This window comes from Phyllobates terribilis, unplaced genomic scaffold (assembly GCF_046119375.1).
Source record: "Phyllobates terribilis strain yellow unplaced genomic scaffold, ASM4611937v1 Scaffold_3__8_contigs__length_932513732, whole genome shotgun sequence".
NCBI lineage: Eukaryota > Metazoa > Chordata > Amphibia > Anura > Dendrobatidae > Phyllobates > Phyllobates terribilis.
The window spans coordinates 75,370,420-75,442,508 of NW_027362763.1; the positions used below are offsets into that span (position 1 = coordinate 75,370,420).

Below are 72,089 nucleotides of genomic sequence, written 5' to 3' on the forward strand. Positions count from 1 at the left end.
AAATGACAAGTACAGTAACCAACACTATCACTGTACTTCATATATATGTGACTGACATGTTTCTATCTATCTAATCTATGTGTGATGCTCTATCTTTCTGTTCTAAATTGTCGGGTACCGCTGCTGAATTGCCGGCCGGCTTTTTTAAAGAGACAGTGCATGAAAACACTATTATTTTTTTAAATAAATCCTTTACACTAAATGACAAGTACAGTAAGCAACACTATCACTGTACTTATTATATATGTGACTGACATGTTTCTATCTATCTAATCTATGTGTGAAGCTCTATTCTTTCTGTTCTAAATTGTCGGGTACAGATGCTGAATTGCCGGCCGGCTTTTTTAAAGAGACGGTGCACGAAAACACTAATATTTTTTTTAATAAATCCTTTACACTAAATGACAAGTGCAGTAACCAACACTATCACTGTGCTTCTTATATGTGTGACTGACATGTTTCTATCTATCTAATCTATGTGTGATGCTCTATTCCTTCTTGTCTAAATTGTCGGGTACCGGTGTATGCCGCTGCTGAATTTGCCGGCCGGCTTTTTTAAAGAGAGTGTCTTCTGAGCAGTTTGTCAGCTTTTGGACACCTTTGCAGGTGTTTTCTATGTGTTTCTATGTGTTTTTGTTTGCCTGCCATTGGTTTTAACGGTGTTCGACGGTGTTCTAAGGTGTTCGACGAACAGCTCGACGAACAGTTCCTCGAACATCCCGGTGTTCAACAAACCGAACCGAACCCGAACACTACGGGGGTGGCTCAACACTAGTCATCAGTTGAGGCCAAAAGTTATGAAAGTTTGCTACTTCTGTTTTTATAGTGACAATTTGCATCAATGTTAGATTGTTTTGAAGAGGGTTGGGTGAATGGCAAAAAAATTGTAAATTCATTCCTTGCCATGAAAATTAACTTCAGCACAAAAACTCCATTTTCAATGAATTTCAGCCCTGACCGGTTGGCATCATTTCAGTGATCTTCTAGCATCCTGAGACCATTCATGTGTGGGGGGCTTCTCATTAGGGATGAGCGAACCTGTGAAAGTTTGGGTCCGGGTACCTGACCGAACTTTAGTCCAAAGTTCGGATCAGGTACCAGAACTGTACCCGAACTTGAACCTGAACCCGAACCCCATTGAAATCAATGGGGACACGAACTTTGGAGCAGGAAAATCAATCTCTCTCTCCTCTCCAGACTCCCAAACTGAAAAACAAACTTCGGGGAAAAGGCCGTGTTCGGAGTTCAACGGTATGGACCCTGAACTTTACAGTTCTGGTTTGCTCAACTCTATTTCTCATCCATGGAGGGGATTACTCATAGTTTGCCGAAGAACACGGCCATAAATAAAGAATGGGATCTAAACCTCCTCCAAAAGCAACTTCTCCCAACGATCCAGGACAACGTGGTGGTGAGGCTTTATTCAGCATGATGGAGACCATGTCACAAGGCAAAAGTGAGAACTAAGTGGCTCCGCAAACAAAACATTGACACGTTTGGGTCCATGGATGGGAAACTCCCCAGATCTCAGCCCCATTGAGAATTTGTAGTCAAACCCAAAAAGTCACAAACTAAAATCCAGAAATTGTGATAAACTCCGAGCTCTGATGAGATAAGAAAGGGCGGCCATCAGTCAGGATCTGGCCCGGAAGATGATATCCAGCTGCCGGGGTGAAGGGCCGAAGTATGGAGAAATAAGGGGCAGCACTGGGACTATTGAGGCTTTACAGAAACTTCATGAATTTGTCAATAAAAGTTTAAAAATGAATGAAATGTTTATTATGGTCCGTCAGTAACCAGAGAAACATCCGACTAAAAGATTGAAAAACACCGAAGAGGTAAACTGAGAAAGAGAAAATTTGTGTCAATCTCAAAACTTTTGGCCATGGCTGTAGTGCAGGGTCCTGGTACTGGTGGCTGGATGGTGTGCTTTAGATGCTGTTCTAACGGGGCCACCATTGAAGAGACACAGCAGTGAATAGACTCATTTTCAGGCAATGCTCCATGGGAAAAAATATGCAAACTAGTTCTGCTGCAGAAAAAAAGCTGCTTCATTCTAGCCAAAGCAGAGACTTCTTCAAATGGATGGTAGACCCATGTACAGATCGCTGTGACCACCGCTCAGCAGCACAGGGCAGAGCCACCACAAAATAATTAAAAATATTAGAAAAATTGCCAATAATAATAATTTCTACTTATTCTCCATCTCTGATACAGGTGCTTCTCACAAAATTAGAATATCATCAAAAAGTTAATTTATTTCAGTTCTTCAATCGAAAAATTGAAACTCCTATATTATATAGAGGCATTACACACAGAGTGATCTACTTCAAGTGTTTATTTCTGTTAATGTTGATGATGATGGCTTACAGCCAATGAAAACACAAAAGTTATTATCTCAGTAAATTAGAATAATTATCAAAAAACACCTGCAAAGACTTCCTACGCATTTACAAAGGTCCCTTAGTCTGTTTCAGTAGGCTCCACAATCATGGGGAAGACTGCTGACTTGACAGATGTCCAGAAGGCAGTCATTGACCCACTCCACAAGGAGGGTAAGCCACAGAAGGTCATTGCTGAAGAAGCTGGCTGTTTACAGAGTGCTGTATCCAAGCATATTAATGGAAAGTTGAGTGGAAGGAAAAAGTGTGGGAGAAAAAGGTGCACAAGCAACCGGGATAACCGCAGCCTGGAAAGGATTGTTAAGAAAAGGCCATTCAAAATTTGTGGGAGATTCACAAGGAGTGGACTGCTGCTGGAGTCATTGCTTCAAGAGCCACCACACACAGACGTATCCAGGACATGGGCTACAAGTGTCGCATTCCTTGTGTCAAGCCACTCATGACCAATAGACAACGCCAGAAGTGTCTTACCTGGGCCAAGGAGAAAAAAACCCTGACTGTTGCCCAGTGCTCCAAGGTGTTGTTTTCAGATGAAAGTACATTTTGCATTTCATTTGGAAATCAAGGTCCCAGAGTCTGGAGGAAGAGTGGAGAGGACACAATCCAAGCTGCTTGAGGTCTAGTGTGAAGTTTCCACAATCTGTGATGGTTTGGGGAGCCATGTCATCTGCTGGTGGAGGTCCACTGTGTTTTATCAAGACCAAAGTCAGCGCAGCCGTCTACCAGGACATTTTACAGCACTTCATGCTTCCCTCTGGTGACAAACTTTTTGGAGATGGAAATGTCATTCTCCAGCAGGACTTGGCCCCTGTCCACACTGCCAAAAGTACCAATACCTGGTTTACACACAACAGTATCACTGTGCTTGATTGGCAGCAAACTCGCCTGACCTTAACCCCATAGAGGATCTATTATAGAGAATCTATGGGGTATTGTCAAGAGGAAGATGAGACCCCAGACCCCACAATACAGACGAGCTGAAGGCGGCTATCAAAGCCACCTGGGCTTCCATAACCCCTCAGCAGGGCCACAGGCTGATCCCTCCATGCCACATTGCCGCATTGATGCAGTAATTGATGCACAAGGAGCCGACCAAGTATTGAGGCATTTACTGAACAGACATTTCAATAAGACAACATTCCAGATTTTAAAAACATTTTTCAAGCTGTTGTTATAAAGTATTCTAATTTACTGAGATAATGACTTTTGTGTTTTCATTGGCTGTAAGCCATCATCATCAACATTAACAGAAATAAACTCTTGGAATAGATCACTCTGTGTGTAATGACTCTATAGAATATAGGAGTTTCACTTTTTGTATCAAAGAACTGAAATAAATTAACTTTTTGATGATATTCTAATTTTGTGAGAAGCACTTGTATGTGATTATGATTTATTGCTTGCTCCTGTATGGGACTGGACGGCCAGCAGATGGCAGGATGTCAGCTCAGAAGTGATCAGTCCTGTGCAGAGAGCGATATACTGTATATATCGATGATGTGCTGCAGAAAACTGAAACTCTTGGATGCAGAATTTTCACAAGGGCTCTCCTGAACGATGGCGAGACATCGGTACTTCAGAAATATACCTCTCTCAATGTGGCACCTGCTCTGGCAATAGATAAGGCTGGTACCATACCACCAGTTGCAACCGGTCAGTAGTTTTAAGCCCAAACAAGACACATTGGGCTTATTGTGAGCTGTTCAGCCTCCATAGCCGGGTCGGAAAATGATGATCCAGAACAGAAAGTAGGATCCAAGATTAATTAAACGCAGCCTTGTGGCTTATGCAGACATGCTGGCAAATCAGTCCGAGAACGGATCCAATGCACAGACTAAATCAGAATAAACCTTTTCCTTTTAAGGTCAATTAGGATTACCATTATTTTTAATATTTGCCAAATGCCAGAATAATGAGAGAGAATGTTTTAAGGCATTTTTATTACTTACTGCAAAGTCAAAGGTTTCCATACATTTCATTAGTATTTGGCACCATTGCCCTTAAACTGAATGACTTGGGTCAGACGTTTGAGATATCCTTCCACGAGCTTCTCACAATAGTTGGTGGGAATTTGGGCCCATTCCTCCTGACAAAACTGGTGTAACTGATCCAGGTTTGTAGGTCGTCTTGCTCGCAGCCTTTTCAGCTTTGCCCATAAATTTTCAATAGGATTGAGACCAGGGCTTTGTGATGGCTGCTCCAAAACATTGACTTTGTTATCCTTAAGCCACTTTGTTACCATTTTAGCAGTATGCTTCGGGTCATTGTCCATTGGGAAGACCCATTTCCACCCAAGCTTTAACTTCCTGGCTGATGTCTTGAGATGTTGTTTCAGTATTGCCACATATTCTTCTCTTCTCATGATGCCATCTATTTTGTCAAGTGCACCAGTCCATCCTGCAGCAAAACCCTACAACATGATACTGCCACCCCCATGTTTAACAGTTGGGATGGTGTTCTTAGGCTTCCAAGCTTCTCCCTTTTACCTCCAAATGCAACGATGGTCATTATGCCCAAAAAGTTAAATTTTAGTTTCATCAGACCACAGGACATGTCTCCAAAAATTAAGGTCTTTGTTCCTGTGTGCATTTGCAAACATTAATCTGGCTTTTTTATGATTATTTTGGAGTAATGGCTTCTTCCTGGCAGAGTGGCCTTCCAGGCCATGTTGATACAGTGCTTGTTTCACTGTGGTTATTGACACAATCTTACCAGCTTTCATCATCACCTTCAAAAGGTCTTTTGCTTTTGTCCTTGGGTTGATATGCACATGTCGGACCAAAGCACGTTCATCTTTAGGACACAGAACCCGTCTCCTTCCTGAGTGGTATGATGGCTGGACATTCTTATCTTGTTTGTACTTGCAGATAATTGTTTGTACAGATGAACAAGTCACCTTCAGGTATCTTGAAATTGTACCCAAGGATGAGCCAAACTTGTGTAAGTCCACAATTCTCTTCCTGATATCCTGGCTTATTTCTTTAGACGTTCCCATGATGCTACACAAAGAAGCAGTGTGTTTCAGGTGAGCATTAAAATACATCCACAGGTGTGTCTCTAATTAACTCCGCTGTTGTCAAACAACCTATCAGAAGCTTCCAAACACATGACATCATCATATGGGCAGTCCAGAATTGTTTAAAGGCATAATAATCTAGTATGTAAACTTTTGACTTTACAGTAAATAATCAAAATGCCTTATAACATTCTCTCTCATTATTCTGGCATTTGGCAAATATTAAAAATTATGATAATCCTAATTGACCTAAAATGGGAAATTTCTGAGAGCCCACCAGCCACAATAAGAACAAGAACTTTCTTCAAAGGGGTTGTCCAGTCCAAATCGATAAGACTGCAATTACTCTGTGTGACTGCAGACTTATGAATCCCCCCAGCGCACGTATTGTGCACTCTGGCGATTCTCCAATTTCTGATCTGGGACCAGAGGGTGCGTATACGTTATACATACTCCTGGCCAGAGATCCATACACTCCAGTGAGTGTGGCCTTGCTCTATACACTTGACTAGTGATGCGGTTGTCCAGTGGGAGTGGTCGACTAGAGGGTATAACTCATACATACCCGCCGGTCCCAGCTCAGAAATTGGTGAATCCCTGCAGTGCCTACGCTGGGGGAACTCATAAGTCTGCAGTCACACAGAGTAACTGGGGACCGGACAACCCCTTTAATGGAACCCTAAACCTAAAATGTATCGAACATGTCTCTGCTGGGCTAAAAGCCGACAAATATAAATTATAAAATTGTGGTACTTAGCGCACAGGTTAAAATTGGAGGTCGTGACTGTGTCTGTGTTGGGCTGAGCTCACCTCTTCCCGCCAGCCCAGGACTGGTGTTAATTAGTTCTGGATCCTATCTGCCCTTTACATTCGTAGCTTTTAGCCCAGGAGAGGGAAGCTTGATAAATATCAGACACAAGTTCGCCTTGTTGTGGTTTGTGAGCCCACACAAATAAGCCAACTTGTGCTCGTCACACTTCAATTTAGAAATACAATCTATGCTGCACGCGTAGATAGATAGATAATGATAGATAATAGATGAAGAAGGCAATGAACAGCACCAGAAAAAGTATTTGGTGCAAAGCTCCTCAGGCATGTACCAGTCCATAATATATCCAGAAATTATAGAAGCAGCACTCCAATTCAGTGAAAAAAATTGATTTTAATGGCCCATATGGCGACGTTTTCGATCCACGGTGTGGACCTTTCTCAAGCCTGAATTGGATTGCTGCTTCTATAATTTCTTGATAATAGATAATAGATAGATAATAGATATATAGAAGATAGATACAGTACAGACCAAAGTTTGTACCCACCTTCTCATTTAAAGATTTTTTTGTATTTTCATGACTATGAAAATTGTACATTCGCACTGAAGGCATCAAAACTATGAATTAACACATGTGGAAATATATACTTAACAAAAAAGTGTGAAACAACTGAAAATATGTCTTATATTCTAGGTTCTTCAAAGTAGCCACCTTTTGCTTTGATGACTGCTTTGCAAACTCTTGGCATTCTCTTGATGAGCTTCAAGAAGTAGTCACCAGAAATGGTTTTCACTTGACAGGTGTGCCCTGTCAGGTTTAATAAGTGGGATTTCTTGCCTTATAAATGGGGTTGGGACCATCAGTTGTGTTGTGCAGAAGTCAGGTGGATACACAGCTGATAGTCCTACTGAATAGACTGTTAGAATTTGTATTATGGCAAGAAAAAAGCAGCTAAGTAAAGAAAAACGAGTGGCCATCATTACTTTAAGAAATGAAGGTCAGTCTGTCCGAAAAATTGGGAAAACTTTGAAAGTGTCCCCAAGAGCAGTTGCAAAAACCATCAAGCGCTACAAAGAAACTGTCTCACATGAGGACCGCCCCAGGAAAGGAAGACCAAGAGTCACCTCTGCTTCTGAGGATAAGTTTATCCGAGTCACCAGCCTCAGAAATCACAGGTTAACAGCAGCTCAGATTAGAGACCAGGTCAATGCCACACAGAGCTCTAGCAGCAGACACATCTCTACAACAACTGTTAAGAGGAGACTTTGTGCAGCAGGCCTTTCATGGTAAAATAGCTGCTAGGAAACCACTGCTAAGGACAGGCAGCAAGCAGAAGAGACTTGTTTGGGCTAAAGAACACAAGGAATGGACATTAGACCAGTGGAAATCTGTGCTTTGGTCTGATGAGTCCAAATTTGAGATCTTTGGTTCCAACCACCGTGTCTTTGTGCGACGCAGAAAAGGTGAACGGATGGACTCTACATGCCTGGTTCCCACCGTGAAGCATGGAGGAGGAGGTGTGATGGTGTGGGGGTGCTTTGCTGGTGACACTGTTGGGCATTTATTCAAAATTGAAGGCATACTGAACCAGCATGGCTACCACAGCATCTTGCAGCGGCATGCTATTCCATCCGGTTTGTGTTTAGTTGGACCATCATTTATTTTTCAACAGGACAATGACCCCAAACACACCTCCAGGCTGTGTAAGGGCTATTTGACCAAGAATAAGAGTGATGGGGTGCTACGCCAAATGACCTGGCCTCCACAGTCACCAGACCTGAACCCAATCGAGATGGTTTGGGGTAAGCTGGACCGCAGAGTGAAGGCAAAAGGGCCAACAAGTGCTAAGCATCTCTGGGAACTCCTTCAAGATTGTTGGAAGACCATTTCTGGTGACTACCTCTTGAAGCTCATCAAGAGAATGCCAAGAGTGTGCAAAGCAGTCATCAAAGCAAAAGGTGGCTACTTTGAAGAACCTAGAATATAAGACATATTTTCAGTTGTTTCACACTTTTTTGTTAAGTATATAATTCCACATGTGTTAATTCATAGTTTTGATGCCTTCAGTGTGAATGTACAATTTTCATAGTCATGAAAATACAGAAAAATCTTTAAATGAGAAGGTGTGTCCAAACTTTTGGTTTGTACTGTAGATAGATAGATAATAGATAGATAATGGATAGATGATAGCTAGATAGATAGATAGATAGTCGTTAATAGATAGATGATAGATAGATAATAGATAGATAGATAATAGATAGACAGACAGATAGATCTGAAATCTATAGATGATAAAATTATAAACATGTATATCATGTCTTAGATACTTAAATAAATATTAATACATAGAACAATGAATAGATATGAGAGAAAGAGAGTGAGAGAGTAGATAAAAGAAATAAAGCAAGTAATGTTGAAAAATATATAAAATAAAACTAGAGAATACAGAATTAAAAGACAAGAGTCATAAATTGAGATAATAGATAGATAGATAGATAGATAGGTACATAGATAATGGATAGATAGATAATTAGATAGATAGATAATAGATAGATAGATAGATAGATAATAGATAATAGATAGATAATAGATAGATAGATAATAGATAGATAATAGATAGATATATAATTAGATAGATAGAGAGATAGATAGATAATGTATAGATAGATAGATAATAGATAGATAGATGATAGATTATAGATAGATAGATAGATAGATAGATAGATAGATAGATAGATAGATAGATAATAGATAGATAGATAATAGATATGAGACTGTCTTAAAATAGAAAATATTTAAAGTTTTAAAGTAATCATACAAAACATAAATATAAATAGATAAATAGTAATGTAGATAAGCAAAGATGCAGAAAAAGAACTGGTAAATATTTAGATAGCATGATTAATTTATATGATATATTATGCTAAACTCTTAAACTTTTGACATCTTTTTCTGCAGTTTTCTATATGACATATATGCACCCTCTACCACTAGGGGGCACTGTGGCTAAGACAATCTGAGAACACAGACACTGCATTATTTCAGGGCTTGCAACTGTTCTCACAACATCATTAGGACAAATAATAATGATAATAGTTGTTGTTATTATTATTATTATTATTATTATCATCATCATTATTATTATACATGAAGCCACAAGTCTCTAAAACGTGGATCAAAGTGAGATTGGACATTGTCAGATGTGAGACTCATTACCACAGTTCATATAGGGGCTAATTGCCTTCACATGAAATAGCATATACAAGTAAAAATGTTAAACTGATGACATTTTGGAGTAGTGAATAAATGAATAAAATGTTTTTTTTTCCTATTAGAATTTACCATAGGCAGAAAAATAATAATCATTAAAGAGGACTTTGTCTTGTACAACCACTATCCATATAGAGCACCTTTATGGCTCCCTTGTACATTTCAGGGGAAACCTCTTTTCTGCCAACTTGTTCTACCTGGAAAACCCTTTAGAAAGCAGATTTAATTTGCAACTTGTAATCTGTTTTCCCCTGTCTGCACTGCCTAGCAGTGCTCTAGAGAAGAAGCTGAGAAGAGCAGGTGCTGCACCAGCTGTATATTTGTGATAGGCACTAAGGTACAAAGTGGATTAATCATAATTATGGCAAATCCGACCAATGAACAATATTAATCGGTCTCCAGTGATCATACATGCAATCTACATAGAGCAACAAGCACTCACTATAGGGTGCATTATCCCAATGACCCTCTCTGTGAAGGGCCCCTAAAAAGCTAACAAACATTTCCATTTTTAATGAAGAGCACAGAATGAAAACTAAAAAAAAAAGATTGTCCATTCCTGGACTGCAACTCATTGTTCTCAGTGTTTTCAATAGAGGGCGCTCTAGGCCAATTTACCTGTTGGTTTGTGTTAAATGCACAGAAGAGTAACAGAGATGGAAGGATGATGAGTCCTGCTGCTGTGATACATGGGGACATTATCCACTCATTACATCTAATATACATTATATCTGTTATCTATCTAATATCTAATCTATCTATTATCTATCTATTATCTTTCTATATATTATCTATCCATCTATATCTATCTATTTATCCCATATCTATTATCTATCTATCTGTCTATTATTTATCTATACAGTATATTATCTATCTATCTATTATCTAATCTCTCTATTATCTATCTATTATCTATCTATTATCTAATCTCTCTATTATCTATCTATCCATCTATATATCTTTCCAGCCATCATTGCTCTTCTCCAGGACACAATCCATACTGTGGTTGACTTACTCATGTCAGTAGGGTGATGATTCAGTCCTATCACATGTATCTGCATGTATGAACCACATTTTGGTTTGCACCCTGGTGGAGAGCTGAGATTTCTTCATTGTTTATCCCTTTGGACAAGTATGGCAGTGCTTCTGCTGGATGGCACCTGGACTTTATCTATTGTTCACCAGTCTGCTGCTTTTCTTTGTGAAATATCTATTCATCCATTTATCAATTTATAGCTCTCTACACAACTCCTTCTGATTATGCATACATCTGCTGCTATATCTAGACTTGGGCATGTTTGACTTTCTCCTATTTCACTCTTAATGCATCCAGTTATCTATACCCATCCTTCTTGCTTTTATTTCCTTTTCTTTCTTTCATTTCTTTTTTTCTCTCTTTTATTCTTTCTCGTTTTTTTTCAAAAACTTCTTTGTTTTGTAATCTATTTTAGCTATCTAGATTTGTTTCCTTTTTTACGTTTTTTTCTTTCCCCATTTCTCTTTCTTTCTATTTATCTTGCTTTTTTTCTAGACTATTTATCCATCTTTTTATCTCCAATTATCTAGTTATCTATATATGTATTTTTATCTATCTCTGTCTCTTACATATTTACTTATATCATATCTATTACCTAGCTACATATTTATTATTTATCTATCATCTATCTATTATCTATCTATCTACAGCATCTATTATCTATTATCTATCATCTATCTATTATCTATCTATCTATTATCTATCATCTATCTATTATCTATCTATCTATTATCTATCTATCATCTATCTATTATCTATCTATCTATTATCCATCTATCTATCATCTATCTATTATCTATCTATCTATTATCTATCTATTATCTATCTATCTATTATCTATCTATCTATCTATCTATTATCTATCTATCTATCTATTTATTATCTATCTATCATCTATCTATTATCTATCTATTATCTATCATTATCTATCTATCTATTATCTATCTATCTATCTATCATCTATCTATTATCTCTCTATCTATCTATTATCTATCTATCTATTATCTATCTATCTATCTTCTATCATCTATCTATCTATTATCTATCTATCATCTATCTATTATCTATCTATTATCTATCTATCTATCTATTATCTATCTATCATCTATCTATTATCTATCTATTATCTATCTATCTATTATCTATCATCTATCTATTATCTATCTATCTAATATCTATCATCTATCTATCTATTATTTATCTATCTTTTTACCTATCTCTCTTTCCTTATATATTTTTTCATTTTGTTTCTCTTTTCTTTCAGCTTTCCTCATGCAATGCTACATTTTCATTGGCTGTCTGTGTTACTGTTTTCATTTTTGTTTCTTTAATAATAATAATAATAATAATAATAACCCCCTGTGCTCGTTATACTGTGGTGTTATACAGTGATAATGAGCGGGGAGGATCTGGGACAGGTAGACTCATCCCCATAATAATGGTGGAGGGGCTGACTGACCAGAGGGGCAGGAGAGCTGGGACCATCCCCGACCCCAATCCTGCACCTGACAGCAGCGCCCCCACCTCACCTGAGTCACATCGCACAGCAGGGACCCTGCACATAGTCACTTACTATGGCCGGTGACAGAAGCAGTATATAGTGTAACAGCAGTGGATATTGTATAGGACAGAAATAAAAGGAGCAGCAAGACTAGTTACTGCTGAGGAAAGACAATAAAATAAAAAAGCAACGTATACTGTGATATTGCAATTATTTTTATTTTACTCAAGATAGATAGATAATAGATAGATAATAGATACATAGAAAGATAGAAAGATAATAGATAGATAGAAATATAGAATATAGATACATTGATTAATATTGCATGATAAATAGAGATAAATAGGAAGATAGATAGATAGAGAAGATAGATAGATAGATAGATTGATAGATAGATAGATAGATAATAGATAGATAATAGAAAGATAGATAATAGATAATAGATAGATAGATAGATAGATAGATAGATAATAGATAGATAATAGAAAGATCGTATAGGGGATATGAATGCATAATATTATATGGGGGTAATTTCTCTTCGCTCACCTACCATGAAGATCTAACTAAGCAAATTCCAATTCTGCCAAAATAGTGATAGATAGATAGATAGATAGATAGGTAGATAGATAGATAATAGATAGATAGACAGATAGATGATAGATAGATAGATAGGTAGATAGATAGATAATAGATAGATAGACAGATAGATGATAGATAGATAGATAGATAGATAGATAGATAAGATGTGAGATAGATAGATAGATAGATAGATAGATATTAGATAGATAGATAGATAATGGATAGATAATAGATAGAGAGATAGATAATAGATTGATAGATAGATAATAGATAGATAATGGATAGATAATAGATAGATAGATAGATAATAGATTGATAGATAGATAGATAGATATGATGTGAGATAGACATTGATAATAAGGAAAAGAAAGAAAAAGAAGAAGGAAAGAAAGAATAAATATACGAGTTAGAATGTAGATAAATATATATGACTGGTGTAGATAGGGCAGAACAGGATGGACTCTGCGTGTTAGTTTTGGATGTTGTATAATCCATCTATAGGATATATATATATACATCATCCCACTAAATAACATGTATCCTCTTTCCATCCACACACGGACACATCTCCCTTCCTGCAGAGCCCGTGCACTGTCCTCCTATCCCAGAACACTGTGAGCCCCTGACGACCCCCTATTCCTGGCTCCAGACCCCTCTGTCTGGCACCCCTCACATCCCCATGTACAGTGTGGTAGATGCACATGATGGATGATGGGTAGGGGCAGAGGAGCTGTGTCCTGCTAGCTCAGCCTTTTGTTCCCAGCCCCAGATACAGAGAGGTTGCTGCTCTTCTGTGGAGTGGGTCCCCCCCACTTTCAGTTGTATGTGGATCATTACAGACAGGGAGTGAGTGAGACTGCAGACATCTGCTCTTCACATGAATGCGCTCCCCACACACTGAACACTCAGCCACAATGCTCTGGAAACTGGTGGAAAATGTCAAGTATGAAGATATCTACGAGGTAAAGGCAACATTGTGTCACTGCTCCATCCCCATCCTGCTCTGCAGAACCGACCTGATCCATGAGGCTCTGCATGTCCTGTCCATATACCCCACACATGACAGATCCACTCACTGACTGCACCCTACATCCACTCAACCTGCATATCACACACTATCCGCACATCATAGTTTCTGTACTTTATGACACACTTTACTACTATATCCCCTCTATTATAAACTTTCCCTGCATGGTACAGACTTCCTAAGACTCCCTATGCTTTGAGTATATTTTATACGACTTTTCATGTAGAAAAAAAAGTTTCCAAAAATTATTTAAAATGATAGCTTCCATATGACATTGAGTTTTTCCACTTAACTTTCACATAATCATTATGATATATATTGCATGTCATGTCAGTACAGTCATTTTCCATACATTATATTTTCTGTATATTATCAAGTTTATAAGTGTTACAAAGTCTCCATCTCATCTATTTATATCTATATTTCACTTTAACTTTGCATTATATTTTCTGTTTATTTTCTAGTTTACAGCAGAGTGTTACAAAGTCTCCATCTCATCTATTTACATCTACCTTTTTTATACTTTATAGATGCATTATATTTGCTCTTCGTTATCCAATTTATATAGTATCGAATCAATTTCCATGCAATGAATACATCCATATATTGACTAAAATATATATTATACCAGATCTGTGCAATGTCTGCTGTACAATTTCTATACATTGGGTTTAGATCGCACACTTTCTGTATTGCATCTAGTTTTTCATAGTTTTTTAATGCAGTATTTATACATCTCCACGCATAGTCTATATAGTATACACTGTGGACATATTATCCATTGGTATAATAATATACACAATCTGTCCATTGTATTTTATATATATTATACACGGTCTATACACTATACACTTTCTAAACCCTATGTAAACCTTACTCATTGTACTCACATTTATACATTATATTACACATAGTCCATACCTTGTGTAAATACTGCTCTAATTACTATATATATGTGTACATATATTTATATATATAATGAAAAGCAGTCTATTCATCATTTTTAAACTATCATCTAATCTATATATCATACGCCATGTATATATGATATGTAATACACTTTGTATACAGTGCATTATACACTTTCCCTACAAGGTCTGTACATTATAACTTACATAGAATTTATATTTTACACTTTCTATACATTGTTGCATTTACTTTACCCTTTATGCTCTATTTAGTGTATATTTTATTTTATATTTTACTCTTCTTTATATTTTTAACTTCCTTTCTATTTGTATATTGTGTTGCCCATTATACTCTATGATTGAATAATATTATTCTACATCTGAGTGTTACATTTTTTTTTTCAAGCTGAAATCCATTTCATAAAATTTCAACATTTTCTTACTTACGTAAAATTGATAGAAAAGATAGATAGATAGATAATAGATAGATAATAGATAGATAGATAGATAATAGATAGATAGATGATAGATAATAGATAGATAGATAATAGATAGATAGATAGATAGATAGATAGATAGATAATAGATAGATAATAGATAGATAGATAGATGATAGATAGATAATAGATAGATAATAGATAGATAGATAGATAGATGATAGATAGGAAGATAGACTTTATACATATTTGTATATATCTAGATATGTATTATACATAAATAATTTCAGAGTTCACTGGCAGGGGCGACTTTCTGGAGGAATGCTCACTTGGGAAGGGTCTTTACCCTATAGAGATGGCGCTTGGGGTGTTTATACTGGATAACAATGGATGAGTGTGACTGTGGGGTGGGGGTGGATGGATTATTTGGGTATGTGAGACCCTGGCAGGGTGAGTGTTAGGAGAGGTCACTGCTGCAGTAGCCTTCAGTCCTGATTCTAGTTAATGTTTACAATAGATGGAGAAGTTCAGGAGTTTCAGCAGGAGATGGAGGGGAGAAGTTCACTTTCTTCTCTGCAGTGAGAGCAGGTTGATGGTTATGATCGATCTCATGTACTGCGGTCAGATAGGGATGGTGGTTGTGATTTGGGGGCTGGAGGGGGTGACTTACCCCCACTCCCTGCAGGCAGCCGGTCCCTGATAAAGGGGTGTCTCTGCTCTCTATAGCGCCAGTCACGCTAATTATCAGCGGAACACTGCCATAATCCGGCATATGCTGAATTAGTTACGCGCAATGCAAAGCGGTGCTGCTCTCTCTGTGCCCTCTGTCTCTGTGTCTCTGTGCCCCCTGTCTCTGTGTCTCTGTGCCCCTGTCTCTAAATCTCTGTACCCCCTTTCTTTGTCTCTCTATACACCCTTTTTCCGCGTCTCTGTACCCCCTGTCTCTGTATCCCCTATCTCTGTGCCCCCCGTCTCTGTTTCTCTGTACTTCCTCTCTCTGTTTCTCTGTACCTCCTGTCTCTGTGTCTCTGTATCGCCTGTCTCTGTTTCTCTGTATCCCCTGTCTCTGTTTCTCTGTACCTCCTGTCTCTTTATCCCCTGTCTCTGTCTCTGTGCCCCCTGTCTCTGTGCCTCTTTGTACCCCCTTTATTTCGACGTGCCCTCTCTTTGTACCACAGTTTAGTTCCATCCCCCTCTGTGCCCTCTCCACCTGGCTGAACCCCGTTTTTCTTCTTGCCTTTCTCTTCCCCTTTGTGCCCGATCTCACTTTATCCCCATCCTCCCTTTTAGCATGTTCCCCTCTTTCTGTCCCTTCTACCTTTCCTTCTTACTTCAGGCCCCTCTGTTTCTTTCCACTCCTCTTTCTGCCTTTCTTTTCCATCTCCTATTGTCTTTGCCCCATTTTTTTTAATCTGTACCCCTTCTTTCTGTCCTCTGTTTCATCTGTGTACCCTTACTATTCACTTTATTTCAGGGTCTCTCTCCTTCAGTCTGTACCCCTTATTTCTCTTCTATCTCCTGTTGTCTTTTCCCTATTTTTGGTCTGTGACCCCTCTTTCGGTCCCCCTTCTCTATCCCTCTATTTTAGGGTCCTCTTTCCTCATATGTGTGCCCCTTCTGCCACCTTTCTCCATTTTTCTCTCTGTGCCCTCGCTTTTCCATTACTGCAAGTCTTTGCATTTATTTAAACATCTTCTTGCGATAGTTAATTATATCATCTCTATAAAACACAATCAGTTATTAAAATTAGTGATACCCCACACTGTCTAGTGCCCTATACATACCGAGCAGTGCTTTGCGACAATTGGTAAATATTGCAGTTATTGCCTATGTTATTGCTTTCTTCTGACCTCCTTTATAATATATACAAAAAAATAATAATATTCGGGCGGAAAATCTACTTAGAATTTGTATTTATATTGAAAAAAAAAAAAATACCCAACTAAAAAGCGCATCTTAAACAGCCTGGGATATTCACAAACTTAAAGGAACTGATCCGGGCTCTAGAAATGGGTTAAAATGCAGAAATATGTTCCAAAACAAGCAGATAATAATGACAGGCAGACTGGTTTTGCTAGTTCACGAGACATCAAAAGACAGTAAAAAATTGCCCGTGGCCATCCGTGAAACTAGAAATTCACTTTCTGTAAGAAAAGGAGAGAAAGAAAAAAAAAAAAGAAAATTCAAAAACATTTCTTCTTTTTTTTTATTCCCCGTGCGCACGATGCGCAAAAATTCTGCCCAGCTCCCCCCTTCTCTGCGGTGTAAAAGCCCTTTGTTTATTTGCTTAAAGGAGAAGTGTTAATCACTGAGGGCTATTAGCAAGGTATAATTAAGTGAAAGAGAAGGAAATCTTTTTTTTTTTTTTTTCTTTAGCCTCTAGCCCTACAACCTAGCACCTAACTCATTCCATATTCCAGTAGGGGCTGTGCGTAAAAATCTCCATCTCCTTTAATTGACAGTTGTTCATCCTTCCACTGGTAAACTTTTAGCCAAGACTTCCTATCGCCAGCCCCCTTGTCTGATTACATCTAGTAATTCTCCACTGAATGAACGTCATTTACAATAGTAGGGGAGCTAGAGAGCTGGATGGATGGAGGAGCTTCATGCTGCCTTGGTGTAATATTAATAGTCATGAATATCAATTATTATGAGGCGGTGTAGAGCATTGGTGGGAAGGGGCGTCCTAGCAGTCTCAGTCTAGCCTTGGGTGGAAGAGGAGCTTAAAGGAGGACACACAGAGAGGACAATCCATACTCCCCTATTTTTGGCCATTATTTGATGGATAGACTTGGATATAAGTCAAGCAGTGTTCTTGTAGGGTTTCCATCCTATATTAAAGCATTTTATTTGATTTAACTCTTGAAGGCTCCGCATTGTGTCCAGATGTTAGTACACACCTATTCAGCTATGGTGAGTTCATTGCTTCCATTATTTCTTCTTTTTTTTATCTTCTTCTTCTTCTTTCCCCTTTAACGCCGTTGGCTTTAGTCATTTAGGGCAATCATTGTAGCTACAGCTGGGCTTTCTCTGAATTCTTATTATTAGGAGTGGACCATAGTCAGCTGGAGACAAAAAAAAAAAACTTCTCCAGATATTGCTGTTGGCGATTTGGACTGATTTTTTTTTTTTTTCTTGAAATAACTTCTTTTCCATGGATTTTTCCAACAACCCCCCTCCTTTCCTAGTTGGGATAGGCTAAACTTCTGCATTGTTCTGGTTTTGTAAGCTATTTCCTATTTTTTTTTTTTAGGATTTTTTTTTACCTGACTTATCTACTTTGTTTTCTTTTTTTTTATTTTTTAATCTGGGTATTTTTTTTTTATCTTTGAAGATTTTATTCATCATTTTATAATTTGATTTATTTTATATTTTAATCTGTATTCTTTTTTTTTATTTCAAGTGTAATATTCACTGTGCATTTTGTATTGTATTATTTCAGGTCTTTGTTTAAACGATTATATTATTTTTAATTATTTTTTTTTTGCTTTTTTCCATTTCTTGTCGTTTTTTACTTATGAGGCTGGATTTTTTTTTTTTACTGTTATAGAAAATATTATAAGTGCTAACTATTTAATTGTTTTTCTAATGACATACTAAACTAAGAGTTAAATCTAATATTATGGTGATATTTTTCTCATTGCTTTTCGTGCTTACTTGGCCAGATAAGGATTTGTTGCTGTTTGATATATTTCCCAACAGGTTTTTTCCCCTATTTCTATCTGATGGCCTTTCACTTGTGTTTTTCTTCATCACTTAATTCTAAAATTCTAGAAGCTGAAATCTCTAGTAGTTTTATTACACCTTTTATGTTTCTTTAGTTATCAATATTTAAAGTATAAACAAGTGCATTTATATTGTCGCATATGAGATATTATGTCTCTAATTTTCTCAGATGTTCTTCTGGGATTGCACAGGCCACATGCAGTCTGGATGTAAATGGGAAAGTGCAGATTTTATGTATTTTATGCATCTTATGCATTTCATTTATTTATTTATTTTATGCATCTTTTACTATTATTTATTTTAGTTTTTTTTTTAGATTAACCGTTTATAGACCATGTAGCATTTTTCTTTACAATTATTTTACTGTTCCTTTCTTCGAACGATTTCTTATTCTCAGTATTTCTTTGCTATGCATTACCCTGATAAGTAAGAATATTCTTTCACTTCCCTCCCAGGACCGCCATGACGGTGTGCCCAGCCACAGCTCCCGACTGTCCCAGCTGGGCTCAGTCTCCCAGGGACCTTACTCCAGTGCCCCTCCGCTGTCACATACGCCTTCTTCGGACTTCCAGCCTCCTTACTTTCCACCACCCTACCAGCCGCTGCCCTACCATCAGAGCCAGGACCCTTATTCCCACGTCAATGACCCTTACTCCTTAAATCCTCTGCATCAGCCACAGCAGCACCCGTGGGGGCAGCGCCAGAGGCAGGATGTCAGCTCGGACACTGGATCTCTCTTACCGCAGCCCAGAGCCTCCCTGCCCCAACTGTCAGGGCTGGACCCCAGGAGGGACTACCACTCAGTCCGGCGGCCAGATGTCCTGCTCCACTCAGCCCACCATGGCCTGGACTCCGGCATGGGGGACAGCCTGTCCTTGCATGGCATCGGGCACCCTGGCATGGACGATTTACAGGTATGCATGGTGTCATATCTCTATTAGATAGATTAGGGGCAGGGTGGGGGAAAAAAAAAAGAGAAAGAAAGAAAGGAAATGGATAGATTTTTCCATTTTAGTTTTGCAATTTCAATTTTGAAGAGTGTAGAGAGAAAGAAAGAACGAAAGAAGGAAAGAAGGAAAGAAAGAAAGAAAGAAAGAAAGAAAGAAAGAAAGAAAAAAAAGAAAGAAAGAAATGGATAGATTTTTCCATCTTAGTTTTGCAATTTCAATGTTGAAGAGTGTAGAGAAAAAGAAAGAATGAAAGAAAGAAAGAAGGAAAGAAAGAAAGAAAAAGAAAAAAATGGATAGATTTTTCCATCTTAGTGTTGCAATTTCAATCTTGAAGAGTGTACAGAGATAGAAAGAAAGAAAGAATGAAAGAAAGAAAGTAAGAAAGAGGAAATGGATAGATTTTTCCATCTTAGTTTTGCAATTTCAATGTTGAGGAGTGTAGAGAGAAAGAAAGAACGAAAGAAATGGATAGATTTTCCTTTGGTGTTGCAGTCTTAATGTTGAATAGTGTAGACAGATAGATAAAAGAAGGGGGAAAAGGTAAGAAATAGAAATAAATAAATGGATGAATAGATATAAGATGATAAGATGGTTGATAGATATATAATTAAATATATAATAGGTAGATAGATAATAGATAGATAATAGATAGATAATAAATAGGTAGATAAATAGGTAATGATAGATAGATAGATAGATAGATAGATAGATAAATAGATAGATAATATGTCATATTGGGGATAGGACAATAGTGATAGTATTGGCATGGTAAATATCCAATTATGTTCATTTAAGCTTTGCCATTATATATACTGGAATCCAGTATATAGAAACCATCTAATAGTATAATAAATAAATATTTCATATGACACTATTGGATGATTTCTTTATAATGGATCCCCCAATCCTTCCTTAATGGATGCAGAATTACATTCTTCATCCACAATCTGTTCACTTTAGCACTCTTGTAAAACTTGCACATTCTAGGTTTCACTCTTGTGCAGTTTCCTTCTATCAGCAAATCTGCTTCTTTTTTACCCATTTTTCCTGAACTTTATCACACTCTGTTCTTCTCTATTTGCTTCTAGTTTATAATATAACCTTATAAGTATTAAAGCCTAAACTACAGAGGGGCAGAGATGTGAAATGCCAGCCCTCTCTTATTACAGAACACGGAAGTAGAGAGGAAAGCTCCTCGTGATACATTGTTACTTCCCCAAGATAAAACCTGACTGGTGGCTACAATGTATCACTCCCAGTACCTAGTATACACAGGCTAGTGGCTACAATGTATCACCCGCAGTACACAGTATACACAGGCTAGAGGCTACAATGTATCACTCACACTACACAGTATACACAGGGTAGTGGCTACAATGTATCACTCACACTACACATTATACACAGGGTAGTGGCTACAATGTATAACTCACACTACACATTATACACAGGCTAGTGGCTACAATGTATCACTCACACTACACAGTATACACAGGCTAGTGGCTACAATGTATCACTCCCAGTACCTAGTTTACACAGGCTAGTGGCTACAATGTATCACTCACACTACACAGTATACACAGGCTAGTGGCTACAATATATCCCTCACACTGCACTGTATACACAGGGTAGTGGCTACAATGTATCACTCACACTACACATTATACACAGGGTAGTGGCTACAATGTATCACTCACACTACACATTATACACAGGCTAGTGGCTACAATGTATCACTCACACTACACAGTATACACAGGCTAGTGGCTACAATGTATAACTCCCGGTACACAGTATACACAGGCTAGTGGCTACAATGTATCACTCCCAGTACACATTATACACAGGCTAGTGGCTACAATGTATCACCCCCAGTACACAGTATACACAGGCTAGTGGCTACAATGTATCACTCACACTACACAGTATTCACAAGATAGTGGCTACAATGTATCACTCACACTACACAGTATACACAGGCTAGTGGCTACAATGTATCACTCACACTACACAGTATACACAGGCTAGTGGCTACAATATATCCCTCACACTGCACAGTATACACAGGGTAGTGGCTACAATGTATCACTCACACTACACATTATACACCGGGTGGTGGCTACAATGTATCACTCACACTACACATTATACACAGGCTAGTGGCTACAATGTATCACTCACACTACACAGTATACACAGGCTAGTGGCTACAATATATCCCTCACACTACACAGTATACACAGGCTAGCGGCTACAATGTATCACTCCCAGTACACATTATACACAGGAGTGGCTACAATGTATCACTCCCAGTACACATTATACACAGGCTAGTGGCTACAATGCATCATTCGCACTGCATAGTACAAATAGGCTAGTGGCTACAATGTATCATTCACACTACATAATACACATAGGCTAGTGGCTACAGTGTATCACTCACACTACACAGTATACACAGGCTAGTGGATACAATGTATTACTCACACTACACAAAAATACACAGGCTAGTAGCTACAATGTATCATTCCCAGTACACAGTATACACAGGCTAGTGGCTACAACGTATCACTCACACTATACAGTATACACAGGCTAGTGGCTACAACGTATCACTCACACTATACAGTATAAACAGGCTAGTGGCTACAACGTATCACTCACACTATACAGTATACACAGTCTAGTGGCTACAACGTATCACTCACACTACACAGTATACACAGGGTAGTGGCTACAACGTATCACTCACACTATACAGTATACACAGTCTAGTGGCTACAACGTATCACTCACACTACACAGTATACACAGGGTAGTGGCTACAACGTATCACTCACACTACGCAGTATACACAGGGTAGTGGCTACAATGTATCACTCCCAGTACACAGTATACACAGGCTAGTGGCTTCAATGTATCACTCACACTATACAGTACACACAGGCTAGTGGCTACAACGTATCACTCACACTACACAGTATACACAGGGTAGTGGCTACAATGTATCACTCTCAGTACACAGTATACACAGGCTAGTGGCTTCAATGTATCACTCACACTATACAGTACACACAGGCTAGTGGCTACAATGTATCACTCACGCTACACAGTATGCACAGGTTAGTGGCTACAATGTATCACTCACACTACACAGTACACACAGTTTAGTGGCTACAATGTATCACTCACACTATACAGTATACACAGGCTAGTGGCTACAATGTATCACTCCCAGTACACAGTATACACAGGCTAGTGGGCACACATTATGTGAAGACCTCCTATGGATGACACTGATAGCACATATAGTTTGGCATTTTTTGCTTTTCCTTTCCTGAGCAAAGTTTTGGTTTTGGAGCCTTCTATCTAAATATCTTAACCATATCAAAGACGTATGTAGGGGTCAAGCACGATCACCGACCTCCCCCAAACCTTACACCCCAATCTCCCTAATAATAAGATATCATCTATAGATCAGTTAAAGGTAACATATATATGATGCATAGTTTACATATAAATCACCAATATGCCTTTACAGACCAGCACAGGGTTGATCTCTACCTCTGGCTTCTTGGGCTCCCATCAGTTTTGTTCTCTTGGCTTGCATCGTACTGATTAACCCTTTCCTGACATGATTGCTGTTTGTACATGGGAGGTTTATACCTTTACATAAAGCCCCTACTTACAATGTAATGTCACAAGACTAAAGGCCAAACAATGAATGACTAAAGCTCCACTGAATATAAAGTCATTGTGTTTCCTCTAGTTAACATTTATATTCAGCCATCACGAAGAGTTAATGACAACCAATATGGCTGCTCCAAATAAGGGACTGGCACCTAAATGTGCTAATTTACAAATGAATCCAATTCTGCTATTTTCATTCTATATGTTGCAATATAAGCAGCTCCATGAGAGTCAGAGAAGAGAGAAGATCTCTGCTCCCTCCTATAGAAAGTAGTGTACTACAGTAGTAATTAAAACTCTCAGTAGTTTGTGGCATCTTCTTTCCTAATTAAATCTTTACGATGCTCTGAGTGACTATTAAGTGCCAACATGCTGGGCACATCTCCTTCATGAGGAGCCAGCAGGAGGCTGTGATTAGATACCAACAGCAGACATGACTCTTCTCATTAACTACAACAACTTCTCCATGTTACTGTTGTGGGGGGTGGAGGAGGATGGGGGTTGTCTACCTGGCATCTCCCCCTCCCTCCTCCACAGGTCATTACATTGATCTCATATTATGACAAGAGCTGGGGGTAAATATGAACAATTTCCTGTTAACCCTTCCGAGGCCAGCCCTGGAGCCTTGACCCTATGACCACTCACCTTATTTCGGTTGACCCTGCTTCCAAGTCACCTCTGATGCTGCCTGGTTCCCACATATTAGTGTTTCTTTAACTAATTGTAGATAATTAGAGCTGCAGGTAATTCCCCCGGTAATGATATTAAAGGGTTAACAACATTGTCTCAGTGCTGCCAGGATGGTATAAGTGTGATCAGGGCCATAGAAATCTATACATCATGCGGTATAGGCAGTGGTCTGCAACATGTGACTACAATTCCCAGCATGGATTTATATTGAACTTGAGACTAATGCTCTATCTATTATATATATATTATCTATCTATCTATCTATCTATCTATCTATCTATCTATCTATCTATCTATCATCTATCTATTATCTATATATTATCTATCTATTATCTATCTATTATCTGTCTATCTATCTATCTATCTATCTATCTATCTATTATCTATCTATCTATTATCTGTCTATCTATCTATCTATCTATTATCTATATATTATCTATCTATCTATCTATTATCTATCTATTATCTATCTATCTATCATCTATCTATTATCTATATATTATCTATCTATTATCTATCTATTATCTGTCTATCTATCTATCTATCTATCTATTATCTATCTATCTATCTATCTATTATCTATCTATCTAATATCTATTATTTATCTATTATATATCTATCTCTCATCTATCTATTATCTATCTAATATCTATCTATTATCTATTATCTATCTATTATCTATCTATTATCTATCTATCTATCTAATATCTATCTATTATCTATCTATTTATCTATATTTCTATCTACCATCTTTCTTTGCATACATGTATTTTCTGATATATCTATTCAATATGTCTATGTATCTATTATCTATCTATCTATCCTCTATCTATCTATTATCTATCTATCTATCTATCTATCCTCTATCTATCTATTATCTATTTATCTATCTGCTATCTATATATCTATCTATCTATCCTCTAGCTAATTTTTCACCCTACCTATTTCTCTTTTTATTTTATTAATATTATTATTATTATTATAGATCTATATATGTTCCATATGAATACATAAAAAACCCATAATTGTATAAAGACATATAGATAGATAGATAATAGAGAGATCAGAAAATACATATATGCAAAGAAAGCTGGTAGAAATATAGATAAATATTTAGAATTATAGATAGATATTTAAAATAATAGTTAAGAGACATAGATATCGAATACTTCTATGCAAAGAAAAATTATAGATAAATAGATAGATAGATGATAGATAGATAGATGGATAGATAATGGATAGATAGATAGATAGATAATAGATAGATAGATAGAAGGATAGCTAATAGATAATATATAGATAGATGATAGATAGATGATAAATGGATAGAAGGATAGCTAATAGATAATATATAGATAGATGATAGATAGATGGATAATAGATAATAGATAGATATATAGATAATAGATAGATAGATAGATAATAGATAGATAGAAGGATAGCTAATAGATAATATATAGATATATAGACGATAGATAGATAGATAGATAGATAGATAGATAGATAAATAGATAGATATATATAAATTTGGGGTACATTTGTGAATGATGTAGTCACCCCCTTAAAGTAATAATATTTACTTTATTAATGTGTCCTGTTTCATTCATTTCTGAGGTTTGTTCCATGTGTTTTGCATCTAACACGACTAATGTTTTCCAACTGTTTATCATCATAATCATCATTCTTCTTTTTCTTTTTCTGCTTCGTCTTCTTCATCTTCTTCTCATTGTTATTAATTAATAGTATGATCTGAAGATGTTATTTAATTTCAATATTATAGAGCTTAACTACTACTACTACTACTACTACTACTACTACTACTACTATTATTATTATTATTAACAATAATACAAATAATAATAATAATGATGATGAAGATAATAATAATAGTAATAGTAGTAGAAATAATAATAATAATAATAATAATACTTTCCCGATCTCATTTGATTCCCCATTTTTCCAGCACCCTTCTCTCCCTCATTTCCCCTCCTCACACATTTCATTATATATAAATCATTAAACAACCATCATTTATTATACAGCCCAACCTAAAATCGAAAAGAATCAAATCGAATCGATAAAAACCACACGACCTCATTGCTTCGGCTTCCAATACTGGGAGATTTATTCATATTTAAATGGGAATTTATTTAAACCGAGCCCGGCCTGTAAATTATGCAGAGAGGAACACATGAAGCCCATTGATTTAGCATTAGATTGCAGGGAAGGCAGAATCCTCTGTGTAATTCAATGTTTAACAAGATAAGAAAATGACTCCAGCACTTCCAGGCTCTTCATCTTTTATTATTATCATCTGGAGATATTTCATTTCCACTCAGTGTCCATATGTGCGGCGGAATAATATACAGTGTCCTGGCGGGTTAATATAAATGGAAATGTGTGCAGCACCTCATGATTTATATATATTTATATATATTATGTTTTAATATCCCTCCTTGTGCCGCTGTTAATCTCTCTCGGTTTATATTCACAGTCAGTGGAAGATGCTAATAATGCTATGAATCTGCTGGACCAGTCAGTCATCAAGAAAGGTATGTATTATTGTAATGGCCACCCATTATACTATTAATAATGAAGCATAGTCTGTGCATATATATTAATGTTAATTCTCCCAATTCTGAGTTCAAAATCGATTCTGAGAAGGGTCCCTTTAAGAAACCAAAATGGCGGCTCTCTTTTAAAGAGGCACAGTCGGCTTAATAATGATAGGTTCATCGAAGTTAAATACAGGATGCTTTTTCTTGCATGAAAATACAATTTTTTTTTTCATTTTATTCACATATTTACATTTTTATTTTTGCCCCTTTAAAAAAAAAATAAAAAAATATGTCTGACAGTTAAATTGAATTTCCCTGAAGGTTTTGATAACATGGCGACCATTTGGGTTTAATGGCTTAAAACACATGGAAATTCTGATTGATATAGCCCACTGTTACTGAGTGTGTGCTCTTAACAAATGTTTGCAGTCTCTTGTACAGCTGTAAGCAAAATAATTAACTCATTAAACTAATTAAATGTAATTACAATAACTCATTTTGGGCTTATTGCCTTCTATTCATTTTTTTTTTCCTTGTGTGACAAATACTGACGATGCATGACATTGACAATGAGGATTTGCTGACTGACAATTGTCTCCCATTCAGTAAAGTACGAGGCCTGTAAGCTCTTCAGTCTGCGCACAATCACTCATAATTAGCGGAGCCCGGGTGCTTAATTGTCAAGGCTCCGGGAAGCATTGCTTTAAGGAGATGCCATGAAATGGATCACATAGATTAACAAATGTAATATATAATCTACATCGTATCATCGGAGGGTGGGGGGAGAATATACAGTATATCCTTATGTATCTGTGCACACAGGCAATAATGGAACCCAGCCGGTAATAGCAATCGGCTGCAAGCAATTAGATAACTATAGGATAGGGCAGATTGGAATATGTATATATAGATATACACATCTGTATATACATATATATCTATGTATACATATATATTATCATTATATGTATGTGATACTATGTTTATATTTATATATATATGTAAAGATATTATAAACATATATATGTATATATACAAAGTATTCTATATAGATAGATCTATATATCATATATATGTAAAGATATATAAACGTATACTCATGTATATATATGCATATATACAAATTATTTAATATATATATATATATGTATATCTAGTTATATATATATATATATATATATATATATATATATATATATTATTTTAGTATTAGTTAGCTGGTAAAGGCTAAAAAACAAATCACATTTTGGTTTATGGCAAATCTAGTATGTCTTAACACAGTTATTTTAATAATCGATGGCATGACAGGAAAGGCATGCATAAACATATGCACACATATACACATGTATGTGAATGTGAATTTCCATGTGAGTGAATAAATTAATGAGTGTATGTACATATATATATATATATATATATATATATATATATATAGATATATATAAATGTGCATATATACATAAAAAGAAATATGTATATATATCTATATATATATATATATATATATATATATATTGTGTGCGTTGTAAGGTGTATATATAAACATTTAAAAAATATATATGTATATGTGTATACATACACACATACATGTTTATATATTCATTACTATGCACACTATATATATATAATATACTATATGGGATGTGTATGTGTATATATATATATATATATATATATATATATATATTTATATATATATACACAAGTATTTGTATATACAGTATTTATGTATATGGACATGCCCTCATCGAATTAGTCGCAGGCGTGTACAGACACCAAACTCAGCTATTTACGTTGTGTACAAACCTTACACTCATGTTTATGCACATAGATATTTGCATACATCATGTATAGAGCAGACGTATATCTACGTTCACAATACACACATACATACATATATGTACGTACACCATACACTCACGTACACACACATTTCTTTTAAACGCACAGGAGTCACCCGCCCATTTCCTGCTTCAGACCAGGATCGTCGGCTTCAGTTTTCTCACTGTCATTGCCCTGCCCGATCCCCCCACCCCCGTGCTCTGCAGTGTGTGGACCCCAGTGAGGTCCGCACAGACCCCAGCTCTCAGCCCCCTCATCATCACACCTGAGGATTCTACAGATTGGGCATTTATCATTTTACCCTTTACCCCAAGCTGATAGCAGGGGGTGCAGACCGGGTCCCAGGTGCTTTTTATAGGCCACATTTAAGGTGTTTTTTTTTTATGGCATTCTCCTTTTTTTGTAGGATTTATAATCAAGTGTTATTAATGCAGAAATAAATAAATTAAGGTCAGGTTCACACAGGCCATCTACAACATGTAGGAAAAATTCCAAGAAGGAGAAACGATGTAAAACAAAACTTTTTCTTTTGCAATTACTTAAACTTTGGCAAAAAATGTATAAAAACTCAAAACTATTACATTAGTGTTTTTATTTCCGTTTATTACACCACTGATGCATCAACTTTGCGAATCTTCTTTTTTTTTAAGCTTACAAAAAAAATTAGACAAACCCTAGTGTGAACTTAGCCCTATCGCTACACTGAGTGACTATAGTGAAGCCTACATTTCTGAAATCAAAAAAGAGGTAAAAAGAAAAAAAAAAACAAAAACACATAAATAAAATATGCATAAAACAATAAAGAAAAAAAACAAACACTGCCAAATATCATGTGTTACTGTGAGATGTAAAATAAAGACGCAGCGTTCACAATTCTCAGATTGGGATCAGAAAAATTCTGATGGATATGTAGACAGGATCCATACAGGTTTGCATTAAAGCCAATGGTCATAATGACAGGAATATATATATATTTTTTTAATTATTTTATTACCAAAAAAAAGTAATGAAATCCATTTACTGCATGATACAGTCTGTGCAGAAACAGGACTGACCACAAGAACCTACAAAGAGATTTCCAAAAAGACTGCAGAAATGAACCCCTTGCTAGATAATTCCACTTTTAGTAAAAAAAAAAAAAGGGACAATAATGATCCCCTAGAAAACAGCAGGTTCAGCGGTGCCAGTTTTAGCTCCATTTTTACTCTTAATTTTCCAATCATTGAGGTCAGGGTAATAAGTCTGTGTGCACACGGTGCCTTCTTTTTTTGCTGCATATTCGGAAAAGAAACTGAGCGGAAGCTCCAAGTTTTTCAGAAGTTTTGACATTTGGAGGAAGATTTGAAGAGGTTCCCCTCAATGTCCACTACAAAACTTCCTAAAAAAAAAAGACCCTATATGAGCACATTAATGTAGGTGAAAATCAAAAAAAAAAAAAATCAGTTTGTAACTAATAAAAAATAAAACACATTTATTTTTGGATCCAACATTATATAAAATAATATATCAGAAATCGAACAAAGAATAGAAAAGACACAAATGATTATTATTATTATTATTATTATTATTACTATTATTTATAGATTTCTTTATTTTTATTTGTTTTTGGGAGCATTTTATTGGTCCTGGAAATAGGAGCAGATACAATCAACGATTGAAAACAAACATCAACAGACAGAAATCGATGCATCAATTGTTTAAACAGTTTTGATTAAATAATAATAATGATATTATTATTATTATTAATAATAATATTATTATTAATATTATTATTATGAATAATAAAAAATGCAGCAACACAAACCCCAGTGTGAATCTGCCTTTCACCTACATGTCCAAGGCTTGTGCCTCAGGGTGTTATGTGTCCTGCCCATCACACATCACAGCATATAGGACAGCTCCATCTCAAGCTTTCCACACTTTACTGCTGCCATTAAATATGTCGCAATATCCCTACTGCCCCCCCTCCTCCTACCAAAACTTTCAGAGCTCTCCTTTATAGGATGCGGTAATGACCTGGATGCAGCTCTATATTGTGACACTTGTTATTGCAGCAACCAGTCACATGTATGGCTCTCACAACCCCACCGGCATGAAAGGGTTAACGAGGAATAATGCGACTTATCTACTGCGAAGAGATGCATCTGTGCAATGTTGCGACATTTTCGCATTCATAAAGTAAGGGCTCTGTATGTACAGCACAGGGCTCCCTCCATGTCTACATTATTACTATGATGATGACGACGGTGGATCATCACCCTCATCATCCTCATTATTCAATGACATAAGAATAGTTATCAAAAAGTGAGCTGCCTGTGTCTTGGATTATATGTGTGGACCCTCTCTAGAATATGATGAGCTTAGTGGGACAATGAAGAGAATTTGAAACAAAAAAGTGAGCTGACTCTGGTGCTGGGGGTCTAAAGTGGGGGTCTCACTATGCCATGCTAAGGTTCTACCAAGGGGAAATGTCTCCAAATGATCTCCAAGTTGAAGGGTTTGAGTGTATTTTTGTTGGCACATACAACAGTCAGGGACATGCTGAGACTTCTAGTCCCACTATATGCAGGGACATGCTGACACTTCTAGTTCCACTGTATGCAGGGACATGCTGAGACTTCTAGTCCCACTATATGCAGGGACATGCTGAGACTTCTAGTCCCACTGTATGCAGGGACATGCTGAGACTTCTAGTCCCACTATATGCAGGGACATGCTGAGACTTCTAGTCCCACTGTATGCAGGGACATGCTGAGACTTCTAGTCCCACTATATGCAGGGACATGCTGAGACTTCTAGTTCCACTGTATGCAGGGACATGCTGAGACTTCTAATCCCACTATATGCAGGGACATGCTGAGACTTATAGTCCCACTGTATGCAGGGACATGCTGAGACTTATAGTCCCACTGTATGCAGGGACATGCTGAGACTTCTAGTCCCACTGTATGCAGGGACATGCTGAGACTTCTAGTCCCACTGTATGCAGGGACATGCTGAGACTTCTAGTCCCACTGTATGCAGGGACATGCTGAGACTTGTAGTCCCACTGTATGCAGAGACATGCTGAGACTTGTAGTCCCACTGTATGCAGAGACATGCTGAGACTTCTAGTCCCACTGTATGCAGGGACATGCTGAGACTTCTAGTCCCACTGTATGCAGGGACATGCTGAGACTTCTAGTCCCACTGTCTGCACAGTCCCAGATCAAGTCTTTCTGCAGCAGCAGCAGATCCAGCCTGATATCAATTGGTTGTATAGTGAGTGGTGGAGGTACAATACAACATGTGTCAGTAAATGTCGCACCTGACCTGTATCTTGGCATATTTTGACTTTAGACACAAGATACAACCCTTACTCATGTTGATAGAAATATATCTTGATAGGGGCATACTGCTAAATGTCCCACCATGGCAGTAAATGTCGCACAGCTGCAGAGATCTCCTGCGACAGAATGCTGAGACTTATAGTTCTTTACATAACTTATAGGTACAATGAAGGTTCTTTTTGCAATGTATGAGGACAAAGATAATAGCATCCTGCGACTTTTAGTTCCACCTACAGCAGTGACAGCCCCCTCGTCAAGGTGGGTGTCCCACCTCTGCAGAGGGACCCCTGTGTCTGAGCCTAGTCCTCCCCCCTAGTTATACTGTAGCTTTCTCAGCTTCACCGATGTCATTTAGTTAAGGGGGAAATGAGTTGTTCCCAGAAGAGACAGTAAACGAGAGCAGAGCAGGAGCAGCCTGATAAATGGCTGCAGATCTCCAGAGCTCGTTTAAGGCTAATTTTCTGTATGAGCCCCCTTTGAGCCATTAATGCCACATAGTCAGGGGCCCTGGTCCATTAGAGCCCCCATCAGGAGGCAGATACTGGGGGGATAATGGAAGGGGCACTTAACAGCTACTAATACGTATTGGCAGAGGGTGGTTAATACGATTTGGAGGGGCTGGTCAATGAGCAATCAATAAAAGCAATAATGAGAAAGATTCGCTACATTAACACATCCACATTCCAAGTAGACATTAAAAAATCATTGGAAATGCTCCTGCCATCAAGACAGGAGACTGCAGAGGCCAGATCATATCCAGTATACAGCCTGTGTAATACAGGCACAATGGCTGCCAAACTGTCATGGGAGGGGGCAATAAATCATACCTAATATTGGTAATGCAAGATTTACACATACATGCTCAGATGGAATAAGAATAGTAATGTTATTATAATTACATTAGATAAATTATTATTAGTATTATTACTTCTATTATTATTATTATACTACATCTACTATTATTATTTATCGAATGTAATAATATAATTTTGTATTAATTATTCTTTTCTAATTGTATTATTTGCTAAAAAAATAATTAACACATACATGGTCTGATGGAATAATAATATTATTATTACTATTATTATATTTGATAAATAATAATTATTAGTTGTATTATTACTTCTATTATTATTATACTAGATCTACTATTATTATTATTTATCGAATATAATAATATAATTTTGTATTAATTATTCTTTTCTAATTGTATTATTTACTAAAAAATAATTAACACATATATGGTCAGATGGAATCATAATAGTATTATTATTATATTCGATAAATATTAGTATTATTACTTCTATTATTATTATACTACATCTACTAGCATTATTTATCGAATATAATGCTATAATTTTGTGTTAATTATTCTTTTCTAATTGTATTATTTACTAAAAAATATTTAACACACATGGTAATATGGAATAATAATCATATGAAATTTTTTTTAATATTACTACAATTAGTATTTATTATTATTATTATCATCAATATTTTTCTAATATAATAATATAATCTTGTATTGATCATTATTTTCACGTTTTATTATTTATTAATAAATAACATATATGGTAACATAAAATAATCATAGTAATAATAATTTATTATATTTGTATCATTATTATTATTTATCAAATATAATTATATAAGCTTGTATTAATCATTATTTTCTCATGTCATTATTTACTAATAAATAACACATAATGGCAATATGGAATAATAATTACAATAATAATAAAACAACTATATATTAATTAATAATAAAGATAATAATTGTTATTATTATTAACTATATAATAATTATCATATTAGATATAAATTATTATTAACTATATATTATTATTAAGTATATATACTAACTATCATTGCTATAATTTATTTTATTATTTTGTTAATTTAATATTATTTATTTGTTTCATACACTATTATGTTTGGGATATTATTATTATTATTATTATATTTTTCACATTTTATTATCATTCTTTTTTTATTAGTACAGAATTATTACTTCTAGGCCTTTTTATTACGACTATGCTATGGCTAAAAGGACTTAGTGTGGGATAATTACATCTTCTATGCTTAGTTAAAGTTTATATATGTAATTGGGGATATATGATTAAATGTAATTCTGAATAAGAAAATAAGAACAGTACAATATATTGTCAGTGAATTTAGATTTTTTTTAACAGGAACATGCATTTACTCCCCATAGATGTCAGTAACAGGAATAATAGCAAACAGCCCCCTCCTCTCTCCTCCTCCAAAAAAATGTCTATGTATTCGGGGTCACCACCACAGCTCCACTTTAGGCTAAGTAGGTTAACATTTTCCCTACCCTGGTGGATGGAGGGAGCTGTCCCCCCAGGGCACTCTCACCTTCCAGGCCTCAGTGTGTCGAGGAAGGGGTTAATGTATGCCGCGAGCCTGTGCACATGGAGAGCAGTAGAATCTGCCCCTGCTGAGGGTTTGCCATGCTCCATTTCCTCACTATTTCCTCCCAGAGCTGGAGAACACTGTGCTCATAATTACTAACAAACCAAGCGAACCTGCGAGGCTGCACTCCCCACCCCAGCCCCAAATTATCATTACCGCATGTATGATCCCTGCACACACCATGCACCGACCTGCGGCTTCTGCTGGGGAGCGTTCATTCACTTTTCATGTGACTTTTACGTCTTGTGTCTCATATTATTTATTGTTTTTATTATTTAATTTATTATTATTTAATTTTATTTACTACTCTATCATCTATGATAATCTATATATCTATCTATCTATTATCTATCTATTATCTATCTATCATCTATCTATCATATATTATCTATCTATTTATCTATCTATTATCTATCTATCATCTATATATTATCTATCTATCTATCTATTATCTATATATTATCTATCTATCTATTATCTATCTATCTATTATCTATATATTATCTATCTATCTATCTATTATCTATCTATCTATTATGTATCTATCTATCTATTATCTATATATTATGTATCTATCTATCTATTATCTATATATTATCTATCTATCTATTATCTATATATTATCTATCTATCTATCTATTATCTATCTATTATCTATCATCTATTATCTATCTAACTATTATCTATATATTAACTATCTATCTATCTATTATCTATCTATCTATCATCTATCATCTATTATCTATCTATTTATCTATCTATATATTATCTATCTATCTATCTATTATCTATCTATTATCTATCATCTATTATCTATCTATCTATTATCTATATATTAACTATCTATCTATCTATTATCTATCTATCTATCATCTATCATCTATTATCTATCTATTATCTATCTATATATTATCTATCTATCTATTATCTATCTATGTATCTATCTATCTATTTATCTATCTATCTCTATCTATCTGTATCATATCTATCTATCTATCTATCTATCTATCTGTATCATATTTATCTATCTATCTATCTATCTATCTATCTATCTATCTATCTGTATCATATTTATCTATCTATCTATCTATTCTATCTATCTATCTATCTACTGTATCTATTATCTATCTATCTATCTCTATCTATCTGTATCTTATTTATCTATCTATCTTTCCATCTATTATCATAGTAATAATAATAATAATAATAAATCTGCATTTAATTGGACTGATGTTTGATGGAGGATTGATGACATGGATGGGACCTAACATTCTCCTTTCTGTCTCCACAGTTCCTGTCCCCCCCAAGTCTGTGACCTCCCTGATGATGAGTAAGGATGGCTTCCTGGGGGGGATGTCGGTGAATGCCGGGGAGGTCTTCTGCTCGGTTCCCGGCCGTCTGTCCTTACTCAGCTCCACATCCAAATACAAAGTGACAGTGGGAGAAGTGCAGAGACGCCTGTCTCCCCCCGAGTGTCTCAATGCTTCTCTCCTGGGAGGTGTGCTGAGAAGGTGAGAACTCAGCACCGGGAGGCACGGGGTTAACCCATACCTCCCCCACATCACTGGTTCCTATACTGGTCATATGTCTATTCTTCTGTGACATATTAATCAGTCACTGTGTATTAATTTACCAACACGTGCATGTATTATATATAGTGTAAGACACACCTGTTCATGGGGATTGGTTAGGACTAAAAGTCCCAGCATTACTTTTTGAGCAAGATGTAAAGATCCAAAAATACTGGGTTGGACTACAACTCCCAGCAGGACAAGTTTTATGTCACAAGACTACTTGTGGCTCAGTTTGCAGAGGCTCAGATTCACTTTCAGAACTTCATAAAAGTTGCAACAGAAACACTTTCCGCTGCGGTGGAACTAAAAGTCGCAGCTTGCCATTCTTTTTTGTTATCACGCTGAGATTTGTAGTTCTTTTTAGCTCTTTGATAGTAGCGAATATTCTTTTTTTTTTTTCTTCTGTGACCTAAAAAAAAAAATCAAAGCCAACAACATCTGTATTTTATGTCCCCAGAGCAAAATCAAAAAATGGTGGAAGATCTTTAAGGGAAAGACTGGAAAAAATCGGGTTGAATTTGCCGGCAGGAAGACGCAAGGCTGCAAACGTGACCCTGCTGACATCCCTGGTGGAAGGTGAGTGACCCCGGAATATGGAAAGAACCGCAGCGAATGTCAGAAAGATGTCACTATATAATCATCTGATGTCACAAGGACACGATGAGCATCAGGAGGAGCCGACACTGACAGCAGCGACCAGAGCGGAAATCCCTCATCTCCAGAGCATCAATCATCTGCGGAGAGGAGACCCCAATAATAGGGGGCGAGGGGCAGTAATCCATACTCATCATTATCCACTTACACCATGTGCAATAATGGCGCAACCCAGCGACTAGTCATAATAAGCGCAAAGCCTTGTGATCACCAGCATCAACTGTCTGCTACATATTATCTATCATCTACCATCTATTATCTATCTATATATTATCTATCTATCATCTATCTATCTATCTATTATCTATCATCTACCATCTATTATCTATCATCTATTATCTATCTATCATCTATCTATCTATTATCTATCTATTATCTATCTATCATCTATCTATCATCTATCTATCTATTATCTATCTATCTATCTATCTATCTATCTATCTATTATCTATCTATCTATTATCTATCTATCTATCTATCTATCTATTATCTATCTATTATCTATCTATCTATTATCTATCTATCTATCTATCTATCATCTATCTATTATCTATCTATCTATCTATCTATCTATCATCTATCTATCTATCTGTCTATCTATCTATCTATCATCTATCTATCTATCTATCATCTATCTATCTATCTATCATCTATCTATTATCTATCTATCTATCTTTCTATCTATCATCTATCTATTATCTATCTATCTGTCTATCTATCTATTATCTATCTATCATCTATCTATCTATCTATCTATCATTTATCTATCTATCTATCTATCTATTATCTATCTATTATCTATTATCTATCTATCATCTATCTATTATCTATCTATCTATCATCTATCTATAATCTATCATCTATCTATCATCTATCTATTATCTATCTATCTATTTATTATCTATCTATCTATCATCTATCTATTATCTATCTATTATCTATCTATCTATCATCTATCTATCTATTATCTATCTATCATCTATCTATTATCTATCTATTTATCTATCTATTATCTATCTATTATCTATCTATTATCTATCCATTATCTATCTATCTATTATCTATCTATCTATCATCTATCTATTATCTATCTATTATCTATCTATTATCTATCTATCTATCTATCATCTATCTATCTATCTATCTATCTATCTATTATCTATTTATTATCTATCTATCTATCTATCTATCTATTATCTATATATTATCTATCTATCTATCTATTATCTATTTATTATCTATCTATCTATCTATCTATCTATTATCTATTATCTATCATCTATCTATCTATCATCTATCTATTATCTATCTATCTATTATCTATTTATTATCTATCTATTATCTATTATCTATCTATCTATCTATCTATCTATCTATCTATCTATCTTTCTATCTACCTACCTATTATCTATCTCCTATGTATAATTCCTTATTGAAATGTTCCACCACCTTTGTTGTTTGTTACCCCCCAATTTACCTCTAATCATCCTGCACTCAGCTCCCTGGGACCATCTGAGAGCAGAGGTCTTGTGGTTTTGTTCTGCAATCTCCCCAGTTTCGTTAGGTTATATAAAAGTTTTATTCTTGAGGTTGTTTTTTCTGCAGCCTCCCCTCAGAGTTGACCGGTGAGGCCCATTGCTGCCTCTACTTTTATTTCTATGTGGTGACAATCATGTTCTTTGTGTTTGCGGAAAAGTTACAGCCTGGAGGTGAGAAACCTGAGAGCAGATAGAGAAAATGACAGAGTGGTGTTAGGCCTTATTATTAATGCTAAAATATTTATAATTATTATTATTATTATCATTATCATCATCATCATCATCATCATCATTAACAATATAATAATCATTGCTATTATGTTTATTACTATTTTTAAATGTATTACTAATATTTTATTACATTATTACATTTGTCACAATCACATTTATTACTATTGTTACAGTTTATTAATATTTTTTTTTTTTACAATTTTTTTTATTTTGATTACTTTTATTAAATTTACCATTACTACTATTATATTTGTTATATTTTTATTACTATTATTAAGACTTTCATCTATTATTTTTTTGTATTGCCATTAATATTGCTATCATTATAGTTTTTAGTATCATTCCTTTAATTACTATTAAAATAGCATCACTAATTCTTGTAAGGTACAGGTCTGCGTTTTTCAGTTCATTAATAATAATAATAATAATAATAATAATAGTAATAATTATAATTGCTTTTAACTAGCCTCAATATGCCAGATTATTGAAAATTTAGGATTATTAAATGATCACAGAAAAGTCTATTAGACAGTTTTTTAAGCCTGATGTGGACACAACTAATACAAAGTTGCGCCATTTGTGCAGCTCACACATTTAGTTCGGAGGTGCTGGTCAGTCTGTGTTTTTGTAGCAGGGGCCCGAGAGGTAATGGGGCCCATTTCTACCTCCAAAACAGGTGGAATTGTGCATTATTATCAGCTATTGGACTGCAAAGGGCCCCGATACTGTTCTTGCACAGGAGCCTCTCCTGTCCGTGTCCGCTCCTGCTTTGTAGTTACTCTTGCAGGAGGCAGTGACGGCCTCCGTATCTGGCTGATCTCCTCCCATCGCCCTAAGGATTTTTTTAATTAGTGCTGGATCCTACCTGCCGTTTACATTTGTCAGCTTTTGGACCTTGAGATTTACCTTTTTTAACTATTAGGTCCAGGGTCCCATCATAGAAAGGTACGCCTTCTCATGGCTGGTGGGCTCTCATGAATTGGCCAACTTGTGTAATAAGTACCTTCATTTTACAAGTAAATTCATCTAAAATAATTTATATGTTCAATATTGAAAAATATCTTAATGCTCACAGTGTCTATCTATCATCTATCTATTATCCATCTATCTATTATCTATCTATTATCCATCTATCTATTATCTATCTATCTATCTATCTATCATCTATTATCTATCTATCTATCTATTATCTATCCATTATCTATCTATCTATCTATCATCTATCTATCATCTATCTATTATCTATCTATTATCCATCTATTATCTATTATCCATCTATCTATTATCTATCTATCTATCTATTATCTATCTATTATCCATCTATCTATTATCTATCTATCTATTATCTATCTATCTATTATCTATCTATCTATCTTTTATCTATCTATTATCTATCTATTATCCATCTATTATCTATCTATCATCTATCTATTATCTATCTATCATCTATCTATTATCTATCTATCATCTATCTATTATCTACATGTTATCTATTATCTATCTATATATTCTCTATCTATTATCTACATGTTATCTATTATCTATCTATTATCTATCTATCTATTATCTATATATTATCTATTATCTATCTATTATCTATCTATTATCTATCTATTATCTATGTATTATCTATCATCTATCTATCTATCTATCTATTATCTATCTATCATCTATCTATCTATCTATCTATTATCTATCTATTATCTATCATCTATCTATTATCTATCTATTATCTATCTATTATCTATCATCTATCTGTTATCTATCTATTATCTATCATCTATCTATTATCTATATATTATCTATTATCTATCTATCTATTATCTATCTATTATCTATCTATCTATCTATCTATCGATCTATCTATTATCTATCTATCTATCTATCTATTATCCATCTATCTATTATCTATCATCTATCTATTATCTATCTATTATCTATCTATTATCTATCATCTATCTATTATCTATCTGTTATCTATTTATTATCTATCTATCATCTATTATCTATCTATTATCTATCTATCTATTATCTATCTATTATCTATCTATCTATTATCTATCTATCTATCTACTGTATCTTTCGATCACATATCTATCTGAAATCTATATATGTCTTTATTTCTTTGTATGGAAACCTAATGCCCCGGATAAATGTGAACAAACTCTGGGATCCGTTCTCACATCAGTTTCTTTCTGGTGTTTCGCTGTCTCGTGGGAGGGAAGAAATAGTCAGATGGTCAAACAGGTGGAGATGAGGTCTCCGCTGTATCAGGATCAGTATCCTCCTTGTGCTGATACAACTGATGTTAAACCTGATAGACGTGTTATTTGTTTTCCGTTTTTTACACCAGTTTATTCTGCTGGATTGAAAAACTCAAGGTGCAGCTTTTTTTTTTGAATGCGGTTCCTTGAAGGGTCCAACACAACGACTGAGGTGCGCGGTGATGTGAGCGATCCCAGAGCAAACTATCTGATCAATTCTTGCACCAGCGGTGATACGCCAAAGGGAATAAATAACGGACAGACGGAAAATAAAGTCTACTCATATAGTCCTGCGCTGAGTCTTCTGCTTCTGGATTTGTGAATTGCTACATTGTATTGTGATCTGTTCTGGAGACGAGGGACATTATGTGCCGGATTAAAAGAATTTTATTGTAATAATATTGATACATTGTAACTGTATCTATAAGAGATAACTTGGCCGCACTGTTCCTTTTCCATCCAACCTCATCTATACCACATATTGAGGTATATGGTGCATTTATAGGGTGTTGTATTCTACAGTCCATACTCCGGTCCTACATGTGGACGTGTCACCTCTGATCACACATCTATATGTTCCCCACAGGTGAAGCTGTCCATCTCGCTCGGGATTTTGGATACATCTGTGAAACAGAATTTCCAGCCAAGGCGGTGTCGGAATACTTGAATAGACAGCACACGGACCCTACTGATCTGCACTCCAGAAAGAATATGCTGCTGGCTACAAAGTAAGTGCCAAGATCTGCGCTACGACAGGGACCCGAACATCTGTCTGTCCCTGCTCTGAGTGCTCTCCAAATTCCTCCTAGTTCTAGCTGCACCCCTTCATGTTCTGCTTTCTCACTGTCTTCTATTACTTTGCAAATATCCAGTTTGTTGATCTTTTGGTTCCTCACCAGGGTCTCCGTCCTGCACCCCTATTGTTTTAGGGACTGGAGCTTCTGGTTCAGGGTTACCGTACTGCAGCCCGATCAGGTCTCAGTAAAGCAGCCTATTATTCTTGGGATCAGGGCCACAATACTCCAGACTAGGGATGAGCGGACCCGTGGAAGTTAGGATTCGTTTACCGAACCTGAACTTGAGTCCAAAGTTTGGTTTCAGTACCAGAACAGTACCTGAACTTGAACCAGAACCCAAACCCTTTTGAAAACAATGGGGACCCGGACTTTGGAACTGGAAAAATTCTCTCTCTTCAATGGACTTTCCCCAGAACTCCGAACATTGCAACGGACTTCCGGAGAAAGTCCGTGTTCGACATTTAGCACCAGGCACTAACTGTCCGGTACCAACACCGAAATTGTAAGTTCTGATTCGCTCATCTCTACTCCGGACCCTTTGTAATTGAATCAGGGTTGTAAAACTACAGCACCATTGCTTAAGGAAAAGTGTCCGATTACTGCAGTCCTATCATTTGGAGTTAACGTTTCAGTCCTGCAGCCCCATGTTTTTGCGATTGAGTCACCAGATTGGGACAATTAGCTTGTTTTGAGGTTCGAGTTTCAATGCTGTGGCTCCAAAATTTTGGGACCAGGATCTCACCACTGCAGTTGCCTTGTTTTAGGGATGATGTTGTGATACTGTAGCTTTATAATTTTGGGATGAAGATGTAAGTATTGTGGCTCAAATATTTTGGGATCTGTATCACACTACTTGCATCCCACTTGTTTCAAGATCAGATTCCTCTACTTTTTGGGAATCTGGGTCCTTATACTGCAGCCCCTTTGTTTTTAAAACAGGGTCCTCTTATTGAAGGAAGCCCCATGATTTTGAGATCAGGGTCCTCTTATTGAAGGAAGCTCCATTGTTTTGAGATTATACTTTAACCTCAAAACTTATGTGCTGGAGTCAGAATCCTTGTCCCACAGCCCAAAATTTGAGATGAGGTCCTCAGTATTTCAGCCACATATCGTAGCTTTGTTATCAGGGTCCCGGTCCTGTATGTGTATTATTTTATATTGGGGTTTCAATACTGCAGCCTTATTATTTTGGGATCAAGGTCACAGTTTGCAGTCCTGAGTTATTGACTTTCACCCTAATTTTATGGACAACTTCCCAATTGAACAAAATATATGCTCAGACTTTCCAGAAGAAGATAAAAAATCCTAGAGTAGACCAATTTTTGGGTACGTACATGGCACGATAGATCTTATGATACATTCTAACTAGAGATGAGCAGACCCGAAGTTTAAAGTTCTGGGTTCGTACCGGACACGAAGTGTCTGGTGCTAAACTCCGAACATGGACTATTCCAGAAGTCCGTTTTAATGTTCAAAGTTCCAGGGAAGTTCGGGAGGAGAGAGAATTTTTTTTCCACTTCCAAACTTCTGGTCATTGTTTTCAGTGGGGTTCGGGTTCTGGTTCAAGTTTGGGTACAGTTCTGGTACCTTAACCAAACTTTGGACTAAAGTTTGGATCAGGTACCAGGGCCCGAGCTTCCACAGGTCCGCTCATCCCTAATTTTAACATCTGATACAAGCAAGTCCATCCCGTCTATTGCCCGTCTAACGGAGGACTTACACTTTGGTCAAGTGTTCTGTCCATGGCTCCATTTGTTGGGCCTAAAATCATCAGGAAAAAATTCTCCTTCATGGGAAACTGGATTATTTTATAGTGGACTTCATTAAGTATTGGAAAGCAAAGGTTTATTGTTGGAGCTGCTGGTTATTAGATTTTCATGGCGTCTTCATTATGTCTCTTACCATGTGATGTGTCTACTTGGGCGTCGTTAGGTCTGATGTGCACGATACATCTGTAGACCCTCCAGGATTCGTAGAGCTGGCGACATTGTGCCCACTGAAGGCTCAGACACAATACTTGGAATTAGTTTGGATAGAAATTATAAGTTTATATCAGACTTATGTCATAAAGGAGTGAATGAATGAATGAATGAATTAATAGTCATCATGAAATAAATATTAGAATAATCATGGTGCTGGTGCCATTCTGCTACACGTACAAGACCAATGAGTTTGTTTAGCAACAGACGGCTGCCATTCTAAAAATAGAGTATATGAATAATGAATGAATCATTGAGTTATTACATTGATGGCATTCTGCAGCAATTGAATGAATGACCCCCCCTCAGAGTATAAAAATGAGTGAATGAATGAACACCAGTCTTGTCTTTTCCTACAGTAAACAACTGGATGGATTTTAGACTGATATCATATTGTGTAAGATGAATGATGGAATGATTGAATGAATAGATCAATGAATGAACATAAGTCTTTTGTTACCCTACAGTATACGACAGCATGAATGTTAGACTGGTATCAATATGTGGATTAATGCATGAATGAATGAACGAACTTGAGTCTTGTGTTTTCCTACAGAATATAGGCACAGATTTTAGAATGGTATTATCTTGTATATGAATGAATTTATGAATGAACATCTTACGTTACCTTACAGTATGTGACAGCATGGATCTTAGAGAGGTATCATCCTGCATATGTTTGAATGATTATAACTTAGTGAATGAATGAACATCAGTCTTATGTTTTCATACAATAAATGACATCTGAGATCTTAGACTGGTGTCACCCTGTATGTGAATAATTGATTAATTGAACAAATGAAATATTGAATGAATGAATGAATGAACATCAGTCTTTTATTCCTGACAGTAAAAGACAGCATGGATCTTCGACTGCCACATTCCTGTATATGAATAAATGATTGAATGAATGAACATCATTCTTATGTTACCCAAAAGTATACGACATCAGAGATTTTAGACTGATATCATCATGAATACGAATAAATGAATAAATGAATGAACATCAGTCTTGTGTTTTCTTACAGTAAATTACATTGGAGATCTTATACTGATGTTACCCTGTATGTGAATAATGGGATAAGTGAAATATTGAAGTAATGAATGAATGTATGAACATCAGTTTTGTGTTCCCTAAATGGATCTCAGACTGGCACCTTCCTATATATGAATAAATTATAGAATGAATGAATGAACACCAGTCTTCTCTTTTCCAACAGTATATAAGAGCATGGATGCTAGACTGGTATCATTCTGTATATATATAAATGAATGAATTTTATATATTCATATATGTGAATGAATATATGAATGAATGAGGCTCAGTATTATGTTTATCCTACAGTGTACAGAGACATTGATCTTAGACTGGCATCATCTAGTATATGAATGACTGAATGAATAGCTGTTATGAATGAAGTTATGAATAAAAATGTGGCTGAATGAATTATGCCATTTTGCTACTTTTCAAAGAATGTATGAATGAATGAATGGTCTTGTTTGTGTATTCAAATAGATAAGATTCTGAGTTACTGCATCATTTAGAAGAGAAAAGTAGTATCCCAAGGACCCTCAGACCGGTAGCTAGGGTGGATTAGCTTCTTCCCAACGCGCGTTTTGCATTGCATGTGCGCTGCTTTCTCAAGGGAACTAGAACCTGTGCAGGAGTCCACAAGGTTTGGAATCAACCCAAAAGTCATAGAAAGGGTGTGAATGAATGGGTTCTCGGGGGGGGGGGGGGGACCCAGAGCCATCTTGGAGGCCCATTTTGATCTTTGATCTCTGCTGTGAACACCTTTGGTTGATTACCAGATCATGGGGTATATGAACAGAAGTGGAGGCCTATGGTAGCCATGAATTTTGGGTACTGAGCATTTCATGGCTTTGGATATTTGGGTCCATCTGTGTTAATATAGCCTCGGGTCAAAACGACCGATATGGTCATGCCGGGTTCCTTTCTCTTGAAAGCATGAGGAAGAGGAAGTTTTTTTGCCAAATTGATGTAGATGCATTGAATTAATAGAAAGAAAACCATCGAGTTCGCTTCCCACATATGTTTTCCTTAACGTAATTTGAATTTCATTGCCTCCTTCTCCAAGGTCAGGAGATATCGCTTGCCCAGACCTTTAATTACTTTCAGATCCCTTTGAAGATGTATAATTCCCGACTTCTTGCCATTTACTTTCTAAATTCAAACTTTCCTTTCACATTTTGGGATTGTGATTGACAGGTCAGGAAAAGCCACAATTATCCCATAATACCTTTAACCCTATGGGGTAATTAGATAACACTTAGATATAATCATTTAGCATGGAATTGAGATTATTCAAGGGTGATTTACTACAGAAGTAAATGTTTGCAGTAAAGTTGTGAGCCTAGTATTCTGCTGAATGCTAGGAATTATGGATTTTTTTTTATTTTTAGTAAATTGCAATTTGCATTTTTTTTAATATTTATATATTATATTTTAGATTTTGGTTAATTATATATATCTTATATATTTTATATTATTTTAGATTTTTGCTATTTTTATATATAACATACTTTATTTTTATATATATTATATATATATATATATATATGCACACTATAACTTACATTATTTTATTTTTTTGCAATTTTTTTAGATTTATATGGCATATATTATATTTTCGATTTTGGTTAATTATATATATCTTATATATTTTATATTATTTTAGATTTTGGTTATTTATATATATAATATTTTATGTTATTTTATATTTTTGTTGTGTTTTATACTTACATATTATATTTTATATTTTTGGTATTTTTTATATATAATATACTTTATTTTTTGTTATATACTATATATATATATATATATACACTACAGTTTACATTTTTTTTTGCTTTTTTTAATATCTATATAGTATATATTATATTTTAGATTTTGGTTATTTTTATATATATTATATTTATATTATTTTAGATTTTGGTTATTTATATATATATATATATATATATATATATATATATATATATATATATATATATATACAGGGTGGTCCAAAAGTAAGTGGACAGAAAGTGTAATAGAATGTTCCTGTGCTGAGATAATCTTATAAATGTTCCCCTGCTGTGTACTGTGTAATGGCTGTGTCTGACCGTGCAGGAACATAGTCTGATCATACCACAGCTCCTGGGCAGGGGAGGAAACAAAAGAGTATACAGACATTACAGCAGGGGATCACAGCTGATTCTTTTTGTGAGGTAAAACATTTCCCTGCCTGTTTTTAAACAATGTTTTTCTTCAAATAAAGAATCAGCTGTGATCCCCTGCTGTAATGTCTGTATACTCTTTTGCCCCCCTCCCCTGCCCAGGAGCTGTGGTATGATCAGACCATGTTCCTGTACGGTCAGACACAGCCATTACACAGTACACAGCAGGGGCACATTTATAAGATTATCTCAGCACAGGAACATTCTATTACACTTTCTGTCCGCCTGCTTTTGGACCACCCTGTATATATAAATATATATATAAATATTTTAAATTGTTTTGCATTTTGGTTATTTTTTCACACTTATACGTATATTATATTTTATATTATTTTATATTTTGGTTATTTTTTTATATATTATATTTCACACTTATATATTATATTTTATATTATTTTATATTTTCTATATTTTTTCATTTCTTGTTTTTTTTATGTTAATTTAATTTAACTGTTTGTCTTGTTGCATGCTTATATGGCAACATGATGTGGAAGTTTTTGAGAATGGTGACAGTGGTCATCCCATGCCGAAATATATTTTGAATGACGTGAAATGTTGGGGCAAAGCAAAAAACATGTACCATCATTTACGAGAAACTCAAAACTAAGTAATATTTACAAAAAGTTGCATGAAACTTTTTGATATTGTTACTATGACATAAAATAGGCATAGACCTTTACATAGCTGTCGGAAAAACATTCCTTCAGCCGATAGTGATCTCTTTCCATATCGCCATGTGGATGAATATTCAGGTTTGGTGAGCACACATGTGTTCTTCATGGGAAGAGCAGAGTAAGACTTATCTAGATGGAGAAGAAATGGATCAGGCATTTGGATTCAAGCTGCATGATCTTTCATCCCTGTTGAGGGAGATTTGAGAGACCCATGCACACATGAGATGATTGGAAAGTTTGGGCAATATTTGAGAGTTTAGCCAACTTTAATGTGTATGGGGAACTTTAAACTAAAGAGTTTAACACTTTTACCCCCTCTATTGCCCAACCTTTGAAACCAATCTTCTTGACCTTCAAATAGTTTCTTCTATCTGATGAGCTCAAATGATGAAAAGCATGTGTAGTGAAAAGTCTTGTGTCCCTGGTGGAAGCATGGTGGGTAAACTCACCGAGAACCTATACATGATGGTTCCTATAAGAACAAAATATGTTCCACTGGTATTGGACTGTGCTTGACATACTGAATAAATTAGCCCCTTTCGAATACTTACGCCTTGTGTTTTGTCATTTTTTTACAGGCAACTTTGTAAAGAATTCACAGACCTGCTGGCCCAAGACAGGACGCCCATAGGCAACAGCCGGCCATCTCCTATCTTGGAACCTGGAATCCAGAGCTGCTTGACTCACTTTAGTCTCATCACCCATGGTTTTGGTTCACCAGCCATCTGCGCAGCTCTCACGGCTCTCCAAAACTACCTAACCGAGGCCCTGAAGGGCATGGACAAGATGTTTTTAAACAATAACACTAACAGGCACACATCCGGGGAGGGACCTGTTAGTAAAAACGGTGACAAGGAAGAAAAACACCGAAAATGAAAACAGGACATCATTTATTTAACATCTTTCATTTTAGCTTTAAAAAAAATACTAAAAAAAAAATAAAAAAAAAATTACTGGACTGGCTTTGGAAAATTACAAATTCTATATATAAATATATCAGATCGAGCCCTATAGACGAATATCCAGCGCACAAACAGAAAACACAGGCTCATCATTTGCCAACAACTTTGTATTTATCTCCATTTTTAAGGACACTTTCTAGAACTCCCCAACACCCTTAAGAAATGGACAAGTGACCATTTTACTGGAGATTTTATGGAATGCAATCTTTTTACTTATCTCCTTTATATCTGACCTGCAAGCCCCATTGCTGCTTCCTTCAAAACCATTGGGAGATGTCTTCAAAAATTGGAAGGAATTTTGGGAAGCTGCAGATTTCGTGGGATCATAGTTATGGAAATATTCTGTCTCGATGGGACATGACAACGCCATGAAGTACCCTACTTGGACGGTCATCCCCTTCCATTCAACAGTCATATACCCAGGAGTTGCCTGTCTCCTGATCCTTTAAAGTCTTCACTTTGAGACTTTTATTTGCTGTCGAATATGTGTTTTATACAACCCACGGTCAATTATATGGCCGATCCCTCGCCATCCATCGTTCCCCGTACTGGTAATTTCCTATGTTTGACCTTTCATAATGAATGTTTTCACTGTAAATGTTGATTTCCAAGAGGCATTTCAGCCCAATTTGTTAGAAAAAATAATAAAAAAAATCCAACATTTTGACGATTCCACCAATGTCAGAAATCACCCTTTTTTCTTCTCCCAAACTCTCCATAAATCTGAAAAAGAATTGATGTTAAAAAATATCACAGCATAAAAACTATACAATTTGTTTTTTTTTTAAAAAAAGAAGGAAATACCGTCTTCTCATTGATAGGGCAATCGGTGCAAAATTAGAAGCTATGTACAATCACATAATAGTTTGCCCAGTAGTTAGGTATCTTAATTATACCATAAGTGGTTTTATAATCTGTGGTATTTGACTTGAAAAACTCCCCGTAGGGCAACGAAGAGTCCCAATGAGTTAAGACAATTGATACTATGTTGTCAGTCTAGAAAACTTTTCCAACTTTTACACTTTCCAACTATTCTATGAGTCCATTATGCACAAAAAACCCAACCCTGTGAGGCCAGTTGGGTCACAAATTCTTATAACATATAGGCCGATAGTCATCTGAAATTGTACTAGTCATTCTTCAGTGATTTACATTGGTGTTTTACAATTTTTGGGATTTTTTTTTCCACATTTGTTACAGATACAAATGTAACAAAATTGCAATAAATGTAAAAAAATGAAAATTATTTCTAAAAATAATTGAAATTACGTAAAAAAAACACCAACAAAAACCACCATATAAACATATAAAATACAACACTAATGCCAATATTGTCATAAAGAAAATTAAAATAATTTAATAAGAAGAAAATTGGAATTGAAAGCAGGAGTGATTCCATTGAAACTATTCACTGCCCGACTAGAATAATAATTTTTTTTTCATGTAAAATATATTTGTATTTGATTTTTATATTCTGTGATGCTGTAAAGATTTTTTTTTCTTTTTCTTCTATTTGTTATCATTGTACCTTGTCATTTTATTCAGAAGGCTGTGGCGTGTATTTTCATGTCAACCTCATAAAATTATATTGATATTATCTGCTCTTTTATTTCCATCAATCTTTTATTACCGTGTTAAAAAAATAGTTTTTATTTAGTAAAATTAAAAAAAAATGTCATCACTTAAAAATATCTAAATTTTCCAAGTAAAATGTGCCAAAAACTAAAGGAGAGATTTTTTTTTTCTGTTTTTCAGAGCAAGAAAAATATTATTTTATAAATTATCCCGAAACAGTACATTTCATTTTTTTAATAGTTCTTTTTTTCAAGTTCATTTCAGACAAAAACATCTTTTTAGTAAAAAAAAAGAAAACAGAATTAAATTTGTTCTGAAAAGGTTATAAATTATAAAAGTAAAAAAACGAAGCAAACCTGCAAAACCGGAGGGGAAATAATGTTAAGTTTGTATATATTTATTTATGCTTAATTTAACAGGAATTTGTATATATGGCGAGTAAGTACTTATTTATATGTGAGTCTGTACCTCTGTGAATGGGTGGAAACGCTTGAAATTAAGTAGTCTCTGACATTTTTATTTTTTTGTTCTCTAAACAAACCATTATAGCAATGAATAGATAAACTGATAATTGTCCAGTGATGATCTGATTTCCATTAATAAAACATTGTTGTGTTTTTGTTGTATTTTAAGCTTCTGATTTTGTTCATTCTATGCAGAATGAAATGTACACCAGGATTTTGGTAACATTTTACCCATGAATTTTTGACTCTTAAAAAAAAAAAATGATTGCGCTTTTTGTAAAATTATTTTTAAACATAGCAGCTACCATATTTGTAGAATTATCTATCCAGTTATTATGTAAGCACGTCAAAATTTTGGGGGAACTGATCGACCATCTAATGTGTATGGAGATCTCTCAACTTTCCCCCAACAAGTAATGTCAGGGTAAGGATGAATCAGTTTGAATCCTAGTACCCGATCCTTTTTTCTTCCTTTGGAGATAACCCTCCTCCAGAGGCTTCCGGCAGTTGATTTTTTTCCCGTCTTCCTATTGATAACTTATGAAAATTTGGTTGAACCGAACGTTGACATGTATGGAGGAGTCGGGAGAGATAACTGTCAGCCAAACACTCTTCAAGGTGTATGGGCACCTTCAAAATGGCCATAAGGAATGAATTGAAGTAGGTTGATGGTGGAATAACCGATGAATAAATGATCGTCGTGAGAAAGATCGTTTTGTTGATACACATTTTGGTTCACATTGATCTTTTCAGTTGTTCAACTTGACCATCCATTTTCCATAACGTCAGGAAAAGGACAAAAGATCTTTTTAGAGAAATTCTTTCAAAAACATTTCATCTGAACATTAGTCAAAAAAAATTGTTGTCAATTTCTTTATACACAATGACGGGTTGTCAACGGACGTCTACAGTGTTAAATTTAACTAGATGAACGTTCTTTATAGTTCAGTTTAATCAACTTTATCCTAATGTGTATGGGAACCTTAACAATAAATATAGTTAGGCATGCTGGAAAATTAGTACACTGGAACTAAGGTGAAAAACTAAGAGAGATTATACTCATAGAAATGAATTAGGTCTTAAAGTATCAGTTTTAAAATGATTTTTAGTTTAAAGGGAATCTGTCAGAACAAAATGACTGTTCAAACCAAGCACAGGCGCTTGGAGCACTCTTAGTGTGACCGAATAGTTCAATGGATCCACCCATCTACTTGTCTTAGCACCTAACTCCGCCTCCTCTTCCTTGATTGACAGCTCTGGCTTTATACTAGCCAAAGAAGGGCAGCGATAATTGGAACACTAATAGGTGTGAAAGTGCACCATGCTTGGTTTGAATAGTCATTTTGTGCTGACAGACTCCATTTGAAAAGCAATACTCATGATAAAATTGGTAATTTAAAATCAAATTAACTCCTATCGATATAATTAATTTTATACAATTAAAAATTATACATATATATTTTTTTACATTTTTTTACATATTTTTATAATATTTTTATATTTTTTTTGTTGCCTTACTATATGGGTGAATTCTATTATATGGGAACAAGATAGACGTCACTCCATGTGAGTGGGTGCTCGGATAAGATACCACTCCTTAAGTCCAAGGTAAAGAAAAACAATCCGATAGTTCGAAAAAAAATATATAGCGCTTTAATTTAAGTTCCATCCAAATAATGGTAAAGTTTCGGTCTTGAAAGTCAGTCCTTCATCAGGCGGATTGCTATCATAGTGGGAAAGCGGAATCTAGCGCTGGGTTAGAAACGCGAAGCAGCCCCAAATGATCGTCTCTATTGGAGTGCCGGACTCTTTTTCTTTACCTTGAATTCTATTCTATTATCTAATGGCCCTTATACATTATGTTTTTAACTTACTATAAAAAAAATCTGAATAGACTTTTCACATCAATAAATAAGAAGTGGTAATTAATGGCAAACTACCAAAAGTCCTTCAGTACATGAAATATGGGAAAAATGTATGTTTTTAATTGCCTTTATGTTTGTTTAGCTTTCAGCACTTAAAGCTAAAAACTTGATGGCCTCCTCCATTGACTTGACTATGCTTCTTACCCGATCAACAAATTTACTCGACCGCTTCATAAGTCTATTGTCTGGATCAAAATCACTATCCACAATAATGTCCACACATGCGCACGCACAACAGTCGTCTTGAACCCAGTTAGAAAGCAAACAATTATGTAAATATCCCCTTTTGTTCATGTGGACAGGGAGCAAGGCTTTAATTGCTTTCCAGCAATCCAAAGCTGATATTAAATTCAACCAAGATCAATTAAAGAAAATAATAAGTTTAATTAACGACTTAAGCAAATTTAACTTAATGACAAAAAAAAAATGCAATTACTGGTCACCCATAAGCTATAATTTGATTCTGTAACTTGGGCAGGACAATTTTGGTGGCTTCCTCGCATTTCATGAAAATGCCCTTGCGATTTAGACATGAAAAAAACCCTCCGGTGAAGGTTTCGCTGGTCATCTGGCAAATTGATGAGCTAAGAAAATGTAGAATCAAAATTTGACTTCAAAAAAGATTCTTGTTCATTACTGGATGGCAGAAGAGATGTGATAATAACTAATAAAAACATAAGAAATTGGCAACTTGAGTTTTTGTCACTTTAGGTCCTCTGACAGGCAAGAAGAGGTCCTGATTGTCAGTTAAGAGCTACTTTGGAACATACAACTAGTAGGCTGGAAAATAAAACGGATGAACAGAGACCCTATAAAAATACCATGGAACTCAATGAAACAAGCAAAAAGACAGCTGACACAATGGAGCCCAACCTTCCACTTAGAGTACAAATGGGAAGACTGAAGCTTTTCTTTCTATTTTGGATACAATGAATTGTGATTCAGCCTACTGGAAATTAGTAAAGACTAAATAAGAAGAAAATACCAACGAATCATATATGTGATTGCCTAGTTTTCTGTTATGATCTGCTACAGGGACTAAGGAAAGACGGGAGAACTGTCCCTACAATAGAACTAAACTAGATCCCTACGATGTAACGGGGAACCTGATCCTGCGATCAGACCCGCTAAAGTCCTCGGCTAGTCTGAACGAAGACCTATAGATGTGAGGGAGGGATCCCTACAAGAACTAGGGACTGGGATAAGTTTAGACACCTCCTAGCAGAATTAGTAGCAGTCAAAGACAAACACACAACAAAAAGCATAGAGGTCAGAAGACCTAGCAAAACTAACAGAGAACGGCAACAGAGCACCAAGCTAGCTCAAGAGTAGTAAATACAATGAAGTCCAGCAAGACCAGGAGGGCGGAGCCGGATTAAATAGGCAAAAATGGTCATGTGACCAGCAAACTAAAAAAAACCTAACAGGAGAGTTCTAACAGTACCCCCTCTTCTAAGAGGATCCTCCGGATCCCCTAGGCCCAGGCTTACCAGGAAACCTCCTGTGAAACGCTCTGACAAGTCTGGAAGCAGAAACATCATCCGCCCTCACCCATGAGTTATCCTCAGGTCCGAAACCCTTCCAAGCGACGAGATACTGCAAACTCCCTCTATACCGTCTAGAATTTAGGATGCGGGAAATTTCATATTCCCCGTCCTCCACCACCGGAGGAACAGTGGCAGAGGCGTCACCATCAGACACATCAGCTTTTTTCAACAGAGAAACATGACACACCGGGTTAATCTTCCAGGACGTAGGAACCTCCAACCTACCAGCAGATTGGTTAACTATCTGAAGCACCTTAAAGGGCCCTACGAACTTGGGACCCAATTTTTTAGAAGGAATCCTCAATCGCAGATTCTTAGAGGACAACCAAACCATGTCACCAACAGCAAACAAAACCTCTTGCCGTTTCCTATCAAAGTACCTCTTAGATTTTTTGTTAGCCTCCTGAAGATTACCACGCACATCCGTCCAAACTCTCTCCAAATCACCGGAAAAACTCTCCTCCTCAGGCACAGCCGAAACCAATTTGGAGAATGACCCAAAAGACGGATGTCTCCCAGAACAACAAAAAAAAGGCGAACACCCAGCAGAAGAGGATGTATGGTTGTTAAGAGCAAATTCAGCAAGTGGCAGAAACTCAGACCACCCCTCTTGATTGTCTGCCACAAAACAACGCAAGAACTGCTCAACATCCTGGTTCTTCCTTTCTGTCTGGCCATTAGACTCAGGATGATATCCAGATGAAAACGACAAATGAACTCCCAACCTGTCACAAAAGGCACGCCAAAAACGAGCCACGAACTGAGGTCCCCTATCAGAAACAATGTCAGTAGGAACACCATGTAGTCTGACAATTTCCTTGACAAAGGCCTTAGCGAGTGTCTTAGCGCAAGGCAGTTTGATGAAGGGAACCAAGTGACACATCTTGCTAAAACGGTCCACGACCACCCAGATGACCGTGAAACCTTCAGAGGGGGGGAAGGTCAGTAATAAAGTCCATAGCCAGATGTGTCCAAGGTGCACTAGGAACCTCCAGAGGGCAAAGCAACCCCGCAGCAGGAGCATGTGAAGACTTGGATCTAGCACACACAGTACATTGGCGCACCCACTTAATGACTTCCTTCTGCCATCCAGGCCACCAAAAACTGCGACCCACAAGTCTCTTGGTCTCAGAAATTCCTGGATGACCTGCTAACCGAGACTCATGACACTCAACAAACAAATCTCTCCTAATGGTCCTAGGCACAAACAACCTCCCTTGGGGAGTGTTAGATGGGGCATTCTCCTGAGCTTTAAGAATCTCATCCTCCAAAACGGAGTCCAAAGCAGCAATCACAACACCTTCTTGTAAAATGCTCTCCTCTTCCTCCTCAACACCGACCATGGGAGAAAAGCTGCGAGACAAAGCATCCGCTTTAACATTCTTGGTACCCGGGATGTAAGTAACGGAAAAATTAAACCGCGAGAAAAAAGGTGCCCACCTAGCCTGACGGGCATTCAAGCGCTTGGCAGCATCAAGATAGATCAGATTTTTATGATCAGTGAAAACCTGAATGGGAAATTCAGCACCTTCCAAGAGGTGACGCCAGTGTTCAAATGCGAGTTTAATCGCCAGCAATTCCCGATTACCAATATCGTAATTAAGTTCAGTCTCAGAAAATTTTTTTGAAAAAAAGGCACAGGGATGTACTCCATCCTTGTTTTCCTGAGACAACACCGCACCGACCCCCACCGAAGAAGCATCAACCTCAACCAAAAACGGCTTAGTCACATCAGGCTGCATAAGGATGGGAGCAGAGGTGAACCTCTCCTTTAGAAACACAAAAGCTTCAATGGCCTCAGAAGTCCACTGAACAGCATTAGCACCTTTCCTGGTGAGATCGGTCAGCGGTTTGACAATAATAGAAACATTTTTTATGAATTTTCTGTAATAATTGGTGAAACCCAAAAACCTCTGTATCGATTTCAAACCAATAGGCCTAGGCCATTCCTGCACAGCTTGAACTTTAACCGGGTCCATCTCAAAACCTTCACTGGAGATAATGTAGCCCAAAAAACTAATTCTCTGTACAGCGAACTCACATTTCTCCAGCTTAGCAAAAATCGAATTGTCCATTAATAACTGTAATACCTCACGTACTCTCCGCCAATGAGACTCCAGATCAGGCGAATAAATCAGAATGTCATCCAAATACACAACCACATTTTTGCCGATTAAAGGTCTAAGGATGTCATTAATAAGATTCTGAAAAAATGCTGGAGCATTGGTAAGACCAAAAGGCATATCCAGATTCTCAAAATGACCCACAGGAGTGTTAAAAGCAGTTTTCCATTCATCACCCTCCTTCATGCGCAACAAATTGTATGCCCCCCGGAGATCAATTTTAGAGAACCACTTGGCCCCCACTAACTGGTTAAATAAATCAGGAATCAATGGCAGTGGGTAAGGATTGCGTACAGTAATTTTATTAATCTCACGAAAGTCCAGACAAGGACGTAAACCGCCATCTTTTTTTTTTTACAAAAAAAAATCCAACAGCCACAGGAGACTTGGAAGGCCTAATGCGACCGGCGGCCAAGCTTGTCTGTATGTATTCCTCCAAAGCCTTTCTCTCAGGAATAGTAAGATTAAATAAACGACTTTTAGGAAGAGTCGCTCCAGGGACAAATTCAATGGTACAATCATAGTCTCTATGGGGAGGCAAAACTTGTGACTCCTCCTCAGAAAAAACTCTCCAAAAATCCTGAATAGGTACAGACAATTCCCCTTTATCCACAGCAGCAATACGTCCGTTACAACACTTGTCATAACACTTAGGGCTCCAGGACTTAATTTCATTGGTAGACCAATCCAGTACAGGATTGTGCAATTTTAACCAGGGTAACCCCAATATTACTGGAGAAGGCAAATTATCCAATACCACCAAATCCAAATTTTCTTGGTGAATACCATTAATAGTGAGGGGAAATTCACAGACCTTATGAGTAACACTCTTCAAGGGAGAGCCATCAACAGAAACCACAGCAATAGGGGATGACAAAGTTTTAGGTTCTAATCTAAGTTTTTCCAAGAATCCCCCATCAATCACATTCAGAGTAGAACCACAATCCACAAATACCCGAAATTCAATTAATTCATCCTGAGCAGCAGTAGTGGCAGATAGGAATACTCCCTTAGAATTTAAACAGGCAATACGGGCATAACTGACCATTTTTTTTTCTTTCTTTAAACGAAGCACACAGTTCTTAATAAAATGACCAGAATTTCCGCAATAGAAGCACAAGCCTTCAGAAAGCCTGCGATCTTTTTCCTGAGAGCGGGGTGCCATCGCCCCAATCTCCATTGGCTCTCCATTGTCAGCACAGACCCTCTCAAGACTCGGAGCTGACATAGCAGAGGATTTGCTCTCATTAACCCTTGCACGCAGTCTCCTGTCCACCCGTATAGCTAATTGCATTGCCTCCTGCAAGTTTCCAGGTGTGGGATAAGCAATCAGTAAATCCTTAACCTTTTCACCTAGCCCTGCAAGAAACAAGCTTTTCAAAGCTGAATCGTTCCACCCCACCTGGGCAGACCACCGACGGAAGTGAGAACAATATTTTTCCACATTACCTGATGCCTGCCTCAAACGTCTCAATTCAGACTCAGCAGATGAGACACGATCAGGATCATCGTACAACAAACCCAAAGCAGAAAAAAAACTATCCACTGATCTAAAGCACGGATCACTAGGTTGGAGAGAGAAGGCCCATCCCTGAGCATCTTTGCGCAAAAGAGACATTATGAACCCTATGCGCTGTGATTCATCACCAGAGGATCTGGGTCTCAAACGAAAATACAATAAACAAGCATTTTTAAAAGAAAAAAAATCTTGTTGTTCGCCAAAAAATAAATCAGGCAGACGTACCTTTGGTTCCACAAAATGTGCTCCAGAACAGCTACTCACGTGTTGTTGGAGCTTGGCCACCTCCAGAGAGAGTCCCTGCAAGCGTTGAGCCAAATCTTGAACCGAGACCATGATGGAAAACTGGAGGTCTTTCCTTAGAGAAAATTTTTCTTTTTTTTTTCTTTTAGGGCTGGACTTACTGTTATGATCTGCTACAGGGACTAGGGAAAGACAGGAGAACTGTCCCTACAATAGAACTAAACTAGATCCCTACGATGTAACGGGGAACCTGATCCTGCGATCAGACCCGCTAAAGTCCTCGGCTAGTCTGAACGAAGACCTATAGATGTGAGGGAGGGATCCCTACAAGAACTAGGGACTGGGATAAGTTTGGACACCTCCTAGCAGAAATAGTAGCAGTCAAAGACAAACACACAACAAAAAGCATAGAGGTCAGAAGACCTAGCAAAACTAACAGAGAACGGCAACAGAGCACCAAGCTAGCTCAAGAGTAGTAAATACAATGAAGTCCAGCAAGACCAGGAGGGCGGAGCCGGATTAAATAGGCAAAAATGGTCATGTGACCAGCAAACTAAAAAAAACCTAACAGGAGAGTTCTAACATATTCACTTGGTTGCCATTATTGTTAAAGAGGTTTTGTAGCACCACAGTATTAATGGGCCAACTTTAGGATAGACCAAATCAGATCGGTAGAGTGGGATTCCAACTTTTATCACTGCCGCTAATCAGATGACTGAAAAGGACATTTTTTTTAAATCTCTATTTTAAATCTCTTTTTTTTCTGTTTGGAAAAGGACTGTCCACCACCTTGTAGGTAACATTTGACAACCAGGGTTCTTTAGGACCTGGTGTATGATCCCCAGGACCTACCAAAATCAAGACCCATCTCTTTTACATTAAAGACTGGAAATTGATTTCAACATGCTCAAAAGTACTTGTAAAAATAGTCAAAAGCAAACATAGTGAAAGGTAAGAATTATATATTGCTTTACCTACCCTACATCAAGCTTCCATTAGCCAAGAATGTGAAATCTGGTTTCCAAAGAATCAAACAAATTTTTGAAGTTTACCCATGGAACTAAATTTGGTAATCACCAAGGGCATATCTAAAGGACAAGGAGAGGTAACAATTTCAGTTGGGTCCTGGTGCCTAAAAGTGTCCAAAAGTTCCTCTACCATGTACGTAGATACCAGTATTAAAAATGTCTTTGATCTTACTATGTAGTGTATTTCTTTAAGAATGAATTTGAGGTCGGGTCTAGATTTTTTCTTATCTTGTCCATATAGATGATATAGGTTCAAAGATTTCTATAGGTATATCCCATGTCAATGGACAGTATGAATAGAATTTGGTAGAGATGAGCGAAACAGAAAATAAAAGTTCTGCGTTCGTACTGAACTGTTACAGACCGGTGCTAAACGCCTAACTTTTCACGGAAGTCCGTTGCAATGTTTGAAGTTCCGGGGGAACTCCATTGCAGAGAGAGAGATAATTCTTTTTTTTCAGATCTAAAGTTCAGGCCTCCACTATTTTCAATGGGGTTCGGGTTCTGGTTTAAGTTCGGGAACTGTTCTGCTGTTCTGGTACCCGAACCTAACTTTGAAATAAAGTTCGGGTCAGGTACCAGACCCTGAAATAACAAGAGTCCACTCATCCCTAGAAATAGGCGATTTGCTCCATACATACCATAAATGGGGTCAAAGTCTTGGTGTCAAGATATTGGCCACTGCATTGCCCAAAATTCATTCAGAAGTAGTCGTGTAGATCATACAGTGTAAATATCGCTTTCATAATTATTGTGATCAATTTTTGGTCTTTGTTTTACAAAAACATCATTTTTTTCTAATTCAAACGCATCACCTAAGACGTTTTACTGTGTTACTGACGGGGTAGACGTAGATTACGTATGATTCGATGATTCGACTCCATTTTTCTCCCTGGTTAATATTACAACATTGAGTTGTTATACCCTACATCCCGAGATCTTTGTGTTTAGTGCCCTGGGCACTTCCAAACAAGGGTCTCCATAAATCTCTCAGCAAGGTGAATTATGACAGTAACAATAAATTCAAAGGTCATGTTTTCAATAAAAATGAACAATGTGTAGCTGAATAAGGAAGTCTACAAGAAAGTGACATGTAAACGGGAGAAGTGGCCACCACGATAATGCCAAGACATTTGCAACCCATTATATTTACACTATGTACACCAATCAGCCATAGCATTAAATACACTGACAGGTAAAGTGAAAAACATTGATTATCTCATGACAATGCTATCTGTCTCGGGGTATGGTATATTATGCATCAAATCATGAAGTTGATGTGTTGGAATCCAGAAAAAAGGGCAAGCATAAGTTTCTGAGCGACTTTGACTAGGCCAAAATTGCAATGGGTAGACAACTTATTTAGACAACTTTAAAATGGCAGGATTTATGAGATGTTCCTTGGATGGAGTGGTTAGTATCTACCAAAAGCGGTCCAAGGAATCACAACTGGTACACCGACAACAGCGTCATGGGCACCTAAGACTTGTTTATGTATGTAGTGTAGAGCAGGCTAGCTGGTCTGGATCGACCCCACGTAACAGTTACTGTACCAAAGACTGTTGAAAAAGTTACTGCTGGTTATGATTGAAGGGTGGCAGAATTCACAGAGCGTTGCAACTGTGTATGGGCAAATGAGCAGCAGAAATGGACCATTGAGCCTTGGAAGAAGGTGGCCCGATATGATGCATCAGATCGTAATTACGCTTTCTTTTACAGAATGTGAAGGCAGATTGTGTACATCACTTACCTGGGGAAGAAAAAGCAACAAGATGCGGCATGGAAAGAAGAGAAGCCCGCAGGTGTACAATGCTCTGCTGGGAAACCTCAGATCCTGGCATCCATGTGGATGTGACAAATGCCACCTACCTAACCATGTACCACATGCACACAGGAGGCAGTATTAGGGTATGTGCACACGATGCAGAAATGCTCAGGATTTTTTCCTGAGCGTTTCTGCATCTCCCTGGCAAGAAAAAACGCATGCGGATTGTACATGCATTTTCCTGCCAGGGACATGCGGAAGTGAAGCGTTCTTCACTTTCATTTCCGCATGCGGGTTGACAAGCGCTTTCCAAGCGATTTTAGCATCACTTGGAAAGTGCTTGTCAACTTCACACTATATAAATCCATGCAACCAGCATGGATTTATATAGTGTGTGAATGTCAAAAAATAAAAAAATAAATATATACTTACCCTCCGATGGCCCCCGGTGTCCTGCTTCCCTCCGTCCCGGCTGCCGGCAGTGTAAGACTGAAGGACCTGCGACGTCAGCGTCATGTGACCCGTCACATGACTCTGACGTCAGCGTAGGTCCTGCATTCAACCGCGAAGTGCCCGGGAAGCCAGGAGGACGCAGTGCTGGATGCCGGAAGGTAAGTATATATATATTTTTTATTTTATTCTTTTTTTTTTTAATGGTACCTGGGTCTCTCATCCAGACCCGGGTACCATCCGCACATTAGAACGCATGGAATGCGCATCTACATATACAGTGATGCGGATTCCATGCGTTCTAATGCAAGTCAATTGCATCGAAAAAGCAGCGTTTCCGCAAAATTAATGGACATGCTGCGGATTTTTGATCGCAGCGTTTACGCTGCGGAAAAATCCGCATCGTGGGCACAGCACATGCGGATTTCCATTGGGGAACATTGCTGCCCTTCTACCATGCATTTTTAATGCGTTTCCGCAGCTGCAGAAACGCCGCGGAAACGCATTAAAAACGCATCGTGTGCACACAGCCTTATAGTAGCAATTTTTTTGTACATAAGAGTTGCATTATAGTACAGTAGTTATATTCTTGCATATAGGGAACAGTATTATAGTAAAGAAAAAAAGAAGGTACATCCAGCACTGGGTCCTCATAAAAAATCCTTGTTTATTGCAAATCCATAAAAACTCCAGACATAGAGTAATCGCAGATGCGTTTCAGACAATTACGTCCTTAGTCATTGCATATACATCCTGGTATATGCTCGCCCCATCCTGGTATATGAATATATGAACCCCAGTCCTGGTATATGGTTTCCCATCCTGGTATATGATCCCCCATTCGGGTATATGCTGCCCCATCCTGGTCCCCCATCCTGTTATATGCTCCTCCATCCTCATATATATGCTCCCCAATCCTGATATATGCTCCACCATCCTGGTATATGCTCCCCCATCCTGGTATATGAACCCCAGTCCTGGTATACGGCCCCGAGTCCTGGTATATGGTTCCCCATCCTGGTATATGGTCCCTCATCCTGATATATGGTCCCCCATCCTGGTATATGCTCCCCCATCTTGGTATATGCTCCCCCATTCTGGTCTCCTATACTGATATATGCTCCCCAATCCTGGTCCCCCATCCTGGTATATGCTCCCCCCATCCTAGTAACATAGTAACATAGTTTGTAAAGCCGAATAAAGACTTGCGTCCATCAAGTTCGACCTGTTAGTTCTGTAATTGCTAAAGTTGATCCAGAGGAGGACAAAAACCCCAAATGATTTGGCCAATCTTCACCTGAGGAAAAATTCCCTCCCGACTCTGAAACCAGCAGTCAGAATAAATCCCTGTATCAACCTACTATTTTATTTTATTTTTAAGTATATGCTGAAATCTGCCTGGTATCTAGAAATGCATCCAGTCCCCGCTTGAACTGGTGTAGTGAATCCGACATTACCGTCTCCTCACTCAGTGAATTCCATATTCTCACTGCTCTTACCGTAAAGAACCCCTTCCTATGCTGGTGCTGAAACCTTTTCTCTTCCAGCCTTAGTGAATGCCCTCTTGTTACCGTAATATCCCTCCTTTTGAACAAATCCCGGGCTAGATCTCTATACTGTCCCCTAACATATTTGTACACATTTATTATGTCCCCCCTCAACCTTCTCTTTTCCAGGCTGAATAGTCCTAGTTTTGCCAACCTCTCTGGGTATTGCAGTCCCTCCATTCCCTTTATTAATTTTGTTGCCCTCCTTTGTACCTTTTCAAGCTCATTTATATCCTTTCTATATATTGGGGCCCATAACTGAGCACAGTATTCCAAGTGTGGTCTGACCAGTGCTTTGTACAGTGGAAGAACAATGTTCTCATCCTTTGCAGCTATACCTCTTCTGATACATCCCATTACCCTGTTTGCCCTTACAGCAGCGGCCTGACTTTGGGCACTCCAATTTAGTTTGCTATCAATCAAGATGCCCAAGTCCTTCTCCATCTCTGAATTCCCCAATGATTTCCCATTCAGTGAGTACTGGTGACTTCCATTTTTCCTTCCCATATGTATGACCTTACATTTCTCCTCGTTAAACCTCATTTGCCATTTAATGCTCCACCTACCCAGCTTATCCAAATCCCTCTGTAGGTCTGCACTGTCCTCTTTTGTATTAATTGTTTTACATAACTTTGTGTCATCTGCAAATATTGATATTTTACTATTTATCCCTTTGACTATGTCGTTAATAAAGATATTAAATAATATTGGGCCTAGTACAGATCCCTGTGGTACCCCACTAGTGACGCTTACCCAATCTGAGAATATTCCATTTATAGCCACCCTCTGCCTTCTATCCTTTAGCCAGTTAGCTACCCACTTGCAGACATTTTCCCCCAGCCCCATTATTCTCATTTTGTATACCAACCTATTATGTGGCACGCTATCGAACGCTTTTGAGAAGTCGAGATACACGACATCCACTGGTTCCCCCTGATCTACTCGAGCGCTAACCTCCTCGTAGAAGTCAATCAGGTTTGTTTGGCAGGAGCGATTCCTCATGAATCCATGTTGGTTCGGGATTAAAAGATTATTAGCATCAAGATGCTCCGTAATTGCCTCTTTAATGAAGCTTTCAAAAATTTTGCCCACAACGGACGTCAGACTCACCGGCCGATAGTTTCCGGCGTCACTTTTCGCTCCATTTTTGAATATTGGCACTACATTCGCCTGTCGCCAATCAAGTGGCACAGACCCAGTCTCAAAAGAGTCCTTAAATATAAGATATAACGGTCTGTCTATCACATTACTTAGTTCCCTTAGTACCCGTGGGTGTATGCCATCAGGTCCTGGTGATTTGTTTATTTTAATGTTACTGAGGCGTTTCTGTACCCCAGCTTGGGTTAGATTTGTCATACTTAGTGGAGGATTAAGCTTGTCACTTCTCATTTCTCCTGTTAGTTCTATTTCCTTTGTGAAAGTTGTCGAAAAAAAATTATTTAATAGATTAGCTTTATCCTCATCTTTCTCTATGATTTTGCCTTCCTCACTTTTTATCGGTCCAATATTATCCGATTTAATCCTTTTACTATTTATATACGTAAAGAACAGTTTGGGATTTGATCTACTTTCCCTAGCAATACGTTTCTCTGTTTCCTCCTTCGCTATTTTTATTTGTTTTTTACAGGTTCTCGTTTTTTCCTTGTAACACATTAGTGCCTCCTTACTGTTTTCCTGTTTTAATCTCTTGAATGCCTCTTTTTTGCTATTTAACGCCCCTTTTACGTTCTTGTTCAACCATATTGGTTTCCTCTTATTTCTGGCCCTTTTATTCCCATACGGTATATATCTCTCGCACTGAGTATTCAGAATTCTTTTGAAGGTTTCCCATTTACTATTCGTATTCCTTTGATTAAGAACTTTGTCCCAGTCAATAAGTTGAAGGTTTTCTTTCAGCTGATCAAACTTCGCCCTCCTAAAGTTTAATGTTTTTGTTGTTCCCTTATTGATAACCCTACTGAAGGGCATTTTGAAGTCGATAATATTATGGTCGCTATTACCTAGGTGCCCCCCTATCTGTACCTCAGTTATTCTATCAGGCCTATTAGTCAATATTAAGTCCAACACGGCCTTCCCTCTCGTTGGTTCCTGCACTAGTTGGGAGAGATAATTATCCTTAATATTTGTCAAGAACCTTTTACCTTTCTGAGATCTACAGGTTTCTGTTTCCCAGTCAATATCCGGGTAGTTGAAATCCCCCATTACAATCACTTCATTATGTTTTGCTACTTTGTCTATTTGTCCTAATAGCAGATTCTCATTCTCCTCTGTTATATTGGGTGGCTTATAGCAGACCCCCAGTAATATTTTATTATTATTTTTAGTTCCCTCTATCTCTACCCACATGGACTCGACCCCCTCTTCTCCCTCTCCTATATCTTCCCTTAGTCTGGGTTTTAGACATGACTTTACATATAAGCAGACTCCTCCGCCTTTCCCCTGTTTCCGGTCCCTTCTAAATAAACTATAATCTAATAAATTTACCGCCCAGTCGTAGCTATCGTCTAGCCAAGTCTCTGTTATACCTACGATGTCATACCTCTCCTCCGATATAAGCGCCTGCAGCTCATCCGCCTTATTGGTCAGGCTTCTTGCGTTGGTCAGCATGCAAGATAAAACTTTGGGGTTATTTAGCATCCTATTCTTCTCTAACGATCTAACTGTACTATCCCCACCCCCCTCTCCACCCTCATTATATTCACTTCTCCCCTTCCCCCTTGCTTGCCTCACATCCCACCTATTTCCTTGGTTTCCCCCCCCCCCGTCTCTAGTTTAAAAACTCCTCCAACCTATTAGCCATCTTCTTCCCCAGCACCGCTGCACCCTCCCCATTGAGGTGCAGCCCGTCCCTACGGTAGAGCCTGTAGCCGACCGCGAAGTCGGCCCAGTTCTCCATGAACCCAAACCCTTCTGCCTTGCACCAACTCTTTAGCCACTTATTCACCTCCCTAACTTCCCGTTGGCGCTCCTGTGTGGCTCGCAGGATTGGTAGTATTTCTGAGAAAACTACCTTGGAGGTCCTTGCCCTAAGCTTTCTACCTAGGTCCCTGAAATCATTTTTAAGGACCCTCCATCTACCACTCACTTTGTCATTGGTGCCGATGTGGACCATGACCGCTGGGTCTTCGCCAGCCCCACCCAGTAACCTGTCAACCCGATCCGCGATGTGCCGGACTCGAGCGCCAGGGAGGCAGCACACCGTTCGGCGATCCCGGTCTTTGTGACAGATTGCCCTGTCTGTCCCCCTAATAATAGAGTCACCCACTACCAGAACCTGTCTTGCCTGCCCTACACTTCCCCCCTCCCCCTCATTACTGGAGCATACACTCCCCCGGCGGTCAGAGGATCTGTCGTGCTCCAATAATGCCGGTTCTGAACCAGCCTTCCTATACTTCTTCCCTCTATCCCTCCTAACTGTTATCCAGCTCCCTGCCTGTTCAGCCTGCACTTCCCCTCTATGCTCCACCCCCAGTATTGACCCATTGAGTGTCTGCTCGGTGAGCAGCAAACTCCGTTCCATGTTGTCGATGCTCCTCAGTACCGCTATCTGAGCACTTAGATCCAGAATTTGGGCTTCCAAGTGCACGATATGCTCACATCTCTCGCAGCAGTATGGATCCTCGAGCGGTTGCTCACGGAATGCATACATTGCGCAAGATGTACACTGCACGGCTCCGGCCAAAATGGACGTCATTCTAAATATGGGGATACAGTCAGTATATATATACAAGTACAAAACACAATTATTTATATATAGGTGCATGGACGGGGATCAATTAGGGATGTGCAAGTGTATCAATTAGATATCGGCGGGGGATCAGTAAAGTATGGACGGGGGATCAATTAAGTATCAAGTATGGACGGGGGAATCAGATAAGTAGGTCAGGTGGATTAATTAAGTAAAAAGTAAAGTAAAGAAAGATGAAATACAGTCAGCAATTCAGTCCTAAGTCCTCCCTTCCAAACTCCCTGAATCCAAAGTCACTGAAAAACAAGTCACACACTTACTTTCGTTCGCACTTACGCTCCGGACACACGCAGCTCGTTCACACTCGCAAACTAAGAGATTTAAAGAGTTTTTTTTTTTTTTTTTTTTTATATCCTGATATATGCTCCCCCATTCTGGTCCCCTATCCCGATATATGCTCCCCAATCCTGGTCCCCCATCCTGGTATATGCTCCCCCACCCTTGGTCATGCTCCCTACCCTGGTATATGCTTTTCTCCATCCTGGTATATGCTCCTCCATCCTGGCCCCCCTTTCTGGCATATGCTCCCCCCCATCCTGGTCCCCTATCCTGATATATGCTCCCCAACCCTGGTCCCCCATCCTGGTATATGCTCCCCCAGAGAGCTCCGGAGAGGCCAAAGGAGGAATATGGCTCTAGAGTCAGCACCTGCATATAGCGCGATCTCCATTTCTATTTTGTTGAAGACAAATTTGCAGCGTCTTCAACAAAATAGCACCGGATAGCGCGGCATGCGCATGCGCTGATTCCGGAGCCATTTTATTTTTATTGTCTGCGCTATGCGCAGGCACAGACTCTGGCGCCACTCTCCTCCTCTGGCCTCTCTGAAGATCAGGGTATGTCCCCACTGGTGCTGGAGATCGCGGTATACGGTAAGCACCTACGCATAACGCTATCTCTGATGCCACACTCCTCCTCCAGTCTCGTCCTCCTCCCTCCCTGTCTGGGATGTGTCTTTCTATCTCTGGCCGGGGAGACTGTCAGGGGCCGTGCGCAAGCGCAGTCTATAGAGGCTTTGGACAGAAGGTCAGATCCCTGATTATATTAAAGATATTCTTGTACAAAGGGGTCAGAATTATTGTACTAACTAGATGGTGCCCGATTCTAACGCATCAGGTATTCTAGCATATGTCTCCCGACCCTCCTTTATAATGCCCCATGCAGGAAGTCACATCCCCCATATTTAATACCCCATGCATATAATACCCCATGCAGGATGTCACATCCCCCGTATATAATACCCCATGCAGGATGTCACATCCCCCCTATATAATTTCCCATGCAGGATGTCACCTCTCCCCCATATAATGCCCCATGTAGGATGTCACCTCTCCCCCCATATAATGGCCCATGCAGGATGTCACCTCTCCCCCCATATAATGCCCCATGCAGGCTGTCACATCCCCCCTATATAATACCCCATGCAGGATGTCCCATCCCCCCATAGTGCCCCATGCAGGTCCCCTATGGCCCCATACGAAAAAAAAGTAAATCCAATACTCATCTCACTGCTTCTCTGGACTCCAGCGTAGCCGGCATCTTCACGCTGTGCGCCGTGACCGGTCAGGAGAGAGCGTGGTGTAAAGACGTCACCGCGCCCTCTGACCTGAGACGTCACAGAGCTGCAGTGGAAGACACAGGAGCTGCTGCGCAGGCACGGGGAGGGGTAAATATGACGCCGGGTGCTGGGGTCCTGATCGAGCGGGGGGAGGGACGGGAGGAGAGGGGAGGGGAGAGGAGAGGAGGGGAGAGGAGGGGAAAGGAGGGGAGGAGAGAGGAGGGGAGGGGCGTCACACTTGTCCTCGGGAGATAAGCGGCCGTAGCCGCTGATCTTCCGACGATAGCCGCATGTAGGTCAGCGGCGCCTGCGGTCGGGGGACTTATGCTGCGGGCAGCCGGCTGCATCTCACGGCTGCATCGCCGCTGACCTCCATGCCACACATGAGCCGCTAATGGCCGCCATGTTTTTCTGAAATGCCGCATCGCTGATTGGCCGCGGCCGGACCAATCAGCGACCCGGGATTTCCAGGACAGACAGACAGACAGACAGACAGAAAGACAGACAGACAGACAGACAGATGGGATAAGACAATTATATAGATAGATATTCTTGTACATAGGAGCAGTATTATAGCAGTTATATTGTTGTACATAGGAGCAGTATTATAGTAGTTATATTGTTGTACATTGGATCAGTATTATAGTAGTTATATTCTTGTACATAGGAGCAGTATTATAGTAGTTATATTGTTTTACATAGGGGGCAGTATTATAGTAGTTATATTCTTGTACAAAGGGGTCAGTATTTTAGTGCTTATATTCTTGTACACGGGAGCAGTATTATAGTAGTTATATTCTTGTACATAGAGGGCAGTATTATAGTAGTTATATTCTTGTACAAAGGGGTCAGTAATATAGTAGTTATATTCCTGTACATAGGGGGCAGTATTATAGTAGTTATATTCTTGTACACAGGAGCAGTATTATAGCAGTTATATTCTTGTATATAGGAGCAGTATTATAGTAGTTATATTCTTGTACATAAGAGAAGTATTATAGTAGTTATATTCTTGTACATAGGGGCAGTATTATAGTAGTTATATTCTTATACATAGGAGCAGTATTATAGTAGTTATATTCTTGCACATAGGGGCAGTATTATAGTAGTTATATTCTTGTACATTGGGGCAGTATTATAGCAGTATTATAGTAGTTATATTCTTGTACATAGGGGGCAGTATTATAGTAGTTATATTCTTGTACATAGGGGCAGTATTATAGTATGTAACATCCCTGGCGGCGTGCTGACATGGCTTACCACCTCCCACCATGCAAGACCGCCATCTTACCTATCAATCCACGCTGAATATTTTGCTCCAGTACCTGCTGTGTCTCTTGTCTGATTGCTTAGGGCGGTGGCGCGGCTACTGCCTGATTCTTATAGTTACTGTGTGCGCACTCCTAATGCCTCCCCAGCTTATTGCTGTGAGTCACTGGATACTTAAACCCCCTCCACCCAGTAGGGGGTGCCTGAGCAACACTTTCATTCAGTGTGTTCTGTGCAACTGAGTTGCCAGGTCCTGTCCTGTATCTTGTCTGTTTCCGCCCCTGGGGGCTGTATACCAAGGCCTGTTACCTGTATCTGTGACTTCTAGTCTGTCTCCGCCACCCTGGGTGCTGAATTCCCAGGCTCGTTCCTGTATCTTATTCCTGGTTCAGTTCCTGTCTGAACTGTGTCCTAGCCCGGTACCTTTTTCTCTCTATGTCCGAACCTTCCCTTTTCCTGCAGTGTCTGAACCTGCACCTAACTCCAACTCGTTGTCTCTGAACTTCTGTTTGTGAGTTTTGTGTGCACTCACTACTTCATTGTAAGTACCTTGTGTGTATCTGATTCTGCTTGTTCACCGGACTTGCGGTTTTGCTCTGCCCTGCTTGTTCACCGCACCTGCGGTTTTGCTCTGCTCTGCTTGTCCACCGCACCAGCGGTTTCGCTCCTCTCTACTTGTTCACCACACCGGCGGTTTCGCTCTGCTCTGCTTGTTCACCGCACCGGCGGTTTCACTCTGCTCAGCTTGTTCACCGCACCTGTGGGTTTTGCTCTGCTCTGCTTGTCTACTGCATCTACGGGTTTTGCTCCGCTCTGCTGGTCTACCGCATCTGTGGTTTTTGCTCTGCTCTGCTTGCCTACCGCATCTGCGGCTTTTGCTCTGCTCTGCTTGTCTACCGTATCTGTGGGTTTTGCTCTGCTCTGCTTGTCTACTGCGCCTGCGGGTTTTGCTCTGCTCTGCTTGTCTACCACACCTGCGAGTTTTGCTCTGCTTGTCTACCGCACCTGCGGGTTTTGCTCCGCTCTGCTTGTCTACCGCACCTGCGGGTTTTGCTCTGCTCTGCTTGTCTACCGCACGTGTGGGTTTTGCTCCTCTCTGCTTGTCTACCGCACCTGCGGGTTTTGCTCTGCTTGTCTACCGCATCTGCGGGTTTTGCCCTGCTCTGCTTGTCTACCGCACCTGCGGCTCCGTTCCTGTGTCCCAGTCTGTACTGGTCCCTGTCCTGCCTGCGTTCCTACCTGCCAGTACCTGCCTGTCTGCATGCCAGCCGTGCCTGCCAGTGCCCACCTGTCTGCATGCCGGCTGTGCCTACCAGTGCCCACCTGTCTGCATACCAGCCGTGCCTGCCAATGCCCACCTGTCTGCATATCAGCCGTGCGTGCCAGTACCCACCTGTCTGTATGCTAGCCTAACCTGCCTTTTCCTGCATTCCCCGGTGTGGGCCAACAGCTGTGACCGGGGTCTGACCTGGAGTAGAACCTGGTCCCTCTGCTCGGTTCCTCTCTGGTTCACGGAGTCGACTGAGCCGCCGTGTGATGTTGGTTGGACCGAGTTGATACTTAGTTACACCCCTCCAGGCACTCCTCGGTTCATGGTCCAGTGGGATCACTAATCATGCTCACACCAGTCAGTCCGGGCGTGTGCGTAACATAGTAGTTATATTCTTGTACATTGGGGCAGTATTATAGCAGTATTATAGTTGTTATATTCTTGTACATAGGGGCAGTATTATAATATTCATATTCTTTTACATAGGGAGCAGTATCATAGCAGTTATATTCTTGTACATAGATGCAGTACTATAGTAGTTATATACTTGTACATAGGAGCAGTATTATAGTACTTATATTCTTGTTCATAGGAGGCAGTATTATAGTAGTTATATTCTTGTACATAGGAGGCAGAATTATAGTAGTTATATTCTTGTACATAGGGGGCAGTATTATAGTAGTTATATTCTTGTACATAGAGGGCAGTATTACAGTAGTTATATTCTTGTACATAGGGGGCAGTGTTACAGTAGTTATATTCTTGTACATAGGAGCAGTATTATAGTAGTTATATTCTTGTTCATAGGAGGCAGTATTATAATATTTATATTCTTGTACATAGGGAGAAGTATCATAGCAGTTATATTCTTGTACATAGATGCAGTACTATAGTAGTTATATTTTTGTACATAGGGGCAGTATTATAGTAGGTATATTCTTGTACATAGGAGCAGTATTATAGTAGTTCTATTCTTGTACATAGGAGCAGTATTATAGAAGTTATATTCTTGTACAGAGGAGGCAGTATTACAGTAGTTATATTCTTGTACATAGGGGGCAGTATTATAGTAGTTCTATTCTTGTACATAGGAGCAGTATTATATTAGCTATATTCTTGCACATAGGGGTAATATTATAGTAGATATATTCCTGTACATAGGGGCAGTCTTATAGTAGTTATATTCTTGTACATAGGGGGCAGTATTATAGTAGTTATATTCTTGTATATAGGAGCAGTATTATAGTAGTTATATTCTTCTACATAGGGGCAGTATTATAGTAGTTATATTCTTGTACATAGGGGCAGTATTATAGTAGTTATATTCTTCTACATAGAGGGCAGTATTATAGTAGTTATATTCTTTTATATATGAGAGAAAGAGCATAATAGTTATATTATTTTTAAAAAGGGGCAGTAGTATCTGTCTATTAGCTGGAAAGTGCTGTAATTTTATAATTTTTCTGTAACATATTTCAATCTCATTAATTATGTTAAATATTCGCTGTAAACATATGTAAGATTCAAATAAATTAGGGTAGATTTAAGAAGCATTTAATATAATTTATTTTCTGTTCACAGTCTATAACATAAGTCCCACTAGCAGAAGTAGTGAATCAACAGAATCAGCTAGAGTAAGAAACAATGATGTGATTACAATATTATTATTTTCAATGGTGCTGAAAATAGACTTGGTGAAAGGACATGACAAGGGCAAGAAAGGGGTCCAAAGTGCCTCTTCTATGCTAGTATATAAAAGGACTTTAAATTAAGGGAGATAAAGTGATTTGCCCAGGGCCAAGGGAGTCATCCACTTCACAGTTCAGTGTTTTAACTACAAGGTCACTCCTCCATGGTGCTTAAAATGCGATTCTATTTTTATGTCTTTGACTTCAGCCGTTCTGATTGTGAACGATTCACTACAGAAAAAAATAACAATGTAACAATGAGTTTAGTAGATAAACAACTATTCTGTTCA

The 72,089-nt window shown here is 37.8% G+C and overlaps 1 protein-coding gene across 2 annotated transcripts; it reads left to right on the forward strand.

Moving 5' to 3' along the window:
- Nucleotides 1–13,295: 13,295 nt before the first annotated feature.
- Nucleotides 13,296–50,281, forward strand: TFAP2B (transcription factor AP-2 beta). Of its 2 annotated transcripts, none has more exons than XM_073674036.1 (7): nt 13,296–13,536; nt 19,128–19,586; nt 26,497–26,554; nt 35,459–35,678; nt 36,199–36,317; nt 41,015–41,156; nt 47,697–50,281. In XM_073674036.1, the coding sequence occupies exons 1-7, from the start codon at nt 13,456–13,458 to the stop codon at nt 47,992–47,994; spliced, it is 1,377 nt and encodes a 458-aa protein (XP_073530137.1). In that variant the 5' UTR covers nt 13,296–13,455; the 3' UTR covers nt 47,995–50,281. The 2 variants fall into 2 exon arrangements, with proteins under 2 accessions (XP_073530137.1, XP_073530139.1); XM_073674038.1 differs by lacking the exon at nt 13,296–13,536 and adding an exon at nt 17,474–17,859.
- Nucleotides 50,282–72,089: the final 21,808 nt, after the last annotated feature.

Bases quoted from the DNA above. Each gene is read 5' to 3' on its own strand.
- TFAP2B (XM_073674036.1), top strand. From the start codon at position 13,456: ATGCGCTCCCCACACACTGAACACTCAGCCACAATGCTCTGGAAACTG. The intron at 13,537-19,127 runs GTAAAGGCAACA...CTTCCCTCCCAG, and splicing joins AGTATGAAGATATCTACGAG to GACCGCCATGACGGTGTGCC. The intron at 36,318-41,014 runs GTGAGTGACCCC...TGTTCCCCACAG, and splicing joins GCTGACATCCCTGGTGGAAG to GTGAAGCTGTCCATCTCGCT.